Source organism: Pelmatolapia mariae, linkage group LG4, assembly GCF_036321145.2.
Source record: "Pelmatolapia mariae isolate MD_Pm_ZW linkage group LG4, Pm_UMD_F_2, whole genome shotgun sequence".
Classification (NCBI taxonomy): Eukaryota; Metazoa; Chordata; class Actinopteri; order Cichliformes; family Cichlidae; genus Pelmatolapia; species Pelmatolapia mariae.
Genome location: NC_086230.1, coordinates 3,977,592 through 4,046,648, shown reverse-complemented (window position 1 = coordinate 4,046,648; position 69,057 = coordinate 3,977,592). Strand labels below are relative to the sequence as shown.

General features: G+C 38.8%; 3 protein-coding genes across 3 annotated transcripts; all 3 read left to right on the top strand.

Moving 5' to 3' along the window:
• The first annotated feature begins 19,076 nt into the window (after window positions 1-19,076).
• pyya (peptide YYa) lies at window positions 19,077-25,276 on the top strand. The gene is made up of 3 exons (XM_063470437.1): window positions 19,077-19,264; window positions 25,067-25,147; window positions 25,252-25,276. The coding sequence occupies exons 1-3, from the start codon at window positions 19,077-19,079 to the stop codon at window positions 25,274-25,276; spliced, it is 294 nt and encodes a 97-aa protein (XP_063326507.1).
• Window positions 25,277-30,091: 4,815 nt separating this feature from the next.
• Window positions 30,092-48,952, top strand: mpp2a (MAGUK p55 scaffold protein 2a). The gene is made up of 14 exons (XM_063470436.1): window positions 30,092-30,159; window positions 34,023-34,071; window positions 35,268-35,368; window positions 35,507-35,662; window positions 35,785-35,952; window positions 36,127-36,234; window positions 37,829-37,948; window positions 39,023-39,154; window positions 39,255-39,357; window positions 43,299-43,367; window positions 43,460-43,621; window positions 44,385-44,587; window positions 46,344-46,472; window positions 46,604-48,952. The coding sequence occupies exons 2-14, from the start codon at window positions 34,041-34,043 to the stop codon at window positions 46,778-46,780; spliced, it is 1,659 nt and encodes a 552-aa protein (XP_063326506.1). The 5' UTR covers window positions 30,092-30,159; window positions 34,023-34,040; the 3' UTR covers window positions 46,781-48,952.
• Window positions 48,953-56,606: 7,654 nt separating this feature from the next.
• LOC134625688 (all-trans-retinol 13,14-reductase-like) lies at window positions 56,607-63,830 on the top strand. Its single transcript, XM_063470943.1, has 12 exons — window positions 56,607-56,772; window positions 57,465-57,647; window positions 58,556-58,694; window positions 58,851-58,953; window positions 59,687-59,882; window positions 59,969-60,166; window positions 61,167-61,286; window positions 61,398-61,536; window positions 61,819-61,928; window positions 62,037-62,203; window positions 62,833-62,992; window positions 63,679-63,830. The coding sequence occupies exons 1-12, from the start codon at window positions 56,607-56,609 to the stop codon at window positions 63,828-63,830; spliced, it is 1,833 nt and encodes a 610-aa protein (XP_063327013.1).
• Window positions 63,831-69,057: the final 5,227 nt, after the last annotated feature.

The following is a 69,057-nucleotide window of genomic DNA, read 5'->3' as shown; positions in this document are numbered from 1 at the left end:
TACATGTATTCCGTTACTCCCCAACACTGCATAACGCATGCAGCAAAAGAGACTATCAAAATAAAAAAGGAAACTAGCACTGAGCCTGAGAATTACAGATTAGACAAAGACAAAGGGAGAATAAACAAAGACATGAAGACTTCAAACAGGAATCCTTACAAAAAGTAAAAACAAGAATACAAAACTAAAAATACTCATAACTAAAAAAGAGATCACAACTCAAAACACTTAGCTGAAGACACAGGAGCACGACGCTAGCATCATATCGGCTACCACAGATTTAACCTTATTAGTAGATATCTGTAATGTGTATGAGAATGGAGCAAACAAGAGAAGCCTATTAATCACAGGTCATCACAAACTGACTGGATGGGTTAATGTATAGCGAGCACATTCATTTATGCCTATTTTCTGGTGGCTCAGCTTCAAAAAATATATAGCACATATATTTCATATATGTGTATGCATGTGTATGCATATATATGTGTATGAGTAATATATGCTGCTATATAGTATATAGCAGCATATATTACTCATATTACAGTATGAATGCATATTAAAGTATATATTACAGTATGGATTCAAACCTACCCACAGGAAAAAAAGTGTATCATTTATCATTTAACATTTACCTGGAGTCTCAAGCGCCACCTCAGCTACAGTTAACTCCAGCATGTAGCTTTTTCAGACATTAGCTTGGTGGACTAGCTTGGTGATAAAATCTCATCAAAGAGAAAAGAACATGACATTAAATATCCTGAGGTAAATAATTGACTTATTTCTGATTCTGAAACAAAAAAAAGTATAAGTAAAATTGTATTTGAAATCCTAAGTGAGGTGACAAAATGTGTAGCTTTGGGCTGTTACGTTTTAATGTCTCAGCACTGTTCAAAGTTAGATCCTCTCTGATTAATCTACTAATGTCACAGTAGCACTGGTGTAAGCAGCACCAGTGAGAGTTTTGTCCTGCAGGCTCAATTTTGTACCCAAGCCAGCTCTAGCATCAGTGTGTGCTCTACTACAAACTGCCAAAATGTGACTGATGACTTAAATAAAAATTAGATGTGCATAACCTGGAGGAAACACTTCATGACTTGCTCACTCATAATAGGCTAAAAGCAGACATAATGCTGGTTACATTTTATATTATAGAGCTCTGGATTTTCTGTAATAATACTTCCTGAAATTTGTGATTTTGTAAACACAAGCAGCAAAGCTATTCTTCCTAAACAATTATAATTATAATTTAAAATCAAATTAGTTTACATTTCATAGCATTTCATGTTTCTGACCCTTACTTAGGCTCATATAAAATTTCCAAATACTGCTTTGGTTTTGCTTTTGATTCCCATGCTAAAAGTGGATGGACTCTTATTGTGAGTCATCTTGGCTCAAGTTGTGCACCAAATGGTATTACTGTTATGACATGTGGCCAACTGATTCATCATACTTGACAAATGTGGAATTATCATGTACTGACACTTTTTCCACAGTAGTAGAAGAAATGTAAACAAACACCTCTGTTGACTACAAAGCTGCATTTCATATGTTGTGTTCAGTATCGGGTTCATTTTATTCAGTAGAAAAAAAAATTGAATGTATCTTTTATATACTGTAAGTCTGCTGCTATCCAGAGATTACAGTTAGTCTGAAAAGCCACTGCGAGAGCACATCACCCCAGTTTCATCCTCTTCCTTTTCTTTTCCTTTCAGATTTTAAGATTATGTTGCTTGTTTTTAGGCTTTAAATGAACTCGCCCCTCCTTATTTATCTGTGCTTCTAAGTATCCACAACTCATCAAGGACACTGAGGTTTTCTAATCAGATGATTCTGAATGTTCTCTGGACAAGGCTAAAAAATATATGGAACTGGTCTTTTTCCAGCTTTAGGCCCTGACCTGTGGAAACGCCTGCCTAACCCTTTCACGCATAGTGGTCACTACAGTGGACAGCTATTCAAAGGCTGTTTTGTTGTATTTGTGTCAGTGCTGATGGTAATACTTGCACATAAACCACTACATTGGACACTGATGTGTCACTCCATACCCTGTCACCCACTCCAAAGGTGATGTTGTCCACCTAAGTGGACATGTACTATTTGAAAAATACATGTTTAAAAAATGAAGTTCAAAAATAATTTTTCCAAGCTTGATTGAGGCTGATTGAGGTTGTCATAATTCATGCTGAAAGGGCTAATCAAATCTTTATAATAATTAACAGACCTTCATCCTGCCTCAAATCTCACCTGCTTTCCCTGACTTTTAATATGTGCACAGACATCTAAGTCTCAGCCTGCTTTTGTATTATTTTATTTTAGTGTATTCTATTGTTTTTATTGTCCTTTATCATTGTTTTATTCCTAGCTGAACCTATAAAGCACTCAGCTATAGTAGGTTTAATAGTGCAATACAAATAAAGTTTTAGAAGTTGAAGTCTCTCCTAAAAAAGCAGAAAAACAAAAACAACAAAAACATTTTAGTATTAGCACATGCTAGCAAGTACTTACTATACTATTTTTATTAGCACGTTCAGGTAGCTTTAATATAAATGATTTATTCATACCAGACAGAAATGCTTTACTGTGCAGCAGTGATGTGATGCATCTATTAGGAGAGTTTCTTTTTCCTCTTTTGCTAAGAGCATTTTAGTTCTGAACACAAATGTGCATATCCCCATAAAATGGCTGTGAAACAGTTATCAAATGTAAACCAACACTTCAATTGATACAAAAATGTTTATTTGGAGTACCACAATACAGCAGTGTGGAGTAGGTGAGCCTGACTCTGTTAAGAGAAAAACAAGGTTGTAACTCTCTCGCCCCCACATGATATGTGGCAGTGGGTAAGTGCTGTGGAATGTTCTTTGTCTCTGTGTTTCTCACTCTGTGTATAAGACAGCGACTGCCGCGCCCATCGTCAGAGAGAACAGCTCGGGGCGTCTGACCAAACTGTTCTCTCTGTTAAACTCAGTTAAATGCCCGCTCATCAGGTGTTTGCAATATATGTTTAAAAAAAAACTTCCATGACATATATTAACCTGCCTCCCTGATGCACAAAGTTACACTTTACTAGATTAATATGTCTGACTGAGGATAACATACAGAGGGTGCAAGAAATGCTTAGCAATGAAATGTGATGCCCTTTAGCATCGCGTTTCAATGCACTCGGCATTTTTTTTGACATGTTACAGCATAAATGTTTAATGTTTGAGGGAACATGTTTTTTCTCTTTAACTATATGTAATCAAATTAAATTTAACACCTAAATCTGACCAAGTGAGTTTTGTGATTACATCAACAAGTAAAACTGAAATATACAAATCATAAAAAAGGGAAACAAATTAGTGAGTTAAAAAAAAAAGCTAATGAGCGTGCAAAATACAAAGGTCTCTTGGCTGATATTATAATTACAGTGACTTACATCACTGCCTTGCCTCAAGCCTCCTATAGCAGACCTGGCAGCTTAAGTGGGGTGTTATATCTAAGAGTGCAATATTGCTATGCCTGCCTCCAAGGGACACCTCATAAAGGGGAATGGGAGTTTTTGATGCACCAGGATGAGGATGTGAAATGCTTGTGTTTTCTGCTAAATAAAGATGAATAATGGTCATTATTTTTAGTAACACACAATTGGTTCATAATGGCAACTAAGTGAAATGATGAATTTAATTTCAGCAGACGGATGAAGGGAGGCTTCAGCTTCATATTATACAATATGAAGTGAACCTGGTCATTGAGAAAGACCCACACTAACCGACACTAACTGCTGGTGTTGCTGGCACTCTAATTGTGCTTAGCTAAGTTGAAGTTGAAGGCAAGCATCTTCTCCTATACCTGATCATTGGGCCACAGTTATAACTGTACGTCTGTGGCTCTGGTGTGGTTTAATCTTTGATTTTAGTACAAAGTGCCACGTATGAAAATGATTGAATGTAAACACTTTAAAAGTACTATTCTTCTCATCAGGGAACCATGTAGTAATTTTTTTATTTAATGAGTTAAGATTCACAAAGGGTCTCCTGGTCAGAGGGCCCGGTGGCGCCAGTGTTCGGCAGCCTCGCCTCTGTCAGTGCGCCCCAGGGTGGCTGTGGCTACAATGTAGCTTGCCATCACCAGTGTGTGAATGTGTGTGTGAATGGGTGGATGACTGGATATGTAAAGCGCTTTGGGGTCCTTACGGACTGTTAAGGCGCTATATAAATACAGGCCATTTACCATTTACCATTTACAGAACACGCAACAACAAGTCTATTCCATTACCAATTCTTCTTGGTTCCAGTTGTGACAGTAAAAGGAATCAGCATACTTATTTAAGGATAAGACCAATGCCCAATTTCATCTCACGATCTCTGTCCCAGCACAGAAATATCCCTTTTTCTTTCTTCTACTAACTCTGTTTTACTCCACCACCATCAAAAATATTGAACTGCACTGCTGTCATTGTCTGTAAAATGTTGTTCTTGCCATTTTTCTGCCTCTTCTCTCATAGAGGGTAACAGGTGTGTGTGCAGGAAATAGGAGGATCAATGGCTCAAACGAGCTTTATTGATTGAAGGAAAGGCTACCAGAAGCCCTGAGGCTTTTTGACCACTTCTTTAACCTTCTCTCATTTCTTTTTTGGTTTCTTTTTCTTTCCAGTGTTTTCTTTTTTTAATCCATCTTAACCTATTTTCCCCTTTCTATTTTTGTATGTACAGATATGTCTGACCATTCCGCTGACAACATCCCCCCTCACAACCTGTAAGGACCCTTGGGACTTTTCAATCCAGCACTAAGTGGGAGGAGTTACATGAGATCGTCCATCAAGCTGTTTCTGGCACATCATAAAAAATACGAGAGTACCCTGCATTATACAGGGGTGAAACCCAATACTCATGACAAAAACAAGTCCTTACATTTGAAAATCAAATCAAATAAATAATTATTTCTGGAGGTTTTATTGCAGCACTTTCTTTGCAATGAATTAGGGGCTAGGAATATTTGTTCCTAGTGACCAGCTAGGCCTGTAATATTGAGGCTGAAGGGACTAAATGCTCAAAAAGAACACAAAGTTAATAAATCTCATGCAACTACAAAAGAAGCAAAAATAATAATTGTTTAATAGATTGATCTCAAAATACCTTTGCATTTCGTCTTTTGTTAATTCACCCAGTGTGAGATATGTCTCGGATGAAGCAGTCTCGCCTAGATTAGCACAAGTCATAGCCACCTGCTGGAATCAACCATGAAAGTGAGCTTCGACATGCGTCCCCAGTGGCTGGGACACATATCCATGGCAACATGTTGGACTTAGACCAGAGAAATAAAATGGAATTGCCACATTGTGGTCCTACCACGCACTGGGGAGGAAAATTGGTGGGTGTTCTAAGAACTGGAAAGCAAACAAAACTCTGTTAGTGTGCCAAACACTGTCTGCTGCATTAATAAAGGTGAAATAATCTTTTATTACAGCCAACATGAATATTAATCAGATATCTGCATTCATTCTCAAAAAAGCACTATATAGCTTGTCTAAAATCATTTATTAGACAGGATTTAAATAAATCATAGGAAATTGGAATTTATTTAAAGATATAAATTGTTAGGCCTTTGAAATGTAATTACTGGCCAAAAAAAGAAAAATACATGTATGCAGGCCCCTTCTAGAGATTTCAACAAGCACAAGTTTGAAACAACTATTTGAATAAATCACAAATAACCTCTTTCAGTTTAACATCTAATGAAAACCTTGACTGAGTGGAATGAATGTGTGTTGTATTAAAAACAGTTAATGCTTTCTTTTGGTTTTATTATATATACTTTATAGTTCATTTAATCATGACAATGTGTTGCTTATTGTTCAGACGCTGATATTAAAAGTTGGCATGAGATAGTGATCGTATCATGTTTTTAATGAACAGCAACAGATGATGAAGTTAGCAGTGGAATGAAATACATTTACTGCATGGTGAGAAGAAAAACAAAACGGCCATAATAAGATTGCTATGAAACTTGAGCTCATTACTCTCCACGATCATATTATCTTTAGTTATATTAAATAAAGAGGTAGAAATGTTTCCAACACAGCGTTAAGATTTATAATTTGAATACAGTCTAATGGCCGTGAAACAGGCCATTTGAGGAGAATGAAGCAGTGTGAGGCACATATACACATCAGACAATCACAGTCACTTAAAATTACACAAGCAGCTAAGGCCCACATGTGCTGGCCCCAAACCTGGTTTTGACTTTTAGTGCTATTGTAGGATCTTTGCTGTACAATCTAAAGTGCTTTGAGGCGGCTGTTGTTGTGATTTGGAATATAAATAAAACTGAACTGAGCTGAAAAATCACAACTACTGTTATGGTTTAATAAAGAGGTGCAACATCAGTTTTACAGATGAAAGATTGTTGTCTTTGCAGCTGGGCTCATTGTATGGTTTAGGAGAACACAACATGCAAAGGTTTTGCTGAAGAGTGTTTAAATAAATCATACATACTGCAAATTGTACCTATTATCAGAAGCACATGCAGAGCTTGCTATTTTCAGATCTGTTACATATACCACATTGAAATATGTGTTAAAATATAGAAATTTACAGGGCGCATGTGAAGTGATCAAAATTCCTGAATGCAACAATTATTTGTTATTTATTGACTGTCATGAATACCTGCAGCCTCACATGTAATGCTGGAAAAGTCATCAGGTGGGTTCATTTTCACCTGCTAATCTGCACTGATCTTGGCAGCATGTTGGCCATTATCTAAACTGAACTGGCTGCTTTTGTGTTTACTTTACTGCTCTGTTAGCACATTACACTCAGAACTTCCCATCACTTCTATCAGTGTTTTTGGGAATACAGCTTCATACTTGTTTGCCCCACTTAGTAAATCTGTCCATTAGTGAGAAACACACACACACAAGCTCATCACAGCAGTTGCGTTAGACTGATGTGTTGTTCCTGGTGCTGATACAGCTGCTTATCAGTAAAGTCTGCCTGTCATCGTCTCGACAGAGCAGAGATACAGGCTTAAATAAACACTGAAAGGCTCCTGAATATCAATCAGACTCGCTTTAAATGCAATTCTGTATCTGTGTATCTGTATACAGCAGAAAAGGCTGTAAAAAATTTTTTTTAAGTATTTGGAAATTTCAGTTTCAATCTGTGTGTGTGTGTGTGTGTGTGTGTGTGTGTGTGTGTGTGTGTGTGTGTGTGTGTGTGTGTTGGGGGGACTGAGTTATGTGCATCAACATGGACAGCACTGTGTTTTATCAGCGCTGTTTAAATGTTTCCTGCCACTCATCTTCCTCGTTTATAGCGATTCTAACCTTTAGAAGACTGCTGTTGATATGATCAGACAGAAATACACAGATGCGCACACTGACGCAGAAAGACTCACATGCTCTTTGTTCAGCTTTTTGTTTCCTTATGAATAGATTTTATATGCTTCCATTAACTTCCATTATATGGTTATCCCACATGATTAGCAGGGCATCTTACAGTCATGGTAACAAATAAGTAGATCCCTGTAAAATTACTAATAAAACCTCTTGAATAGAAGTGTGTGAGGCTGTATTGCCAAGTTTTACAACTGATGAAGTATGTAATCAAAGTTTCAAATTATGTGAAATACAAAATTTTATTGGACCAAAAAATGTGTTTTCTAAATCGAAAGGCTGCCAGCACCCGAAGGGTCAAAAGAAGTTAACAAACCTAAATCTGATCTGATTCAACAGGTAATTCTGTCATTGAAGTGCATGTATCTAATTTCAGAATGACTGCGTGAATATATTATTTGTCGGAAAGATCTCTAAAAAGAACATTAGAGCAAGACAACAGTTTGCCAATGAAAATACAAGGAAAGAGCTTCTGGAGCTTCACACAGTGCAATTCCTCATATGTGTACATGTACTTAGTCAATAAAACTGATTCTGATTCTGAAGACCAGACTTTTTGGAATGATATTCTCTTGATAGATGAATCAAAGTTGTTTGGAAAAAAGTAATACTACACATTTTCAAACATATGAATACCAGATGTAAAAGATCATAAGTACTTGAGGTATGTCCTAGTTGACCTTCGAACATCATGAAGCCAATGAATATTTTAGCATTTTTAAATCATCAATAATTTTTAATTGAAACAAACAGGAAAAAAACTGCAATATTAAGTCTTCACGATTGGTCAAACTTTCACCAAGTCATGATGTCCAGACAGTTGCAAAAGAAGGCAATACTGTCTTCTGATGGCAAAGCTGCTATCATGTTTTTTGCAAAAATTATTTCTGATGAAAAAAGGTTTTCCTTAGTTTACATGTGCTTTTTGTTAATATATATCCATGGAAGGGCAGGATGGTCCCAGGACAGAGCCATACTATTAAATTTAAGTTAATACAGGTCAAAATAAACAATAATGAAAGCGTATACATGCATTATAAGTGACTAAAGAGATCTATAATTATTAGTCACAAGGGGTCTATTAGAGGTTCGTGAAAGCAACATGTGTGTATGTGCTTGCATGTCAGGGCATTGTGACTGACTTATGTAGAGCAGGTGCTGCCACACCAGACTGACACATTAAAGTATTGCTACACTGTGTCGGGATTTACAAGGACTGCCTCATCTTCTGCTGTGAGAATCAGTGCAAGTGATCACACAGTGATGCTGGTCAGGAACTTAAGGCTACGCACTGTGACACACACGACTCCTCTGGTGTCATTTGTTTTAACATTGATGGTAAGCCGAGGTTTTTCCCCTAAGCCTTTGCTGTCTCTTGTCTTCTGGTTAAAAAGAGTAAACATGTGATTGTGCTCAAGATGATGCACCTGATCACACCAGTGGTTAGACTCTTTTCATTTCCAAGTTGTTCAGAACTCTGTCACCACATTTAAACTCAGTGGTTATCCGTAAGTGTAATTTTTTTAATTTGCAAAGTTAATATTATGAAAATGAGAATTTCCCCTCCAGCCAGTCTTTATTGCTTATTATGTTAAAAAAAACTGTTTACTGTCTTTTTGTCTCTTTTAATTGTTTCATTAGTCTTTGTTTTCTTTGGACATTTTAGATTATCTTGCCTTTGGATTTTATCAATAAACTTGGTCAGTCTGCTTCCTGCCTTTCAGCATCTTTGTTGCTTTTTCCATACGTCATTGTCTCAACACTTGGGTCTACTGAAGAAATAATCAGCAACAAAGCACAAAACTCCAAAATGTTCTTTGGCTATTAAACTTGGAGGCACTTTTTTTTAAGTTAATCACTGCCATAGACTGTATTATTGGACCTTATGTTTATGCTTGTTGCTCTGGGATACATTTCTTATTTTAGTGAGACCTGTACAATTTTAACAAGCTATTCCATGCTCTGGTGTAGTTGGGCAAAAAATGTATCCAGCCTTCTGTGTAAATGACAGCAGTAAGCTGAGAAAAATCAGCAGCACTGTAAAGAGAAAAGTGGAATTTTCTAGAAGTAGTGGCAAACTCTGCTTGTTATTGTAAGAGAATGAATTTTAACATATTGTGGAAAAAATGACGGACACAATCATATATTTGCATTCTTTCAGCACTTTTTATTCCCGGTTGCTGCTCCTTAAACCCTCGGCTGCAGCTTTTCAGCTGCCAGCCACACATATACAACAACAACAACAACAACAACAACAACAAAACTCCTCAGGTCCCAGCACGTTTAATAGGGGAGGTGTGATGAGCTGATCAAGCTCAGGTGTGTCCACCTCCCCCGCATCCGCGCCACAAACCACGCCCCTCCACACATATCATTGTAATCGACTAGTAATATAAAATATTGATTATAGCCTCTTTAATTAGGATTGATTAGCAAATACCTAAACCCCCACCTTTAATGTTAACTTGCTAATCAATACTGGCCAAAGATATTATACGGTAGCTCAATATTACACCCACCATACAATGGGCACTTTCTGTTTGTGTCAATATCTTGAAGTCTGCCTGTACATTCCTTCAGGACAATGTAATTTTCCAGGTCATTTCAGTTTCATTCTCTGTCTTTAATGCTGTCATAAAATCAGCTTCTATCCTTTTTTCCCATATGTCTCATTTCGTAGATTAAGTTGGAACTTAGTGATAAGGGTCACTGGCAGTGTAAACATATCCTCCTGGGTAGACACCTACACACACGCGCGCACACACTCTGTGGTCAGTAATTGCCTTGCCCTTTTAGCAATGCATTATCACAGGTAATATTTGTGGAAGGAACTAAGGTATGTTAGCTTCCCCAAACAAACTTACATTCTCCATCAAGTACACACAGAGTAAGCTATTGGCTACTGTGTTTGCTCAGTGAACAGAGAAGGGTTGACTGCAGAGATGTTTATACAGCTTTCATTGACTCTGTGTGAATGATAAAGAGACAACAGAGAGACGGGGCGAGTAAGCTGGAGAAATGAGTTCCAGTCATTCAGTGACTGGAATGACACACACACACACGCACACCTTCATATACGTCACTACCAAGAACTTATCTGTAGTATCTCACACACACACACACCTTCAGACACCAAGCTACTTTTTGCACAATACTCAGTGTTTTGCACATTTCCATTGCACTGTCTTGTGTCTGTATCGTCCTGTTCTGTCTAGTGTTGCACCGTCTTGTCTTGTTTTTTTGCAATTTTTGCACACTGCACAGTATTGATAGGATTTTGTTAAGGATATTTTACAAACCAAACACAAATGTCCTTGATTTATGTGTAAAGTTTATTTACACATATAGAGATTTATATTTGAGAGGTGACTGAGAAATTAATTAGCACACATTACAATCAACTACATTCCAATTCCTACACCTGGAAAAAAAAAACACTTCCTTCAAGATTAATTTCTTACCTTCCAGGCAGTCGCTTGTTCCACTTCAAGCAAAGAAAAAATGAAAATTAATTTAAAAACCTGCATAAAGTGTTACACCTTTATTTATTTATTATATTCTCTCAAAGCTGTGTCATAATGCAGCAGACTCATTACATTTGATTTAATGGATTTCACACTTTGCGCTGACAACTAATGTTTGATTGCATTTTTCACTTCTTATGTTTCAGTGGCATTGTGTTACATTTATCTTACTCACCTCAGTGTGAGCTCAACAGAGTAATTCAAGCTAGATGCAAAAGGCACATGGCGTAATAAATAAGTGGTGGGGTTTGACAACTGATATCTATCAAATTAGTTATATTTCAGTAATATGTAATATCGCTCTGCTTTCACGAAATCCTCCTTAATATAAAAATGTGAAATGTGGATTGTTTATTTTATTTCTGTGCAACATTACCCACAATGAGCCTTATTAGAAAAAAAATCTACCCCAAACCAAGACTCCTTCATCAATGCTAGTCTACATCCAGGGCTGGACTGGGACAAAAAATCGGCCCGGGCATTTTGACTAGAGACCGGCCCACCAGGTATTATAGGAAAAACCATAAATCCTTTGAATGAAAACAAACGCTGTTGTCACAGTGATGTACACTGTCTTGTTGGTATATATGTATCAGTCTAATAAACTTCAGCCTACACCATCCTCCCTATTCTGGTATTCTAAACAGTACCCGAAAGTAGACTGCTTGGTCGAGTTAACCTCCTGAACTAAATACAACACATGGTGAAAACCAGAAATTAAGACAGAGAAGACTAGAGGTGAGACATGATCATTACTGATTACTGATGACAGATTTAGATATATTTTCATAAACCATTCATTTGCCACATCAATAAACAGCATGGCAGGGCAAAATATTTTTTCTAACATGGCAACCTTTAAAAAGTGAAAGGAGACAGAAAGACAGGTGAGAAAGAAAAACTTAATTGACTTTTTGATGGCATTTCACACACAGTACTGGTACAGTATCTAGAAAATGTGGGGAAATGCTGGCATCATAAACAGTACTTACTTCTGAAGAAATTATGATGGGACCCTAAAAAAAATACTATGTACAATAATGGATTTCTATACATTTTACATCAGATGAAAACGTTTGTTGTAAGATTCAGAGCGATAAACAAACAAGAGAGAAAAGCCGATCAGCTGATCACTGATCAGTTTCATGATTGAAGTAGAAACAGGAAAGGGAGGGGGAGAGAATGAAAGAAGAAGAGGCAGCTGTGCAGCAAAGACACAGAATAACTCCAGCTTTGTGTCTTTTTCATTGTAGATGAAGTCCGGGACAAACTGTGTTCCTTTTCACCTCAATACGAAACGCGCAATATTTTCTCTGTATACGAGACGATTCCGTTTTTTACGGGATGATTGGAAACTCTAATAACTAACCTTATAAATAAAATAAGATAAAACAAGTTCAACATCAATAATATCATAGCACCCGCCCAGCTGTATATAAACACCGTCATGCTAGCTAGTACGCAGTACGAGTTATTGTAACTGACTGTAAAAAGTCAGCATAACGAAAATAAACTCCACCTAAACTTGGTTTATATCTGACCCAGATAGAAAGCAGGTCATAACTTCTTACCTGAAGTTCAGTTCACCGCCTCGGGTCTCTGCTCCTCCTGCCTTTCCGTCATCCACCTGCCAGCGTGTTGCATCTGCTGGCCTCCACCACTTGCTAATGTTACTGAATCTGTAGAAGCTCCGCAATAGCCACCACCAAACATTTGAGTTATTTTTACACATCTCCCAGTATCTGGCCAATCCACCACCTTTCAGTGTTTATACCGTTACGGAAAAAAACGAAGAAAAAAACCCCCATCGGCCCATAAAAATGAAAAATCACCATCGGCCTACCGGGCATTTGCCCGGTAGGCCCGATGGCCAGTCCAGCTATGTCTACATCTAGGCTCTTTTTGGCACATTGTTGTTTTACAAATCAAGTTCAAAGTATTAGGTGTTTATAAAAGTGAAATTCCACATTGAAGTTGCTCTGATCAGTGAACAAACTTGAAGATCTTAGTCCACCAAATCTTCATTGTCACCAAAAGATCCTGAACCACAAGCTACTGACAGTTCCCTATGTGGGACGTCTTTCAGAGGAAATCCTTTTGAGTTCCATCTCTGCTGAACTGAAAAATCTGTGGACTGGATTTCTCCCCTAGCCTGTCACAGAGTGACGCTGAAAAACTAATTCAGGCATTTATTAATGCTAGGCTGTACCACTGTAATTCATTATTATGCAAATGTCCTAAAAACTCCCTGAAAAGCTTTAAATTACACTCAAAATGCTGCAGTGAGAATGTTGACAAACTGGAAAGAGAGAGCATATTTCTCCCATATTGGTTTCTCTTCACTGGTTCTCTGTTAAATCAAGAATAAAATTTTCAATCCCTCTAAATAGAATGGGAGGCAGAGCCTTCAGCTTTCAGGCCCCTCTTCTGTGGTACCAGTTTGGTTTTAAGAGACAGACACCATCTCTACTTTTCACGATGAAAACTTTGCTTTTTGCTAAAGCATATAGTTCAGGCTGGATCAGGTGACACTAAGCCTAAAGCTGCAATAGGTTGCTGGGAGGCTTCCCATGATGCAGTGAGTGTTTCTTCTTCACTTGCCTCTTTTTATTCTCTGTTTATACACCACTTTGCATTTAATAAACAGTTATTATTAATTATTAATCTCTGGTTTTCCTTTACAGTGTGTCTGTTGTCCTCTCTCTCTCTCCTCAGACCCACATGATTCATCATGGCAGATGGCTCCCCCTCCCTGAGCCTGGTTCTGCTGGAGGTTTCTTCCTGTTAAAAAGTTGTTTTTCCTTCCCACTGTCGCCAAAGTACTTGCTCGGGGGTCATCTGATAGTTGGGTTTTTTTCTGTATTATTGTAAGAAACAAAAAACTAACAAAGAAAAACAAAAGTTACAATAAAACATTGAGTAACCATGCACCTAGTTTTGCACCATGTCTCACAATAAGATATAACATTTATATCAGAAGTTCAACAGTGCTGTCCTTAAAGTGCAAACCACAAGAGTATAGGTCAGAGAATCATGTGAATAGAATACATTCTAGAAGAACAAACAAAGCAAAGATTTCTTTTCCTTCACAAGCAAGCTCATTTTTCCCTCCTAAACATTACCTCAGATTCCCCTTTGTCTTTACAGATGCAACCAGCAGGCTCAGTCAGGCCTGAAAGTCTCTCTTAAGCATGCTGGTAATGTTCTTGTCAGAAAGCTCATTTAGCCCAGTAGGTCCACAACGTGTGAAAGTGCTACAAGCATTTGAGCCCCACTCCATGTCTCATCCATGACATTTTTGACTTAATTCTCTTCACTCCCATGTGCATGGCTTCTTAATTGGTACGATAATGACTGCAAACCAACTGCTCTGTAGCGAGGATGATCAATAAGTGCTATAGATCTATATGAGGAAGTTCTCCACTCAAGCTTATCTATTGAATTTAAACCCTCTCTTGCTTTCAGTAAATCCTGTCCACTCTGTTTTGGACAAGTAACAAGGCTCATAGAAACCTTTTTAAAGCACTTTGAGTGGTTAGGAAGAACGTAAATGTAACTCTAGTCCATATTTCCACTAGAAGATCATTTTATTTAAGAATAAAATAATTATGAGGGTAAAGGCACATTATTTGCTTGTGCTGATATTAGGAAAGAAATAAGAGTGACCAAAGCAATACCTTTATAAAAATATAAATATATATAAATGTTTTTATTTGGGTATCTGGCTTAAAAGTTAAGTTGATCAGTTGTACTGAGAACTGAGAAAATTAAAATTACTATTAATATTCACTAAAATCTATTATTGAAAAATCTCTTAAATCTAGTTTTCAGGTCCATATTTAACCTTTGAAGTCTCTGGCTATTATTTTTTTTTACCTGGCAAAACATCCTGACAGTAAAAGTTCCACAATCCAAACCAAATGGTACAGAGAAAGTATTACCACGAAACACAGAATCAGTGACACCAATGTCAGTAAATCTGGCCTACAAATTGAGAACTCAACTAAACCGATTATTATGTGTCACATTCTGCAAATGGCAGAAATACCACTTGTCACCTATAGCTGTTACCTTGGGTGGCTGTGGATCAGGAGGTAGAGCAGGTCATTTACTCATTAGATGTTTGGTTGTTCAATTCTTGGCTGCTTCGGTCTGCCTGCTAAAGTACAGGGAGACCGAAGTATATGAATTTTTCCATATGCAGCTTTTGTGAATGTATGTGTGTAAATATAAAGCGTGTTCCACAATTTTACCTCTGTTGGTTCAAACTCAAATTAATTGTCTGGGGAAAAAAGAACTTTAAATAGACCGTTTCACTGAGTTAGCCACAGGTAACAAAACAAACTGAAGGCTCATGCATTGTGTTTGACATTACAGTTTTTCTGTTAAATGTTTTTGTGCTTTGTTGTTAGAAATAGAAACCCCACCTCTAAGCCTGAATGCTTGTTATCACTTGTTGGATATTAAGAGATTTAATACACATCTATAAGAATATTTAAGCACATTTCACAACACATGCAGTGAAATGAGACAGGTGACTGTAAACTTCACCTGTTTTACACAGAAATAAAATGCCTCTAGCATTCTACTAAAACCTGCTACAGAGAATTTCTTTCTAATCTAAATCTTCAAACTCCACTTGTGAAGGCCTAACCTCACTACTGGCTGTGCAGCTTATTCCATGTTTGAATATTTCTTTTTGTTTTTGCAACGGTCTCAAATAAATGAATTCAAATGTTAAAAAAGTACAGAAATGATGGATTAACCAGTGAGGAGACAATGATAAACTGTTTAATGAGCTACATGTAAACATGTCAGATGTAAAGATGAAGCAGGTCTTCAACCAGGAAAAGAAAACAAAGCAGCAACTCAGGCCTGCAGCAAAACACGGATTTCATCAATAAAACGGGAAAAATTCACAGGGGAGTGAAGGAGATGGGGGAGAGGGCTGTGGATATGCATGACACGTAAAGCCATATCGTTCAGGTGCTCATACGTCACAGCTTTGGACTACTGGGAACCTGCGTCATCACGCTTCTTTATTGACGCTGGCGCAACTACTTTACGGTGAAATGGCTTTTTGTCCGTCTGTCTGTCCGTCAGCCTCACAGTTGCTCACGTGGCTCCGCCTGGTGGCAGAAATCGCAACAGTTTGACTCACAGAGTGAAAGCATTCCGAGCAGACTGACATGCAACGAAACACAATAAACGCTTTTAGCTGAACTTCAGACACAGTGGTGTGGTTAATCTCCACAGATCAGCCAAAGCACAAAGATTTCAGTTTGACTGTAAATATATATTCCATAACCCAGAGTTGATTCGCTGCTGCCCCAAACACACGGAAACCTCAGCCAACAAGAATGAATCACTTTGTTTGGACAACTACTGGTTTCCATTTGGACATGTTGGATCATATTTGACTGATTTCTCGTGAGATACATATCGAATGTAACAGGCTTGCTTTACAGGATAGTTGAGCAGGACTTCTGGTGGCCAGATAAGCCCAGTCTGGGTTATGCAGAGCTTTGAGTAAACAGATGGAAACTCAGTAAACATTCTCTTTTTTTTTCCTTTCTTTTTTTTTCTTTTTTTTTTTTTTTTGCACTGATGCAGCTTTTGAGTGTCATGGCCCAAAATGTCATCAAAAACACAAGACTGACTGCGTGACCGGCTCCTTAGTAATGTCTCATCATCATCATCACCATTGCTATCTGACTCATTCGGCCTCTACACCCACCCGTCTCCCTCACACACTCACGCGGTGTAACCCCTCCCTTCTCCGCTTCTGCTAAACTGTATAAATAACCTCTGTCGGAGTTTGGAACCAAGGTACAGCGACCTGCAGAGTGAAAACAAGAGAGTAAATCCTCTGCTGCTGCGAGAGACCACCTGTGGCTGCCACGTCTACCTGTAACCTCCAAAGTCTTCTCAAAGTAAGTCTCCACACTTCTCACACAACCCGTGCTTTAACTTTCTTTGTCTCCAATAGGAATTTGTTAATTTGTTTATATACCGGTAAATAAATAAATACATAAAAATAATCGCAACTTTACTGAGCAAAACGTACTTAAAATAAAAGGTTTCTTCTGCTCGCTTGCCTTTAAGCGTTAATTGGTGTCCAGTAGCTTGGCTGAGGTGACATTTGGAGCGCGTTCAGTACCACGGACAGCTCAGCCTAGTTTTACCGAACAACACATGCCATCGCTTTGCCTCAGGATCCACATCTGTTTCGTATTTTTTTAAAAAGCAGAATTTCAATATAACCGATTACAGCAGAAAGGTGCGCAAAGGTCACTGTAGCTGAACTTGATCAGATCTGCTCTAAATTCTGAAGATCAGCTTTATAAGACCTGCTGAAGGAAGGAAAAGGACTTAGAACAAAATCTAGTAGCCTCAGTTGCTGATTTTGAAAAATAATATTTTATATATTTCAAATAAATAAATACATAAAAGGAGGATATAAGTTTTTCTTATTTATTTATTGAAGCAACTCCGACTTTAATCTATAATTCACCCCATGCAATTATTTAGAAAAGGACTGGAAAATACAGCAAATAAGCAAATAAATAAATAGCCGGGCTGCAGGGTGCGAGTAGGGGTAGAGAGCAGAGGTTTCTGGCACACCTTCATCTGCTCCCACACATGCACGGAGAATAGGAAACGTTCTGGAGAGGTTCACACTCCAGCAACATAGTACTCATAGTAGGTGAAGGCCACATTCACATAATACAGTTATTCTACCACGAGTGTTGGTGGAGATTTACTGCTGCAAAAGGAAAATGCGCAAAATGAAATAAATAAATAAATGAAATGCTACAATAATATTTTATTTTGAGGATTTCACAAAATATTGGGGTTCTTTTTTTGCTTTTTAGTTGTTGGTTAGACAATATTTACATACAGAGTTTTAAAAGACAATTAGATTGTAGACTGCTAGTTCATTAGGTCTGATTAAATATAGTGGGTGTGTGATCCCCTGCTAAATGTGACACAGCACATAAACCAAAACACCCAGAAGGTAAATCGTGAAGCAGCTGGTGTAGCTTGTCAGACGTGAGAGTCTGTTAGTTTCATGGTTTTCTGTAAGTCTGAATGGAAAAACTAAAAAAAAAAAAGAAATTCAATTTAGATCTTTTTTTTAATTCAATTAATTGTGAAACAAATTAAACTGTGAAATGGCCAAACTGATGCAAGTGATAATTAAGCTCCTTACTGCCATTTTTAACAGCCTCTGGACATTTCCGCCACAGACTCCACAGCCAGACAGAGGACAGAGGGTTTTTTTAAAAAATGCTTTATGTTAGTGGTGCAAATTTACGAGTTTGCAGTTTTTTAATCTGTGCAGACCTGATATGGAGCAAACCAGTGACTTCTGGGGGAAAAGGACATGCAGTTACTTTATCTGACTGTTAATCCAGACATACACAGATTTATAGTATGTTGTTGTGAAAAAATACTTTGAGGTCTGTTTAGTTATCAACAAAAAGTTAGAGCAAGATTTCTCTCTTTGTTGAAAGGCTTTAATCCAGGATTCTAATTAATAGTTGTAACAGCAGGAGCAGATTTGGTAATGGTATGATGTGATAATGAAATAATCGTCATAAAGCTGATACACTTCAGTGGAAATCCAGTTCCTCAAACAGCATGCTAGTTATTATAATTATTAATGCAAATTAAACCTTTCTGTAAACTCCATTAAACCCACAGCCTCCCTGAAGATGCGTGAAATCAGTTTCCTCCTCTAGAGACAAATCCATTTTCTTTATCTTCTTTCAGAAGACAACAACTTTCAGGGAAGGGCTGACAAAAAATCAATCACAGCCCAAAGCCCTAAAAAAAATTAAAGGTATATATTGACTTGTTTAACCACTTCACACACCTCTGTTTACTCATCAGCCTGAGCAGATATTACTGACGAAAACAGATGACATTTTCTTCCTAATGCACCCCTCAGGAGAGGTATGGTACAGGTCGAAGGTTTTGTTATTAGACAGGAAAGGGCAATAGCCTTTATTAGACTCAAAGCATCTTTTTTAATGTATTTACCTATTTGTAAGATTTCATTTAGGATTCATTTATTATTTCCTTCTTTTTTTGTCATTTTTCATTATGAATCAATGGGAAACTAGATTTCAACAGTGGTTAGATTTCCATAATATTTATGTGCCTTGTTACAGATGGTCGTGATACTGAAACCTTGGACAGTGCTGGTGGCCTTAGTGCTGTGTGTGCTGGTCTGTCTGGGAACACTGGCTGATGCCTACCCCCCCAAACCCGAGAACCCAGGAGAGGACGCTCCTCCTGAAGAGCTGGCCAAATACTACACTGCCCTGAGACACTACATCAATCTCATCACCAGGCAGAGGTATGACCACACACACATACACGAGTGTGTGCCCAACAGGCACCGATCTTCAGGACAGCCTTGAAATGAATGTGGTCCTCAAATGACATTTAGATTTGGGACCATGAGAAAATGACTGAACTTGAGGGGAAATGGTGATTTCCAAACAAATAAAGAACCCATTTTTCATCTCCTGCATTAAATTTCAATAAGGATGTCAAGGTAAATTTAACAAGGTAAAAAACAAGAAAAAAAAGATACAGCACAATCTGCTTCATCGCCAATGAAATGACATGTGCCATATTTGAAAAGGTGGAACGAAAAAACAAAAAAGCTTGAATTAATTCTTTTGTTCAGTTTTCTTCCACCAAAAAATCCTGCAAAGCAGGGCACCAATATGAATATTAAATGGTCCCACACTAATAACCTTTCCTAAGTCTTTAAGTATTGTTTTTACTGTTATGGAGGATCCACATGAAGCTGGGCATGAAGAAAGTATGTGAGTTAAATCACTCATAAACAGCCCTTGAAAAATCCTCTCAAAATTAATGACCCTGACCCAACTGTAGGTGTTAAGCTAAATGTGTTAGTGTGGAACTTGAGCCTTTTCTTGCTTCTTTCCTGCCGATCTTACTTTAGTCCAGACTTCATTTTATCTTCCTTGAGTCATTAAAGCAAGCTGGTTCATACATAAGCCTGGAGCTCTGTCAATGTGTGATGTACACCCTCTTCCTCCCCAACACTTCACACAATGACAGCTCCCTAGATTAGATTACTGTCCACTCTCCGAAACCTCCAGGCCTCCAAATGAACGGGACCAGAGCAATAAAATCGGCGCAGACCGACCCAAGAAAGAAGCCCAAATTCAGTTAGCAGGGCCCAAGCTAAAGCCTGCTGCTCTCAGGTATAAAGATCACCAGTATAGAATTGTCAGAGGGTGTTTCATCATTGGAAACACTCACACTCGCGAGCTATCTGTTCTTATTCATGAAAGTCAAATAGGCCATTGGTATTTAAATACATCCAGTGCTATAGAAAGTTTTTGCATTTCACTAGAGAGGTGCACATTATGGTTTTCACAGTGGGTGTGGGTGTTTGTCAGGTTTAGACACACTAGATACAACTGATAGATCTATGAGGTGTAACCACAAATGAACAAAAGAAAACAAAAGTAAAATCTGCATAGTTATTATATCATATGTGCTATATTGTAACAATGTTAATATTTAAATATTGCATTTATCAGTTACCATCACATGTAGCCACGCTTGTCAGTGTAAATAGCATTTCTTACTACTCCAAATTATACGCAAAATTATACACAAATATATTAAAAATACTAAAAATAACAAAGACACATTCATCCCCAACTGGCTTAAACATTTCACAGAAAGCTGTTTTAACACATGAAGGACTGTGAAGATGTTAAAGAAGATGGATTTTAATTCTGATGACTTTTGATTTCTCTGTGTTGTCTGTTTTTTTTTTCTTTTTCTTTTTTTCTTGTTTTTTTTTTTTACAAATATCCATACAACTAATCAATTAAAAATTAATTCAAAAGAACACTCAATCCTTAAAAAATTGAGTTAGAAATTATAGCCAATGCAGAGCAGTTCAACAAACCTCCAAATAATCTAACGGTAAAATAAAGAGACAGTCATGCAAAAACAGTTTCTGTATTGCCCAGTTCTCAGCATCTGTTTCTGATTTTAACATATCTGAATTCAGTTCAGCTTTTGTCTAGTATCAATTCACAACAGCAGTTGTCTAAAGGTGCTTTAGATTTAAATTAAGGTCCCACAATTGTAGGAATAGAACATCAATGATCAGGCGTGAGCCTGTGAGCCTGCTTAATCATTTCAGTGCAGCACTAACAGAAAATGTTCAAAGTATAATATTATTACATTTTCTTAAGTAAGAAATCCGAGCATTTCTATCACCACTGGGGAGAAGAAGACACAAAAAGACACAATAAGGCTAAAGAAAAAAATATTGGTAGATTAGTAGGAAGATTGAGGTATCAACCAGGGCGACTGCGAGAGATATGCGCACAGGCACACCATTATCAGCGGGGAAAACATTTTATATCCTGATATGTCGCCAGCTGTGTGACAGCTGAAACAGTACATGTGCGCTTCTTGATTGCTTACCTGCAGGGAAGCACACACTGAGGAAGTAACGGAGCATAAGATTGGGTGCTGAGGTCATAGGGGAGGTGGAACAGATGTTTGATGGGAAAACAGAAGAACTGCAGGCCGCTCTGCGGGACCTGAGATGATTGTTTCACACACATAAACACACACACACACACACACACACACATCACCAAGTAAATTTTCAGTTAAACGGCTCTGTGATTTTATATTTGCAGGCTCTCTTGGAACCCTGGTTTCCCATCAAGGGAATGATAAAAACCCAGCCAGACTTGGAAATGACAGCCTCGTACACACATTAAAACAAACGCACACTCTTGAATTTGAATCTGACTGTGACATTAAAGCATTAGCAGCAAACAAAAGGGAACAGCTTGGAAAGGTAGAGGTAAGAGAAGACAGGTGACAGACTGACAGACAAGTGTGATGCACCAGAATCAAAAGCCCAAAAGTGACGTGTTTGTTGTGAGAGGAATAAATGTGGTCACTGGTTTGAATCAGGATGCTGCACACTGCTGATGATTTTGAAAGGAAGGACGCAATCACAGACATAAACTTGCCAACAATAAAAAAAAACAACAAAAAACTGATTAACACAAAGTGTTCAAAGTGACGGCATGACAAGCGCATCTCAAAAAAACAAATATAGTACCAACAAAAGCAAACAAGATACAAACAACCTAACAAAGTCTTAGGGAACAGACACTTAACACACACCAGGGAACAGGATAAGAAACCCCAGGCAAAGTGAATCAAACACTAACAAAGGTGAGGAAAAAAAAGGAAATAACTTTCAAAATAAAACAGGAAATTGTAAGGTTGACCAAGAATGAACTCTAAACTCTAAGCAGTGCAGAAAATCACAAAGAAAACTTTCAAAAGCGCAGTGGAAGAGAAAATTTAGAGACAGACAATTGAAACCGTGTTGTCATAAAGACAATGGCGTGGAGATGTGCAAAAGTCTTGACTTCTCATTTTTATAAAGTATTTTTCTACACAAATGGAAAATAGGTGCAGCGTTTTATTAAAATGTGTACATACATACATGGGAATGCATTGTATAAAGCTACATTTTAACAAGCTTGAAAGTCAAAATTTGGTATGGCCAACTTTATAACACAGATTGCTGTAGACATTCACTGTTTTACCTCTCGTGAGCTCCTCTGTGCATACTCATACAGAACTTTCAAATTTGGTTTATCACTCTAGAAGACTTACTGGCACTGGTTGATAATTTGGGCTACCTTTGTCCCCATTTCCCTTCCTTAAGCATGGTTTCCTGACAGCCACCGTTTCATTGAGACCAATTGAGACCATTTCTAATGCTTCAGCAAAAAGTAGATGGATCGTGCATCTCGCAGGTCTTCATTGGATGTTTTTCTATTTCTTAAGATCATGAAAGCACACGTTCATGTTTAGCTGTCTGTATTTTTATTTTTTTTTTGGCCTGTCACTGTTTTGTTATTTTCTTCACTTGTCCAGTTTCCAAAGACTCTTTAAGCACGTGGGGCACATTATATATATTGTATTTTTACTCAGTTGTATATAGCATTTGTATTCTATTTTTATCTTATTGTATATTTTATTCTATTTTATTCTACTGTATATAGTATTTTATTTTATTCTATTCTGTACAGTTGTGTACTGTATTTATTCTTATTTTATTTTATTCTAATTTTTGCTTCATAACTTTTGCACTGTCCACTTCCTGCTGTGACAAAACAAATTTCCCACGTGTGGGACTAATAAAGGTTATCTTATCTTATCTTATCTTATCTTATCTTATCTTATCTTATCTTATATCCAGTTTTCAGTTAATAACTCTTTCAGAATCACTTTTTTAGTGCAGCTATTGGTGAAACAATGTTATCTTTGGCATTTTTCATAGATTCAACTAAAGAAATGGAAACATATATGTTTATGCACCAGAATGCTAGTAACAAAGTACCTAAAGATGCTATTCAAACTGTTTTTTGATAAGTTGACAAAACTAGTCCAACCCTTGAATTATGTGCCTTGAATCATCCTTGAATCATTGATGGGACAGTGTTGACTGTCTTCACAAGACAAGAAAGAAAGAAACAAAAAACTCCTCTGTAAACATTCACTTACACATAAATGAATGAAAAGCAGTCAATGGCCAAAGGAAAACTTCAGAAATATTTCAGAAAGCCTGGAGAACTCTTATTCATGACCACATATATAGAAATGTGGGGTGACTCAAGACCTTTGGACCACCTACAATATTAAATATACCATATAACAGTTACAGGAGCTGCATGGCCATGGAAACTCATGCTATGAAGTTCCCAGTACTCATATATTCTGTTGATGTTTATGTCAGATGATTGTTGGTACTTTGGTGTACTTCAGACTTTTACACATTATGCACCTCAGGATTTGACAGCTCCAATCTAACTTATGGGTGCTGTGATTTCTAAATGCATACACTTTGCAATGATACCATTTACAGTTGACTGTGGAATATCTAGGAGGGAAGAAATTTCATGAACTGACTTGTTGCAATGGTGACATCCTATCACAGTAACAGCAGAATGACTTATTAGTTGTTTGTAAAGGCAAACTGCATGGCTACAGGCTTGATTTTATAAACCAGTGGCAAGGGGACTAAAACCACAGTGCAGCACAATGTATTAGTTCATACAGTGTATATCTCAACCAAAGACTTGCGTGTTTTATCAGTAGCCAAATGAGTTTAAACTTATTATGGTTTCTAAGTCATGAGTAAATGGACTGATTCTTATATAGCACTTTTCTACTCTCCTGGAGTACTCAAAGCACTGTATACAACATACCTCATTCACACCCACTCATACAAGCACTTCTAAACTCAAGAGCAAACTAACCAACATTCACACTCCGATACCACCTGAGCCACAGCCACCTCAGTGATTTTCAGCCTGTATGAACAGCTGTATATTTTTTCCTGTGGCTCTAGAGATTAAATTCTAGTTTATGTCAGATAAATAATCCCTACAATAACATGGAGGATGTGTGCAGTCATGAAAGATGTATGATGTAGAATCATTCCACCTGAAAGCAATCATGTGCCACAAAAGGCAGGAGAAAAGACTAAATACCTTATCTGCAGATCTCATTTCATATCAAGCTTTGAGGGGCATGTGTTTTCATATTTGTTACTAAGTTCTTGAAAATCTGTTTAAAAATGTGGATTATTATGGATTATATGGAGACCTCTGTAGCAACCACCAATGTGGCATTCATGGTTGTATCATGGGTAATTTAGGATCCAGTCTTATAGAAGGATTAAAGGTCAGTGTATAAGGGATACCTGCTGCTTCTATTTTGACTCTATACCAATGAGCTGCACTTTGTGTGACTGATTTACAATAAAAGCAAATCTGTTTTTGTAAAGGAGAGTGAAGCAGCAGCATTAGGAAGTGTTTGGATCAGCAGTCGTTTCGAGAACAGAAAATGCACTGTGGTGGTCTGAGTCGAGGGGGAGAATGGTGAACTTTTCCACTAACAATGATTATTAAACAACAGAAACATTTACAGAGGCAAACTGTCATGAATATCTATTTTTCCAAAATAATGCCAACATTAAAGCATAAAGACTGAGCTTTAACTTCATGAAAATGATCACAATTGCAATTTACAATAAAAAAAATGTCTTCTTCACTCTCAGGTATGGAAAGCGTTCAGCTCAGGAGGACGTGGTCGCAGAACTGCTGTTTGGTGGTGATAACAACAGAGACCAGAGATCAAGGTAAAGATCCTCAAATGTAAAAACTGAAGATGTCACATGAACTTAAAGAATTTACACTCTTCTCTCATTGGCACATTATTTCCTCTGTCTCTGTCTTTCAACAGATATGATGACTCTTACATGTGGTGATTCTCCTCCCTCCTCATCGGACATTCCCTCTGGGTACATCCCAGAATGCACCTGGAGGGGCCGACATGTGCCTCTTCTTCCCTGTACTCTAAACCCAACAAAAGAGCATCTCTGACGGATCACAACCTCCCTCTGTTTCTCCTGTTGTTGCTTCACATCTCTGCCACTCCAACAAAACTGTACATAATTTATTATTAAAATAAAATATATATGTATATGAAATCACAGAAGGTGGAACTGTGTCTGTCTGTGTGTGTGTGAGCTTTGGTGTATTTCGACTGTCCATCAGACTGGAGGAGATTCTTGTTTTGCTGTTTGTATTGTGAAAAGTAATATCATAATATGTGAATCGAAATGTTTTCTGTGAGATTAAAAGTTCCCAAGGACTCATGATCTTTTCTTTTGTGGCCTTTTATGTTCATTTATAACTCCGTATTTTAATTCTACCCTCTACTAGAGTAGCTTTGCCTGATTCAGAGTTCAGACTTCTTATTGATCTTGCAGTGGGACTTTCCTCTCAGCTGATCCTTTGTCTCCAATAAGGTGTTTTAACTTCCTCCCCAAAAACATTTCTAAACTTAACTAAGAGACTGCCAAAAAATAATGGCTTTGTCCAAAACATCCATGTATTGTGTTGAAGAGATATATTTAAAAGATAGTAGTAAGTCAGTATAGTGTCCATTCTGCACAGGCTCCAATTAATGGCAAGGGAAATGCTGCTGAACACTTAGATATGGCGGAATAGGTGCTCTGCTGAATGAAACAGCAAAGAAGTGCTGAAGCACCAGCGCCAACTTTGGGAAAGAAACCACGTTTAGATTTATACAATAGGAGCAAATTGAGAATGTGCACTGAAGTCCGACTCCACATGCGTAGACAGCTCTTGGAGAGTAAAGGATGATTCTGGCGGTAAACTGACATTGTTTCTTCTACATCGGTAAGATCAAAGCTTTTAATGTTTGCTGTGTAGTGAAAGGTTTTAGAAGCTGCTAACAGTGCAGGATTTCTGCCAGAAAAGCCCAAAGACTGTTTAACTCCAGAACCTCCAGAACAGTAAGATGACAACGTTAGCCACGGCATCACCCTGATCTCAGGACAGATATTGTATTATTTGTTTTTTAAAGGAGTTGGCAACTACACTAACACTTTCTGGTAAAACACCGCCTCCTGGTGGTGAAACTTCGGGTTACGTTTTGCAATATGTGAATACAAAAAGTACCTTTCAACCTTCATGTAGTGAAGATGATTTCTTAGCTTATCATAGTAATACCGATATACATCTGAACAACATTTCTTTGCCCAAAGAAGCTATTTTGTGCAAGGATGTCAACTGTAAGAATGCTGTGCATAAACATTTACTCTGCTCCATGTATGATGATATAGTGACTGCTCTGTATGAAAGTGGTACACTGCTTGATAAACAATATAAGCATAAGAAACCTAAGATCAGACCTGGCTGGAAAGAACATGTATCCATGTACCATGATGAAGCTCGTATAGCTTATAAATGTTGGGCCATGGCTGGAAGACCTAAACAAGGCCCAGAATTTGAACAGAAAAAATGTGCGAATGCCCGATATAAGTACGCTGTTCGCTTTATAACTAAAAATGAGCAAATGCTGAGAGCAGATTCTTTGGCCAGGAAAATGATGTGTAATAATACGACAGATTTTTGGAAAGAGGTGAAAGCTCTTAATAACTGTAAACCATCTCTACCATCAACTGTTGAAGGTGTTTCTGGGGCAGATAACATCGCTGCATTATGGAGACAGCATTACAGTGCGTTGTTTAACTGTATAAAAAGTGAACCATATGAGGACAATTTTGACATGAGTAATGACACAATAAGTGTAAGGACACATGAAGTATATGAAGCCATTCATAGGTTATCTGATAATAAATCCTCTGGTTTGGATCACATCACTGCAGAACATTTAAAACATGCTAGTTTAAGGCTAGCTCCTCTTCTAGCACTCTGTTTCACTGGGTTTATGATTCATGGCATATTACCAGACTCAATGCTGTGTATTTTATTGGTACCAGTTATAAAGGACAAAGCTGCAAAAGTGAGCTGTTTGGATAATTATAGGCCGATTGCACTAGCCAGTATTTTATCTAATGTGTTAGAAAGAATCTTGTTTGACAGAGTTAGTGTGTTCATCTCTTCTCTGGATAATCAGTTTGGCTTCAAACCAAAGCACAGCACTGACATGTGCATATATGCACTCAAGGAAATAGTCAGTTTGTATAAGGCTAAAAATTCATCTGTCCTCATGTGTTTCATTGATGCCTCTAAGGCTTTTGATCGAGTGAACCATAGAAAACTTTTTGATAAATTGAAGAGACGGGGAGTTCCTCAATACATCGTGAGGATTCTCTCTTACTGGTACGCTCATCAGAGCATGCAGGTTAAATGGGGAAGTAGTATTTCTGCCCCCTTTGGTGTCAGCAATGGTGTTAGACAGGGTGGGATTTTGTCTCCAATTTTATTTAATCTATATGTTGATGATTTGTCCATACAGCTGAGAGCCTGTAACACTGGGTGTATATTAGGTGAAACATTGATAAATCATCTTATGTATGCAGATGACCTGGTTGTTTTTAGTCCAAGCAGTGCTGGGTTACAGGATCTTCTTAATGTCTGTACTGAATATGGTGTGCAATATGACATAGAGTACAATGCTGCTAAAAGTGCTGTTTTGATATGTAGAACGAAGCAGGATAAACAGCTAAATTTCCCTTTGTTTAAACTGGCCCAAAAAACTCTTGAAGTTCATAAAAAGGTGAAATACCTCGGTCACTTTATTACTGAGCAAATGAATGATGATGACGACATATACAGACAACGATGTAAGCTCTATGTGCAGGCAAATACTATTGCACGCAAATTCAGCTTTTGTTCACTTCCAGTTAAAGTGGCTTTGTTTAAAGCGTATTGCACACCGCTATATACTGCCCCCTTGTGGTCATCCTACAAACAATGTAGCATGCAGAAGCTGCATGTTGCATATAATGATGCGATGAGAATCCTTTGCAGGATACCTAGAAGTGGTAGTGCCAGTCAGATGTTTGTAGCTGTGGGTGTTTGGACTTTTAAAGCACTTTTAAGAAAGTTAATGTACAATTTTAGAGAAAGACTGGATGGTTCGAGTAACAGTATAATTTTAGCACTCACAGATCCGACAGTGAGTGGTTCCCGTTACTCATCCAGTCTGAGAAAGCACTGGTTAAAGTGTTTGTGTATTTATTGATTTATTTTAAGTAATTGGGTTTTATGTATATTATGGTTTTATATTTTTACAAATGTTTTATATACTTATTTATATACACATATATATATATATATTTAATGGTTTATACCCTGTGTTGGGGGGGGGGGTGGGGGGGGGGGGTGTTGTGTGTGTGTTTCTGTCTTGTTTTTATGGACATGAAGTCTGCCAATAAAGATTGAATTGAATTGAATTGAATTGAATTGAATTGAATTGAACCAGTTTTCTTCTGACATTTCTAAAAAATGGCAAGGATGGAGTAGCAAAATCAGGAAAATTCTTTTTAAAAAAAGAGCTTTGATCTTTAAAGTGTGATTTGCACATTACTCTTAACTTAGAAAATTTGAAAAATTAGGTTTAGCTTTAGGCCGAAATATTTTGAAAGGAAAATAATTAATACCCCCCCCCCCTCCCCTCTTTTTTCAGTTTTTATTAGTGTTAAAAACTCTAATGAGGAGAGTTATTGATATTAGCACAATCTATATCTCTTACTCTTACTGTGTCACTTGCTCTGGGTGAGAAGAGATAATGCACTGAAAATGCTTAACATCTATATAGTGTTATATTTAAATAAAGACTGAGGTGCTTTCTGAGATAGCTGGTTTATACTGTCATGTTTTGTAATCTGTAATACTGAAATGTTTCTGGCAATTGAACAGTCCTTGTGGAACTGAGTCAAACTACAATGTGTGTGTGGGTTTAATTGTTCTTGGACAACAAAAGATCATTATGGTGTGGATGAATAAGATGCATCAGTGTGTCACAGGATATGCTGACAGTAACAAAATATCAAGCTTAAATGAAAGTTATCAGGTTATATGCTTAGGGAAACATACAGGGTTAATATGCAGTGCACAAAAGAAAGAGGGTTTACTGTGGGGACAGAAGATTTAGGAGTACTGAGCTAAAACACACAAACAAAAACAGCTGCAGTAATGGTAATTTCCTCAGAGACCAGATCTTATTTTATTGTCGAATTTGGGGGGCATGAAGCAAAAGGAAGGAAGAATTAATCCCAGAGCACAGTCATGCTGAAGGCAAAGATGGCCTAATGATACCAGGGAGAAAACCAACATCACATTGTCAAAGGTATCATTCTCATTGGTATCATTATGTTTCTTTTTATGCGAGTATTTTATTTGAGTATTTTTAGGACAAACTGTGATGGAAAAACAAAAGCTCTCACATTTACACATTCTTCTTATAGCTCATGTATTAATTATAACAATAAAAAAAATGCGAAAGCAAAACAAGCACTGGCCCTTTAATACAACTCTACGTAAAGCACCGGGAATATGGTCAATTCAACCGGAAGTTTCTTGATTCTAAGCGTTAAAGTATTACATTCCCATCCCGCTTCTTGTTTACCTGCATGCTTTATAATTTTTATTGCAGTGGCAACGCTTACTTTTATATAAATATAAAAATATAATGCTTTAATAGTTCAATTTTATTGTAGCTTTGGTCGCTAAATGCCCTTTATTCTGAAGTTTTCTCGGAAGTTGTGTATTTTTCTGCCTCTTCCAGTCACAGAGGGACCCGAGAAACCAGACGACAACAAAAAGCGCACGAGACATCACAGACGGCAGGAAGCGTCTCTTGTTGCGTTTAAAGGTGGGTGAATTTCTTTTTATGTGTAGCAAATATCATTTTATTAACAGACGATGTCTTATCATTAAAGTGTCCTAATAAAAGGGTTTATTATAAGGGAGCAGATACACTAAAGCTAGGTTGACAAAGGTGCGCGCGTGTGCGCGCGGGTCTGTCAGTGTATTTAAATAACCGCGCGCCACTAGCGCTACATTTCATTTGTGATGTTTGGTTAGCATCTTCCTTTGTCAGACAGGCTATCTGCATGTCTCTCTGTCCCTCTCTCCTTTTGTGTGTGTGGTGCTTTGTTATGTATGACTCCTGAGATTAATCAGTAGACTTCTCTGCTTGCACTGGTGTATTTGCGCCTGTGTCGTTTATTGTGTGTTTGCTGAGGGATTCACTGGTTATGTTAATGGTAGTGTAGTTAGGCTACCAGTTAAACGGCTTTAAGACTTAGAGTCACACTCACCCTGACAATTTTATGACAGCTTATCAAGCTAGACTCATCTGTCCTAATACTTGCCAAGTATAGCTTTTTAAAATTGCTTAATAAAGCCTTTGTCATAATATTAAATACCATAAACCTCTTAAAGTTTTTTTCTTTTCTATTATGTATTCTAACAATTCAGTGACAATTCTAAGTAATTCTCTTGCTGTTTAAGTTTAGTAACTGACATGATTTGTGTGTTTGTTATGATCTCAGAGACTCAAAATAATAATAATGATTAGAAACAATAATCACACTACATTTGTCATCAGTTAAGTTGTAGTTCAGCTATTATATTTGCTTGGTTGGGATTTTCCTTTTGAAATAGTAAAACAGTACAAAAGAAAATGAGGATAAAGCAGCACTTTAGCTCAAGTCCAAGGAAGAAATCGTTTGAAATAACCAGCTTTACTAAATACAGGATAACGACACAGTTTAAACCATGCTGGCATGTTGTACAGCACACAGCCAAACAGCTTTTGCCGGCATGTGCTTTCTACAATTGTTTCTTTACATACAGCAGGCCTGTCCTGGTGCAGCTAAGCAGATGGATGATGGTGGGGGGTGGATGGAGGAGGGGCAGGGATGTTGCATAAATAAGGGAGTAATAGAGAGGAGAGGATGGGAGGAAGGTAAGAAGGAGGGGAACATCATTAAGGGGATCTGCAAGCAAGAAAAAAGGATTAAAAAAGCAGAGGGGAGTGAGACAGCAGGACAGAGTGCAGAGCTGAGGAAGCTGTGAGGGAAAGAAGTGTTAAAAAAAGTGAGGATGAAGGAGGAGGAGGAGGGGTGTTTGTTGGAACGTGTGAGGAAGCAGAAAGCAAATGGACTTCACAGCATTTTAAACACAGTTATTAATGCGCCTGTGTTGGGCTGTTATTGTAGTTGACATGTACAGTAGCTGAGCAGCCTACTTCATCCACATAGAATGAGTCCACTTCCTTCAAAAGTATTGTACTCCCATACTCATTGTCATACAGCTCAGTGAAGTTACGCTGCTACTCACGATGTGCATTTATTTGATGAGTCATACATACACAGTGTGAGTTCAGTTCAGCCGTACCGTCAGTGGTTCTACTTAGGTTTGCAACATCTGTTTTTTGTTTTTTTCAATATATACATATATATATATATATACATATATATATATACACATATATATACATATATATATATACACATATATATATATATATATATATATATATATATATATATATATATACATATATATATATATATACATATATATACATATATATATATATATATATATATATATATATATATATATATATACACATATATATATATATATATATATATATATATATATATATATACACACATATATATATATATATATATATATATATATATATATATATATATACACACATATATATATATATATATATATATATATATATATATATATATATATATATATATATATGTACACACACACACACACACACACATTCTGCTCTAAAACGGAGTAAACTAGGTGACTCATAACCAAAATAATTTAGCTGGCTAAATGGTACTACAGACTGGAGTAAAATGTAAATATGATTTGGGGGTGCCCCTTTTAAGAGCAGTGGGCAGCCACCACATGGCTGTAGGCTAGTCCCTTGGTCAGGGGAATTATCCTGACATGTTTTCAGTTTGGGAAGAAACTGGATCTACTGGAGGAAACTGGAAGAACAGATTGAAAAAGAAGGCGCGCGTTTGAACTTTAAGAAGTTTCACTGTGAGACAACAGTGCTAAGCACCGAAGCATCTTATGCTCAGTCAGTTTCTCTCTTTTATGGTGTTCATTATCATTCATGGAGTTTTGCTGTCACCAGTCTAGACCCAAACAGGTCGGGGTAGTATCCAAGATTAAAATCTTGTAATGTTTTCTTTCACATTTGTTGTCATCAGCTTGGATAAAATGTGCATCAAAGCTGGATGACGGTGTGAATCTCATCTTTCAGACATTATACTTTACATCCAGTCCATCCCGTTCCACACGTCTCACTCTTACAGCTTCTCCTTTTACGTCATCCACTTTTGGCTGCGGTGTTGTGTAATGCCTACTCTAGTATAAACAGCAGGGTGTGTGTGTATGAAGCAAAACTGAGGGAAGATGGGTTTCCATGGCAGCCACAAATTGCAACAGCAGCTTGTCATAGCAACAAGCATAGATATCTGCATAGATAGATAGAAAGCATTAAAGGGGATGTGTGCCTCTTTGTTCCCTTCTCACTTTCCCCGTATTGCCATTGTATTGTGTGTGCTGTCTTGGCAGTGTATAGATTAGTCACACCCACATGCCCCCCCCCTCTCCTTTTGTCATGCATGTTCAATTCCAGAACAATCAGTGGAGCTCCACCCTCAGTCGCTGACATCACTGCACCCTGTGTGTGTTTGTCGTGCTGCGTTATGGCGGGGAGGGGGTTCAAAAACACGAGCATACCCGCAAACATTCCCACGTGCAGCAATTGAGCAGTGCAGTTTCATCTCATGCTAATTTATCGCACACACTGAACCCAGTCATCAGTTATTATCAGGCGGTTGTTACTCTCAGTCAGCAGGATGGCAGCATAAGTCTCGACAGAAAAGGATGATTAAAATGTTTAACATGAATATTTTAGACTGCTGAATCTGCTTTTTTTAAATCATGCTATAAAAATAATTACTAAAATGTCAGAACTGCCAGAAGAACATGTTAAAGCCCAGATTTGGTTCTTCATATATCTATGATAACTGACAACTCTCCAATTTTTTGGTCTCATATCCACCTCTGTCAGATGATCACTAAGAAAACTCAGGGCTGTAGTGCATGTGTGATATATCAGCTCAGCTATTTAGCTTCAGGCCTAAATGGATAAATAGCTACCCTGGCTGTAGTGTTTATGTTTCTATGCCAGTACATTACTTGTAATTGTGCTCTCCCCTTTTTCTTCTTCCTGCAGCAATTTATAGGAATAAAAAAGCTTGGTAAAATCATATAAGCTCAAAAGCTGTTTTTAAAAAAATGTGTATTACTGAGGCTGTAGTGGTGTACTGCACTGTGTGTAAAAGTGTTGCAATGGCCTATATATTAAGAGTGTCAACTTGTCCAATTGGTTCCAATCTTGAAGCTTTTATTCATGTGAAAGTGTTTATCTTTGTATTGCAAGTTGCCCAGTGAGTTTAAAAGCAGGTGGTTTGCATGGCATGAATAGAGTACATCATTCATTTGTACTAAATCAACCCCATCTGAATGTAGCAGTAAAGGAAACAAGCTTTTTTTTAAATGTTGGTGTTCATTGAACATCTTTATCATTATTGTCTGTGTCTTATTTTCAGACCTGCACTTACATTCTTTTTGTTGCTCATTCTTTCCTTTTTTTCTTTCTGTCCTTCTCAGATTTACTGCAGCTCTACCATGCCCGTGGCCTCCACCAGGACAGAGCCTGGTGAGACCAAACACTATACTCCACATCAGCTTAGCACCACCACATGATTGTTTCTTTCTGTTTTCTTTATTCACAGCTCTCTCCTAAAATCCAGTTTCACAAAAGATTAAAAAACAGGAATATGAGAATGTGTTACTAATCTGAAAAATGGTGGTATTTGCTCTTTGTAAGCTAATTAATGATAACAGATGTTTTGGAGTTACAGCTACACTGTGGAATATCTTCCAGGAAATGACTGATGCCCCAAAATACCAATATTTATGATAGCACTGTAGTATATATAGTTTATATGATGTTGGTTTGCTTACACCTGTGGCCTTTGATAATAGACATCTGGGAATATCAAATTCAATAATATGAAAATACTAAAATAAATAAAAATGAAATAATTACATAATTGCAGCTTGTTACATTGTAGCATACTTCCCTTGAATATGACTAAATATAGAAATTCTTAAATTCACTGCAGTTTTGTAAATAACAGCACTGCTGTAGGCTGTATTTATGAGTCATAATCTAGTTTTCTTTCATTTTAAATTTCAACTTTCAGCTTTAACCTTTAGGCAGCATTCCGACTAACAAGCTGTGCTGGCAAGTTGCAATACATGTACAGTTCATTTCTCTAGCACATGATTTTAGCCAATTTTTCTGCAGCTTTCTGTTTTCTTCTCTTTGTTCAGTGTTGTCATTCCTAAAGCCAAAAATGTGTCCAAACAACAGACCGTGTGCCACCACACTCGGTAGTATGTTTTAAAGGAGACAGTACACACTGGAGGGAGTATTAACAGAATTTAAAGACAAAAAATGTCAATTTGAGGTCCTGAATGTCGGTTTTGATTGATTTGTCAGCCCTACTGTATCCCCTACCTGACACAACACACAGTCTGCCGCTTTTTTAACCCATGCCATTAGATTAATATGGAGTTATAAACTCATACTCGCGTAAGTATCTATTTTAGAAACTAAAAGGATGTTGAATTCCAATGAGGAATTTCCCTATAATGAGCAGAATTCAGACAGCTACATCACAGCTTTGTTAAAACCAGGAAGCCAGGTGCTTGTTTAAAGCAGAGTTACAACTATAGACACAAGCTCTGTGTCATTTGTTACTGTCTCATTTACCATGTTTCCCTTACTTAATGTTGTTCTTCCCTTCACTGTGTGTGTGTGTGTGTGTGTGTGTGTGTCTCTCACAGTGCCCCAAGTGTTGGACGCAATGAGCGACAGCACGGCCAGCTCCACCACAGCCAATGACCTGGACCTCATTTACCTCAAAGGCATCATGGAAAGCCCTCTGGTACGCTTCACACAGATGCACTCGTGCACACACATATTTTAAATGCAATAAATTTTGCTGCGCTTCTGTCATTCATACTTGTAATGGCACTTGCAGCATGCTCTCGTCTTTGTAACCGTGTTTGTATGTGTGTATAAGGAGCAAGAGGAGAGCCTGAAGGAGCCACGGTTGTCACCCGTGAGGGAGAATAATGTGGAGCTCCTGCAGGAGATCCTGAGAGACCTGGACCCATTCACCAATCGTTCTGACACCGCAGCCGAGCTTGCTTGCATTCTCACGCAGCCTCACTTCCAGGTGTGGAACACACAAAAACACACACACAGTGTCTCCCACTTTGTGTTTTCACTATATTCCAGTCACAGAGGTGGTTAATTGAAGGAAAACAAATATTTCATGCATGATATTTTGTGCCTCAGTCTCTGCTGGAGACACATGATTCAGTGGCAGCTCAAGCGTGTGAAAGTCCACCTCCCAGCCCATGTGACTTTGTGGATCATGAACCAGAAGACAGCCAAGCACACAACCACCTTCCACCTGATGCCATCCGCATGGTGGGCATACGCAAAATAGCCGGGGAGCATCTGGTAGGTTATTAGAATTTGGACTGTTTGCACCTTTGTGTTTCCGATTTAAAAACATTCAGTTTGTGAAATAATAAATGCTTGTGTGGGTTGTATACTGGTGCCATTTGGGATTTGGATGCAGATTTTTATTAGTGTTAATGATGGAGATAATAGCCAGTAATAACTGTATTCCAGGGTGTGACATTCAAGGTGGAGGGTGGGGAGCTGGTGATAGCTCGTATTCTTCATGGTGGGATGATAGACCAACAAGGACTGCTGCACGTCGGCGATATCATCAAAGAGGTGTGTTGCTTTTTTCTTTTTTGTTTGTTTTTTGTTTTCCTTAGTTTCATTTTCAATGATCCTCTAATTTATTGGTTTATGGTGGAACCTTGCATTTTTAGTTCTATAGGATAGTTTTTATTTTTTTCAGTAAGTTAGTATTTTATGAAGAATATACTTTTTGGTTTCCTATCCGTCCTATGAATGCAAGAGCCGACAGAAACAAGTAGACAGCTACTGCAGACTGTTCAGAGGTAACGTCTCCAAAGCCCACTTTGTAAAGCATTATATTTCCATTGTTTCATCCACATTAAAATGTGTCTCACTGTGAGGTTACCAGGAGACCAGCTGAGACTCCAGGAAATCAGTGCACCTGGCCCACTGTCACTGTGATTCTTGGGAGGGAAGCTATTTTTACAGCAGTCGCTGTTTCACGTGTCCAGTTTTTTTTATGCTGTTCTGAGTTCCCGCCTGGTTTACATATGAAGCTTACCGATATTACCGTATTACCGTATCAATCGTCTCGTTAAGCATTTACTTATCGACTCTTGTTCTCTTGTGTTTATTTCTTATGCCATTGATTGTCAACTTGTTAACCGCTATGACTCAAGGTCAGGCTCAAGCATGAAATGCCCCGGATTACTTGTGTACCTCCACAACTACGATAAGAAAAAATATAAAATGAGAAAAACGGTTACACATATTTTGGCACATTAAGGTGTCACTGAAATTTCTCTGGGCCTTTTTTATTTTCTCATAATTGTTTTGTGAAAAAATATAAAATGTCTTTGATATCATCCTAACATGATGTCATTGTCTAAAGTGGTCATTGTCACCCCGCTGTTTATTGATCAGGGCGTTCTGAAATTCTGAAGTCTAAATGCATAAATCTGTGTCCATACTATTGTTTAACCACTAGATGGCGAGGTAAACTATGTGTTCTTATGAAAGCATGGGACAGAAACCCACAGCAGTTCAATCCCAATACTGTGCAAATGAATAGATCAGAAAAAAATAGCAAAAGTAAGGATCATTTGCTAGTGAAAGTTTGTTTTTTTGACATTTTATTCAGGGGTTTTTGGTCCTGCAGTTATTGGAGTTTCACGCCTGGAATCTGTGGAACTTTATTCATTTGAGTGGATGTTTGAGCAGATTCTATGAATGTAAGATATCAGAAGCTCAGTCAGTTACTTGGTGTTTGAGTTGTGTTTCATTCAGGTAGACATAATTGTGCTAGGTTACTACCTGAGCTTCTTCCAGTCAAAACAGTATGTCACATACCTGTGTTTAAATACTCTGTGGTGTAGCTTGCTTGCACTGGGCAGGTCTATACCTCCTGACAGGGCTATTGGGACCTGTTCTGGTGCTCTGTTGTGGGCTAACACCTTAAGAGTACATTTTCAGTTGTTCAATTTGTCCGTCATCTGCATAGTCCACAAGAGGCTTTTAATTTTTACATGCTTCAAAATTCTGTAAATATTTAAGCCAACTGATCGAATTTGCAAATTTAAATGTAAAACTCTAGTCAGCTGTTTAAAACCCATAATAGTTTAACCTTTAATACATGTAAGGAATCTTTTTTGTCATTACTCTTGTTGTCTACTTTTACTGACAGGTGAATGGACGAGAAGTGGGCAGGGACCCCAGGGTTTTACAGGAAGAGCTGCAAGCAGCTAGTGGAATTGTGGTTCTGAAGATACTGCCAAGTTATCATGAATCCATACCACCTGTACAGGTGACACATAAACACACCACACACAGAATAGACACATGGAGCTAAATCTATTCTCCTTATTTGTCATGGTTTCTATTTTTTTTTTTTTTTTTGGTTATTAACTGAATTTCATTGTTAGAAACTTATTTTCATTAACACTAGAACCTTGTTTTGACCTCTGTTAAATTAAAACCACGTGATCTCATATTTCATGCCGTTTTAAAAATGGATTTCTTCATCAAATACTGAATTTTGGGGTGTTTGGGATCAAAAGAGAAAAGAAAGTATAACCATTTTTACATAGGATGTTATTTCGACCGCATAGAAACTAATGTAAAATCACTGTTGTGGCACATTGGGCTGCCTAGCAATACGATTGTTTACACACATTTTGACGTAAGTGCTGCTGTTACATGAGTCAGAGCTAGCTATATGTGATTGATAAATAAATATGTAGGGGAATGTAGTTAGGTGAAACATGAGTAATTGCTCATGGGCTCAGGATGGGATATTGAGCTGGGCAGACTGGGGGACCGAAGGCATGGAGAACCAGGTATGTAACTTGCTGTGTAGGGCAGCGTAGGGAACTGAAATGAACAGAGACTCCAAAGTGTGGGGAACTAATCCAAATAATTAAAGAGTGAAATCAAGAGAACAGCACCCTGCTCAGTTTCAGGCCTGAGCAGCACCTCAGCAGGTGAAGCTGTGGACTGAGGCAGGGTAGTGTGCAGGTTTGGTCTTAATTATATTTTTTAAGTGTGTAAGCTGTTGTGCTAGTTTTGTCCAGTCTTTGTTTATTTATTCTAATGTGTGTTTTAACTTTACAACCTGCAATTAAATTTTAAAACTCATTGATGAAACCATTCAAATCCCTCAAAATTCACCTTAAATCCTTGTTTTGCCAAATCTGACTTAAAATTAGAAAAATTTGATGAAATAAACAACTTAAGTGAACTTAAAAAATGGCATCTTTGCCATTACTGCAAGCAGCACCTCAGTAATGGCACCTGTGGTAACATGAACCCCTCCTGGCAGGGATTTTAACTTGGGATGCACCACTGAAATAAAGATGTGTACCTCTATGTATTTCTCCAGGTATTCTTTAAGTGTCACTATGATTATGACCCAGCCAACGACAACTTGATTCCTTGCAAGGAGGCGGGGTTGAGGTTTGAGACCGGAGATATCCTGCAAATAGTCAATCAGGATGATGTCAACTGGTGGCAGGTGACAGAATAGTATTTATGTGAACATGTTATAGTTTACTGTGTGCACATTTTCATATCTTTGGATTGATTTGCTAATTTTTTCTTCATTTGTTGTGCAGGCACGACATGTGGAAGGTGGGAGTGCTGGGTTAATCCCTAGTCAGATGCTTGAGGAAAAAAGGAAAGCTTTTGTCAAGAGAGATGTGGAGCTGGCACCTGCAGGTAATATGAAAGAACGAATAAGGTTGTGATGATGGTGACTTTATTTTAACAGAGGGCCTGAATTCTAATCAAAGCATGGATGCAGTGTGTGTTTTAGGCCTTAATGAAATCATCTCACTATGGATGTAAAATATTATAAATATTATAAAATACTGGTGGCTGCCGGTGTTGCTCTGCAGCCTCCTAGTGGATGGTATCAGTTAGATAACCATAGGTGACTTCCTCCTTGAATTATTGCATCACAAGATTTTCAGGAAACTTGAAGAAACCTTGAGGTCAGTGTTTTAGTAGCTGCACCTTCAAAATCCAAAACATTTCAAAATCCCACATTGGCACATTTTGGAGTTATAGCATTCACAAACTTGAGTGTCCAAGCTGCTGCCCTGCAGGGTGACGACAGTACCCCATCAGCCTTTTACAGCTTTGGGGTAAAAGTCAAAAATGTTTCATGAACACAAGAGAATATGACCCATTTGTATTGAACTATATTAGCATATTATACTGTAAACAGAAATATAAATAGTAAATAAACATATGGCAGCAAAAAAAAGACTTCTGAAAGAGTGTTAAGTATTAAGTAGGTGTTCATTAAGGAAGGGCATTATGTTCACATGTCTGGTGTGTGTTGCTGCAGCCCATGGTTTATTGATTATTTGTCACTGCCGTGTGGTGGTGGAAATCCAGGTCTGCACAAACATGTCAGGTACATGAAGTTTGCTCAGATGTTTAAATTTCACAATGTGCCAGTGCACTGGTCTACAATGTTTTAAGAATCTTTAGACTTGGTCAAAGGAGTTTGCAAAGAAAAGCGTCTGGACTTCTTTAAGTTGCTTGAAGACGTTTCACCTCTCATCCGAGAAGCTTCTTCAGTTCTAAGGTCAAATGGCCGAGAGTCCCAGATTTAAACCCAGTGGGAGTATCCCCCCAAAGAGGGACAAAGGACCCCCTGGTGATCCTCTAATCACATGAGCCAAGGTGTGAAAGCGGGTGTGGGACCTAATCAGCCAGGGTTTCGGGTGAGCTCATTGTGAAACCTGGCCCCACCTTGTCATGTGAATTCCTGAGGTCAGATGGCCCAGGATGTCAGTGGGCATTAAGGCGTCTGGGGAGGGAACTCAAAACTGGATTATAGATGACAGACAGTTGGTGTCGTAAACCACCGCCTCTGTTCAAAGATGGTCGCTCACAGTGGACATAGATGGCCTCTTTCACTCCTCTTTCAAACCATCTGTCCTCTCTGTCCAAAATGTGAACATTGGCATCCTCGAAAGAGTGACCTTTGACCTTTAGATGCAGATGGACTGCTGAGTCTTGTCCTGTGGAGGTGGCCCTTCTATGTTGTGCCATGCGCTTGTGAAGTGGCTGTTTGGTCTCTCCAATGTAGAGGTCTGGGCATTCCTCGCTGCACTGTACAGCATACACCACGTTGTTAAGTCTGTGTTTTGGAGTTTTGTCTTTCGGGTGAACCAGTTTCTGTCTGAGTGTGCTGCTGGGTCTGAAGTACACTGGGATGTCGTGCTTGGAGAAAACTCTCCTGAGTTTCTCTGATACACCGGCTACATAGGGGATGACAACGTTGTTGCGTCTGTCTTTCTTATCCTCCCTCGCTGGTGTCTGATCTTCTTTTCTGTGCCTCTTTGCTGACTTCATGAACGCCCAGTTGGGATAACCGCATGTTTTGAGTGCTTCCTTTACATGTGTGTGTTCCTTCTTTTTTCCCTCAGGCTTAGAGGGAACATGTTCTGCCCGGTGGTGTAGGGTCCTGATTACTCCAAGTTTGTGTTCCAGAGGGTGATGGGAGTCAAAGAGGAGGTACTGGTCCGTGTGTGTGGGCTTCTGGTAAACTTCGATGTTGAGGTTGCCATTCTCTTCAATGTGCACAGCGCAGTCCAGGAAAGGCAAACAGTTATCCTTTCTGTCTTCCCTGGTGAACTTGATGTTTTTATCCACGGCGTTAATGTGCGCAGTGAAGGATTCCACTTCTTGTGTCTTGATTTTGACCCAGGTGTCATCTACATATCTGTACCAGTGGCTGGGTACTCTTCCTTTGAAAGAGCCAAGAGCCTTTCTTTCCACTTCCTCCATGTAAAGGTTGGCTACAATAGGTGACACGGGGCAGCCCATGGCACAGCCATGTTTTTGTCTGTAGAAGCCTTCATTGTATTTGAAGTATGTTGTGGTAAGGCAGAGGTCTAACAGTGTGCAGATCTGATCGGGTGTGAAGTTGGTCCTGTCTTCCAAGGAGTTGTCTTCTTGTAGTCGTTTTCTGACAGTCTCCACTGCTTCCGTGGTGGGTATGCAAGTGAAGAGAGAGACTACATCAAAGGACACCATGGTTTCATCTGGATCCAGGGTAAGTTTCTGGACCTTGTCGGTGAAGTCGGTGGAGTTCTTGATGTGGTGTGGGGTGTTCCCCACAAGAGGTGCTAGGATGGTAGCAAGGTGTTTCGCAATGTTATAAGTGGCTGAGTTTATGCTACTGACTATGGGTCTGAGTGGGACCCCTTCCTTGTGGATTTTAGGAAGTCCATAAATGCAGGGTATGGCATCCCCTGGATAAAGGCGGTGATATGTGAGGCGGTCAATGATTTTGTCCTTTTCAAGGTCTTGAAGGCAAGCTATAACTTTCTTTTTGTAGCTGCTTGTGGGGTCTCGCTTTAAAGCTTCGTAGGTGTTGTTGTCACTGAGGAGAGTAGTGATCTTTGTGTGGTAATCTGTTGTGTTTAGGACCACGGTGCACCTTCCCTTATCCGCTGGTAATATAGTGATGTTGTGGTCTTTGCTCAGGGAAGCGACGGCCTTCTTTTCTTGTAATGTAAGGTTAGACGGAGGGACTTTCGCACTGGAGAGGGTGGCTGAGACTTTCATCCTGATTTGCTCTGCTTCTGTCTGTGATAATTTATTAATCCGTATGGCGGTTTCTGTGGCTGTGATGAGGTCCACTATGGGCAACTGTTGCGGAGAAATGGCGAAATTGAGTCCTTTGGCTAAAACCCTCTTTTCAGGTTCAGTGAGATTCCGGTCTGAAAAGTTCTTTACCCATTTCTCCTGAGGTGGGGCCAGGTTTCACAATGAGCTCACCCGAAACCCTGGCTGATTAGGTCCCACACCCGCTTTCACACCTTGGCTCATGTGATTAGAGGATCACCAGGGGGTCCTTTGTCCCTCTTTGGGGGGATACTCCCACAGGGTTTAAATCTGGGACTCTCGGCCATTTGACCTTAGAACTGAAGAAGCTTCTCGGATTAGAGGTGAAACGTCTTCAAGCAACTTAAAGAAGTCCAGACGCTTTTCTTTGCAAACTCCTTTGACTACGATGACCTGGATGACTGAGAACCTTCACAGACAATCTTTAGACTTAACTTTTTATAAGAAAGATTTTTAATATAACATTGAGCATTATAGCATGAACCTGTATTAGATTACCAGAAAAAAAGTTTGAACATACTCCCACTTTCATATGTGGGAGTTACCCCAGTTATTATGGCATATAAGAACCATCCCTCTCTGATGTCCAACCTTTGTAAAAGAAAAAAGTTTTTCTTTGCTAGACGTTACCAGCCAATGATGTGTCATTTTTACACTTCTGTAAATGTGAGATTTGCATAAGCATTCGAACAACTGCTAATTCAGTTAGAGTTCACAGAAAGGGTTTTGTTCTGTAAGGGAGCTCTTCTCAGTAGATCCAGTAGATCTAATTCCCCTTTTAGAAGCACAAACATGAATATTAGAACTTAAAGAGGAAAAATTAAATGTGTATGAGACATAATATCTGGCAGAGACACCTGCATGAACATGACTGATCATTACAAGCCAGCTTGTGGGCAAATGAGTACAAGTTAGTAGTTGTGAAACATGACTGATGCTCATAAATTACTTTAGTTTGAAGTTTGACTTCAGTTCTCTGCCTACACTAATGCTGTGCTCCAACAATGCAACAGGAAATCTGTGTACTGGTGTTGGAGGAAAGAAGAAGAAGAAGATGATGTATGTGACCACCAAAAATGCAGGTAATAAAACAGGGCCAGGATCAGTTTAGCTCTGCTAGGGTAAAATATTCCTACTGCTTCGTCCTTACTTTCTGCTCTCTGTTCACCCTCAGAGTTTGACAGACATGAGATACTGCTCTATGAGGAGGTGGCCAAGGTCCCACCTTTCAAGAGGAAAACTCTGATTCTGATTGGTGCTCAAGGTGTGGGGAGGCGGAGACTAAAGAATAAGCTTCTACTGAGGGATCCACAGCTCTTTGGGACCATAATTCCATGTATGAAGTCTGATATATCCCATTGCCTTATTGCTTCTTATTGCTAAAGTAGCTAGAATTGTTTTTTTGTTATATTGTGTCGATCGGTAGGCCCACAAACCCCTATGCAGGAAGTTGGTTTCGGCTCTCTGATTAAAAAAACGTCTTAATCCCTGATCCTGTGAGTCTTAGCCAGTAGATGATGCAGAGGGGACTCGCTCAGCCCGACTGCCTTCATGTCCAGATGTCTTCCCTGCTTCCCCTGATAGGAAAAAAGCTGACTAGCTTTGCAGGTCAAATCTTTTTGATTACACCTGTTGTGGCACTTGTTATCCTGGGATGGTTTAAGAGGCCTGTACAATAGGCCCCAAGGGAAGATATTACTGGGAAAGGCTAGAGCAACCTATTAGAGCTATTTGGACTAATATAGATTAATACTCACTTTTAATGTTTCTCAAAGGGTTGAAAAAGGAATGGCCACAGTTTAGACTTTAATAGCAGAAGATTTTATTAAAACAACTTGGCAGGAGCAAAGCAAAAGATAAAAATAAAATAATTTAAAAAATAATCAACTCACATCAATTCTATTTATTTAATTAACCCACACTGATTTTTTTTTTTTCCGTATCTTTTCTTTCGGGGCGGGGTCTGCTACCAAATGTGGCAGACAAACTGACTAAAATGTCCACCATCCATCTAAAAATTTTACATTTTGGGTTGGAGGGCTATGTTAGCTGGCTTGAGCTAATAAACTGATCATAGCAACTTCCTTGTATTTGTGCAGACACCTCCAGAAAACCCAAAAAGGGAGAGCGAGAGAGTCGGATGTTTGCTTTCACTACCCGCAGCAAAATGGAAACAGACATCAAGAACGGGCGCTATCTAGAACATGGAGAGTATGAGGGCAACCTGTACGGCTTGAAGATCGACTCCATACATGAGGTGGTGGAGGCAGGGCGGGTCTGCATACTGGACGCCAACCCTCAGGTGTGCACATATATACTCTTGCTCAAGACTTTTCTGTTTTAGCAGTAATCATAAGCAGCAGCATCTTTACTGCCATTGTGTGAAAATTAGGGGCTAATTTGACAGAATCCTGTATACATTACACACGTGCTTCTAATAGTTTCTATTGCCAGTTTATTAAAGTGAAATGCTCTAACTTACGTTGTGCTAGTGGAGTCATAGACTGGGTGCTTTCTATTGAGATGCTGAATCAATGTCGTTGTGCTATTGTGGTAAGCTGATTCAGTTTTACCATGAACACACTGTACAGCATTTTTGTTTTTCCTTTGTTTGAAATGGTCCCAAACTTTAGATAGTTTTCATCTTTTTCTATGAATTTGCTTTTCGCTTCTTCTTCGTCTTCTCTGCTTTTCTGATCCCACCATCAAGTCGAGGCTGCTCCGTCCACATAAAACATGGTGATCACTAACCAGTACATGGACTTATAGTAGAAAAAAAATTGCACTTGGTATTGCACATAAGTATTGCACATAATATTGCATACAAGGGAGACTGGGCGAAGGGTAACACGGTGTATTGGATGTGTGTGCGTGTGTCATCTGAAGAGACCATGTTGTAGAATCTGACAGCAGTTGGAAGGAAAGACTTGTGAAATCTCTCCGTCCCACATCGTGGGTGCCGCAGCCACTGAAGGAGCTGCTCAGTGCTGTCAGAGTCTCCTGCATGGGGTGGGAGATGTTGTCCAACAGGGATGACAGCTTAGCCACCATTCTCCTGTCACTCACCACCTCCACTGGGTCCAGAGGGCATCCTAGAACAGAGCTGGCCCTCCGGATCAGCCTGTTCAGTCTCTTCCTGTCCCCAGCAGAGAGGCTGCTGCCCCAGCAGACCACACCGTAAAAGATGGCTGAGGCCACCACAGAGTCATAGAAGGTCTTCAGGAGTGGGCACTTCACTCCAAAAGACCTGAGTCTCCACAGCAGGTGCAGCCTGCTCTGCACTTTTCTGTAGAGGGCGTCTGAGTTATGAGTCCAGTCCAGTTTATTGTTCAGATAAACACCAAGGTACCTGTAGCTGTCCACAGCCTCAATGCTTATGCCTTCGATGTTAGGTGTTGCAGTGGAGGATGTTTGTGCCTGTGGAGGTCTACCACTAGCTCCTTGGCTCCCTGCCTTTCCCTGTCCTCCTCCTGTGTAGCTCTTCTGTGTTGTGCCATCTGCTTTGCCAGATGTTGTTTGATTTTCCCAATGTATAAATCATGGCAATCCTCCTGGCACTTAACAGCATACACTATATTACTCTGTTTGTGTCGGGGGACCGTCCACTAGCTTTGTTTTCCCTGTGGTTCCTGGATTTGTATTCTGGGTTTCCTGTTCCCTTTGTTAATCCTTCACTTTTGAACCTTGTTTATCTCTGGACTTGTCAGTATTAAATGCTGGCTTAATATTTGACTTTGATCTCCTGCATCCTCCATTTGGGTCCGCAAAATAAAACCCTCCACATTCCGCACATCGTAATCCCATGACAACGTCTCTACTTTATCTTAAATCTGTTTGACACAGTCAGTCCCATTCAGTCATCATAGTGTCATGTGCCTCACTCAAGGGCATCTTATTAAGAACACTGATAGAGAACACAAAGTCGTTCACTGTCTTCAGTCGGTAACTTTCATCCCAGTGGGTGGATTAGCCCAGTGGGTCAAAATGTTTAGAGCCTGCAAGAGACTCTTTCAGTCTAATGTACTTGTGTTGATTTTGCTTGCGTGTCTTCTTTTTAGTCTCTCAAAGTTCTTCGGACCTCTGAGTTCTTGCCCTACATCGTGTTCCTTCAAGCTCCAGAGTTCGAGGTGCTCAAGGCAATAAATCAGTCAGCTGCAGAAGCAGGGGTCGTCACCAAGACGCTGATGGTAGGAAGTGCTCACAATACAACCATATACACATAAAGAAGATGAATAACTCAGGAAGCAGCAAATAATGAGAAATCAGTCAAAGCAGAAGTCCTGTGATTAACAGCCCTGTTATCTGTTTTCCTTCACAGGATGAAGAGCTGCAGAGGACGTGCGACGAGAGTGCTAAAATCCAGACAGCTTATGGTCACTACTTTGACCTCAGCATTGTCAACGACAACCTCGACGAGACATACCGCACCGTCAAAGCAGCGCTGGAAACTGTTTCCAAAAACCCCCAGTGGGTCCCGGTCACCTGGGTGTTCTAGAAAGAGACGTGCTGGACTGAGGAGGGAGGGAACAAGAAAGGAAGCAGGCACTGAAAATATTCCACTGAGTATAAATGATGGGTAATAACTTTACAGGATAACTTCTCAAATTTCCATAATTTCAACAGGATATATCTTCAGTGCTGCAAAGAAAGAGTGGAATTGAAGAAGGAAAGAGATGAACAAGGAGGTGGAAAAAAACCCTTCATTTCAAAAAGTGTGCATATGCATGTGTGTTCCTGTTTACATAGAGACTTCAGAGCAAAGACTTGTGCCATTACTGATGATTATCATCAGACATTGTCATTGTTTACATTTTTTGCGTTTAATCAGTGCCATCTCAGTGCAACTCAGTGCCATCAGGAACAAGCAAGCTCCATCTTTCACTTTTGTAAGTGTACAGTTTCTCATCATGAAATCAAAAATAGTTTCCCACTGCCTTCTACAGTAAATGTGGATGTTTTGCGTAAAGGTTAAGTTGTATAAGGCTTCCTATCAATCCCCTCACACCCATGGGTAAAGCTTTTTTTAGGTTAAGTCTAGTGAGGCCGTCATAATCTTTAAAAAATGTCTCTTGTTCTGGAGTTGGTTGAAAAGTGAAAGGACATCTCTTTCAGGCTTTTAAAAAGATTTGATTTGAACCTTTTATTGGTTAGAGACACTAATCACTGAGCAATAGCATCTAAATGGTACATGACCATCAGTGGCAATAATTGATTAAATTTGTTTGAAAAGTCAAAGTTAACATCACATCTAGATCAGGGGTCTCAAACTCCAGTCCTCGAGGGCCGGTGTCCTGAAACTTTTGTACCTGTTGCAACACAACTGAATACAATTAGTAGGTCATTAGCAAGAGTGTAGAACTTGAGTATAGAACTTGACTGCATGCAGCCCCTACCCCTACAAAATTTGAGTAATGTAAGTGTTTGGAAAAATGTACTTCTAAAAGTACTTTTATTGCACCATGTTCATTCACTCATGAGCTGCTGTAACGTGAATCAAATGGCTGAATAGCCACCTCAGTCCTCAAGGACTGGAGTTTGAGACCCCTGATCTCGATCAAAACCTAGCATGAAACCTCTCAGCCAGGTTTAAACATAAAGAAACATTTTTTCTAGATATCTTCACCTATCATAAAAACACAGCCCGTCACATTTCACTATAATCTCATCTTAACTTTGTTTCAGTGTACAGTCACTTCTTTAACAGTTTTTCAACAAGTAGCATACTGGGTGGGTCACATGGATTAAAGTATGATTTAGAGAGCAAAAAAGAATCAACGAATATGCTCTTCATCCTATGGAGCAGGTGCTGAAAAAATAGGACAAAGAAATCAATGAGAAATCTGGAGCTCTGCATTCAGTGAACTGTTAACTGTTTTTCTTAAACCATGATTTACTCATAATGCTGGCCTCTTCTCATGGTTCTGTTATTAAACTTGAACCCTCTTTAATTCAGTTCCATGTGTAAAATGTGAATGTGGCCACTATTAAGAGCAAATCATAGAATGAGTCTTAGGAGATACACTGTTCATTTAAAACAGAACTCCGGGCCTTAAGGGCCGGTATCCTGCAGGTTTTAGATGTCCTTGATCCAACACAGCTGATTTAAATGGCTAAAATCAACGTGTCTTGAAGTTCTCCAGAGGCCTGGTAATGAACTAATCATTTGATTCAGGTGTGTTGGCCCAGGGTGATATCTAAAACCCTACAGGCCTGATTTAAAACAACCATTTACTTGATGATTTTCTATTTGTTTTCTGTATGGGTTTGTCATCATATTCCAAATTTAATAATTGTTCGCAGACACTTAAAATTCCTCATCTAGAACCATCTGAGAGGACTCTTTTTTTTTTTTAGCTGCCAAAAAGTGTGTCAGGCTTCTTTTTTGTTTTGTTTTTAATCTGCTGGTTACTACGAAACAAATATCAGCTTTGTAGTTGTGCTGATCAGCCAGTAGACAGATTCAGCCAGTCTGAATCAAGTATTACTGCCTTAAGGCCTGGTCACACTATTTCACAGTCAGTTACTTTAATGGATTTTATTTGCAGTGGTTAAGCTCAATTTAAGCACATTTTGACCCATGAATATGTTTCATTCCACAATAGTAACCCATATGGAAAAGAAATAGAAAAAACTTATAAAAGACTTGCATAAGATTTGGCTTACTTCATATAGTGAATCATATAAGGCTTATATGATTTACTCATGAAAGTGGCCACTTTCTCATTACTTTCATATATTGTTTTAGTAAGTATCCAAAACATACAAGTTTCATTTATATAATTTTTCAAGGGATCTTATACCTGTTTTCACTCTTGTATGCTTTTCATACAAGTTTCACACAAGACAGATACAAACTTTATAAGATTTATATATATCTTTTCCATATGGGAAGCCATTGTGACATTGCTAACACGTGGCAGTGCTAGCAGCAGCAGGTACCCTTTACATATCTCATTTTACATTTTTCTTTTTAACTTCACAAACCAAAATTAGTAAATTGTAAGAATTCAGTCAACCCACTCAGTAACAGCTATTTGACAGCTAATTTTGAGTTGGTTTTCATCGGTCTTTTAACTACAACACCATTTAGTTGTAGATGTATTTTAAGCTTCTAACCTCTTTTAATTTTAGTGTAGTTTTAGTCGACTAAATATCATAAGATTACAGTAGGCTAATCCTGAAGTTGAGTGACTTCACTTAAATATAAAGTGTAAAAGTATGTCGTATTTTACCAGTGAGAGTTGCTCCAAACGGTTACAGAGCATCTTATTTTCCTCAATATCCACTTTATGTCTATGTATCATCTTCTCTTCTACCAGAGTGTTGACATTTTGTTTTGTTTTCATGACAAACAGGGAGCTTCCCTCCAACTTACCCTGTTAGTCAGCGGCAGATGAAATACGCACAACTAACCTGACCGAAAAAGATTATTGCTGATTGGATCGCCTCCTTTCTGCCCAATATATTCTCAATGACAACAGTGTCAATACACTTTGTCATAGTTTTTCTCCTCGTGCATTCTTTTTTATTTAGTAGTCATGTTTGAGGAAAACTATGATAGAAATTATTGGTCAATGAGATAAACAAATACAAATGTTATTTGTCAGATACACAGTACAACATATAGTGAACATGTAGTGATATGCTTGTGTCCTGAACTGCGGACAGGCCGCAATGACTGATATTTAACTGTGCATCATTTATGCTGATAACTTCTAGGACCAAATATGTTTGCAAAGGTGTGTGGCTGCACAGCAGCACACAGTCTCTGCAGGCTGTTATAGGTGGATCTAGACCTAGTGTTCAGTTTGGACCAACTAAACATACAGAGTGTCAAGAATATGGAATAAAAGTGCACACATCAGGAAGAAATCAAACAAACACAAGGTGTGAAACAGTACATTGAAGTCATTGTACAAAGTTTTCTTTCACCAGAATGAGTTATTCTGTTTCGCTCATCCTGTCATTCTCAGTTAGCACTTTTAATTTTGATGTGTCTGTGATTTTGTTTTTGTATTTCTTGCGTGAGCTGTAAAAAGTTTGTAGATAGAATGTAGATACACAATCATATAGAAGGAGTGATGCTCCCCCCTCGTATTTACAGTATGAGACATGTCAGTGGTAGCCTAGGAGTGAAGACCACAGCAGCTGACCTACATCAGAATAAATGTAAAACAGCATTTTGACCATTTGAATGTCAACACAGTGTGTTGTCTTTTGTCTGTTCTTTGTTTTTGCCCTTCAGTTGTAGTGTCACTCTCAGGCCACCGTACATGTTACAGTTTCCACAGTGCCAACTGAAGTAAAACAAAGCATTATATTTATTTTTTAATTTCATGTATTTTTTGTGGCAGCTACTCAGTATTTTGATGCACAATCGCTTAGCGATATAAGAAAATTTGGTGTTAACAGTGAACAGAGTCTGGTTCTTTAGGCTGTGTTAGGGGAGCAGTTTTTAGTCAGTCTTTGTAAATAACATTTATATTTATGCTCTAGTTTTTAAGGATGGCTTCAGAAAAGCAGATTTTTGCCTGGCAGCTATACATGTGACGTCTGAATATGCTGGAATAAAACCATCATTACTCTTGAGGACATTCCAAAACCTCACTGTGTGCTTTTTTTCTATGAAATCTCATGAATGCAATATTCAATTTTTGTCACTGTAACTATGCCTGTGGATTGCAGTATCCTATCCTAGCCTGTTTTTATACTGATGAATATGAAATGGGAAATGACTTCAGTACATAGGTTTACTGCACATATATACATGGTATATGCATTCAAAATGTACTGTTGCAACGTTCCATAATGTGTCAGCGTATGCAAATACGAATGAAGACTAAACTGATATTTAAAACAAACCTCAGTCCTGAAAATTGGTAACATTTATGCTGACAGTAAAACACAGAAGGATTTGATGATCTTGCGATAATAGACTTTCCTGAAGGCAAAACAACAAAATCTTTGCAGTCATGCATTGAATTAGACGGTGAATCAGTCATGAACCTTGGAATTATTTTGTAAGGCTGCTATTAGCGATGCTTCTGCCTCTACAGAATAAATGATTATAATTATTTGTGATTATTTTTCTTCTTTCTGCATGTTTTAGGTGCTTAAAGCCTCAATTATTCATGTGCACTTTTATATTTAATAATTTTATATTTTATAATTTAAGTATTATAAAAGACACTGTTGGAGTGGCATGATGGATGCAAGGCATTTTTCCCTCAAGAATAACAGACACTGAATGCAAACAGTTAAACAGGAACCAGCCAATGATATTGGTAATTAACTTGTGTACTTTTTACATAAAAACAATGTCCAGCACTGTCAAGAGCACGCCAAATCAACCCTAACCATGTAGAAATGTTGGCCAACCAGAAGCCTACCAGCAATTTATCGCACTGTCTGACATCATAAAGGGGATAATGGCACCGACCTTTAACACTGCAAGCCAGTGTTTATTTTTCTTTTCCACAGACATTCTCAAAACATTCAACCAGGAAAAGCATTTTTCAAAAACTCAATTTGTTTATCTAAAACTTCTGGAAAACCAAATTGCACAGTGAACCTATGCTTTCCCAAAATAGCTGTGTACGTGTAGAAAGAGTTGGATTAACCTTTCCTGAAACAGAGCCCAGATTACCGGAGATCATTTCAATCTTTTGTACAAATGTGTTTAAATGTTTACTAATAAATATCAAGTGAAAAACATTTATTAATAATTAATAAACAAGTTTATTTTGTGTTCCAAAACAAAAAAAAAGGTGGTTTTCAATACCTTAATATAGTGTTAATGTCACTTTAACCTGCAGTTCGATGTTGGCTTGAAGGAGAGGTCAAAGGTCAAATGTGACATATTTTAAATCTTTATATGGTACTTTCAATACAATACCCACGACACCAAGAATCATAGTTTCTATGTTATATAGCTTTTTGTCAGTTTTCAAATAAATCACTATTTTACCTTGAATACCTTGCTGGATGTAAGCCAGAGTTTAATGGCTCATTAGTATGAACCAACTTTAGACCCCAACAAGGTTCTATCAAAATTCATTAAAAACTTTTCAAGCTATCGTGTTTCGAGGGAGAATGAAATGACCAAAGACATAACCTCCTTAATGATGCTGGAATAACAAATATGATCAAAACAGAACTCAAAACTTTTCCAAAATGGACGGCTGACACAACTGTGGTGGGTCTTATCTCCAAAGGTGATGAGATGGCTTACAGGGAGGAGGTCAGCGCCCTTTCACACTGGTGCCAAGAGAACCATCTCACCCTCAACGTCACAAAGACAAAAGATATGATATTGGACTTCCAGAGGTGTAGAGAAGAACATACCCCCCATCATCATCAACGGTGCTCCTGTGGAGAGAGTGAGCAGCTTCTGTTTCCTAGATGTACATCTGGTGGAGGATTTCACATGGTCAGTTCACACGAACAAAACAGTGAAGAAGGCGCAGCAGCACGTCTTCTTTCTCAGGAGACTGAAGAGATTCGGCATGAGCCCCTGCATCCTCAGGACCTTCTATATATGTGCCATTGAGAGCATCCTCAGCGGATGCATTACTTCTTAGTATGGCAACAACACCACCTACAACTACATAGCTCTCCAGAGAGTGGTGCGGTGTTCTGAAAGATTAATTGGAGATGAGCTTCCCTTGCTCCTGGACATCTACAAGAAGCGGTGCCTGAGGAAAGCCGGGAGGATCTTCAAAGACTCCAGTCACCCCAGTCACACTCTTCAAACTACATCCATCAGGCATGAGGTACTGCAGTATTCGGTCTTGAACCAGCAGACTGAGGGACATATACATATACACACACACACACACACACACACAAACAAACAAACAAACAAACAAACAAACAAACAAACAAACAAACAAACAAACAAACAAACAAAAAAAAAAAAATTCCCCACTCGCCCCTGTGGGCGGTTTATCCTTCAAGCTCGGGTCCTCTATCAGAGGCCTGGGAGCTTGAGGGTCCTGCGCAGTATCTTAGCTGTTCCCAGGACTGCGCTTTTCTGGACAGAGATCTCCGATGTTGTTCCCGGGATCTGCTGGAGCCACTTGCCTAGCTTGGGAGTCACTGCACCTAGTGCTCCAATTACCACAGGGACCACCGTCACCTTCACCCTCCACATCCTCTCGAGCTCTTCTCTGAGCCCTTGGTATTTCTCCAGCTTCTCGTGTTCCTTCTTCCTGATATTGCTGTCATTCGGAACCGCTACATCGATCACTACGGCCGTCTTCTTCTGTTTGTCTACCACCACTATGTCCGGTTGGTTAGCCACCACCATTTTGTCCGTCTGTATCTGGAAGTCCCACAGGATCTTAGCTTGGTCATTCTCCATCACCCTTGGGGACGTCTCCCATTTTGACCTCAGGACTTCCAGGTTATACTCGGCACAGATGTTCCTGTACACTATGCCGGCCACTTGGTTATGGCGCTCCATGCATGCCCTGCCTGCTAGCATCTTGCACCCTGCTGTTATGTGCTGGATTGTCTCTGGGGCATCTTTACACAGCCTGCACCTGGGGTCTTGCCTGGTGTGATAGACCCCAGCCTCTATGGATCTTGTGCTCAGTGCTTGTTCCTGTGCTGCCATGATTAGTTCCTCCGTGCTGTCTTTCAGTCCAGCTTTGTCCAGCCACTGGTAGGATTTCTGGATATCAACCACCTCCTCTATCTGCCGGTGGTACATACCTGCAGGGGCCTGTCCTTCCATGATGGTTCCTCGCTTTCCTCCTCTTTCTTGGGTTTCTGCTGCCTGAGGTATTCACTGAGCACGCTGTCAGTTGGGGCCATCTTCGTGATGTATTCGTGGATGTTTCTTGTCTCATCCTGGACTGTGGTGCTGACACTCACCAGTCCCCGGCCCCCTTCCTTCCGCTTAGCGTACAGCCTCAGGGTGCTGGACTTGGGGTGAAACCCTCCATGCATGGTCAGGAGCTTTCTTGTCTTTATGTCAGTGGCTTCTATCTCCTCCTTTGGCCAGCCTATTACCCCAGCAGGGTACCTGATCACGGGCAGGGCATAGGTGTTGATAGCCCGGATCTTGTTCTTACCGTTCAGCTGACTCCTCAGGACTTGCATGGTTACATGGAACCGCATAACCAAGTGGCCGGCATAGTGTACAGGAACATCTGTGCCGAGTATAACCTGGAAGTCCCGAGGTCAAAATGGGAGACGCCCCCAAGGGTGATGGAGAATGACCGAGCTAAGATCCTGTGGGACTTCCAGATACAGACGGACAAAATGGTGGTGGCTAACCAACCGGACATAGTGGTGGTAGACAAACAGGAGAAGACGGCCGTAGTGATCGATGTAGCGGTTCCGAATGACAGCAACATCAGAAAGAAGGAACACGAGAAGCTGGAGAAATACCAAGGGCTCAGAGAAGAGCTCGAGAAGATGTGGAGGGTGAAGGTAACGGTGGTCCCCGTGGTAATCGGAGCACTAGGTGCGGTGACTCCCAAGCTAGGCGAGTGGCTCCAGCAGATCCCGGGAACAACATCGGAGATCTCTGTCCAGAAGAGCGCAGTCCTGGGAACAGCTAAGATACTGCGCAGGACCCTCAAGCTCCCAGGCCTCTGGTAGAGGACCCGAGCTTGAAGGATAAACCGCCCGCAGGGGCGAGATGGGTGTTTTTTTTTTTTACACATACATATACATATATACATGCATATATACACATATATATATATATATATATATATATATATATATATATATATATATATATATATATATATATATATATATATATATATGCATATATATATATATATATATATATATATGCATAATTAGTAATGTGCATACATTCTTATATTGTACATATATTTATTCTTATATTTCTCATATTTCTTATATTTTGCTTTGTTCTTTATGTTTCTTGTATTTGGCACACCACTGTTGCTTGTGAAGCTTGCACACAATTAATGTGATGTGACAATAAAAGTGATTTGATTTGATTGAAATTTACTTAAATTTACTTGAGTAGAGTTAGGGGTTGCAACCTCAGCATGTAAAAGTTTCAGGACACTGGCCCTCCAGGACTGGAGTTTGACACCCCTGCCTTAGATCAACGAACACAGTACAGTACAGAAGTCTAATAGAACACCACTGGGAACAGATTGAGGACGTTCTGCCTGATGTCCTGCAGACAGGGTGCCTTCCAGCACCCCGTCCAGTGATTCCAAAAAGGCCAGCTGAGTACTCTGAACTGTGTTTCTGCGTGTAAGCACAAAGAACAGTCAGGGAAAACCCCACTGTACACTTAGCCAACAAGTACCAAAACACAGGATCACAAAACAAACGTATTGCTCTTTCATTAGCTGGGACCACATCCACATTTAGTTTTGACAATAGTGAATGAAGAATCGTAAACTGATGCTGTGGTTTGAGGAAGGCCTCAGAGTGGGCTGGGAGCGGATCCTAGGCCGAGTAGATCTCCAAAGAAGGGATCCTTGTGAAGTACTAATGATTGAGCGTTATGAAGGTCCAGGAGGCATGCATCGATGCAGAGCTGTAAGAGTAGTTTATGAGGTGTGGTCCTGCTCCTGAAATTCAGATAAATTATCTCCACTTTCAGTAAAAAGTGAAACCAAAGATGCAAGAATTTCACAAGAAACCAGAACAGGACTTCTCAGCAAAGACTTCAACATAAAAAAATCTTCAAAATAATAAAATATCCTGGAATAAAGTCTACACACAAATCTAATATATGAAATATATTTCTGCTTTTGGTTACATTATAACTGGTTTTCTAATTCCGATTTTGTTTATCACATATCTCATACTTTGCTGCTCAACAGTCTTTTCACAGTGTATAATATTGCCCTCTGAATTTGTAACCTTTACATTTTTCCCAGAGGACTAAGAACTTCAGTCACTGCATTTTATCTCTCAAAGCACTTTTGTTCACGATCATAAAGTAGAACTGCAGTGATCTAAGCTAAACAGTCACATAGCTGTAAATAAAATTTCAAAGATAAGCATTCAAGTACTTTTTTGGATGTGGATATCACACACATACAACCAGCCCTCTCTTCTCTGCCAGTGTAATCGCCTACTGTGGAAAATGCATTTCCCACTCCTGTAATTCTGTGGTATGATTTCACATAATGTCACATGTTATGTGCTTGTTACTTCACGACTATAAAAAACAACAAAGTTTTCATTTTTCATTGGGACTTCTCTACAGCCCGGTTGGAAAGCTTCCCATTTGATCTCCTCACTGCTTCGTTCATGCCTCTGATCTCTCTCTTGTTGTCAGTGTAGAAGGTGCAAAGCTCCCTTCAGCTAGTATGTGGTGGTGGCTGCTTGGTCTACTGAGCTGCGTGCTGCTGGTGGTGATTGTCATTTTCTTTTTGATAGTTGGGCAACGCTACAAGGTATTTAGTGAGTCGTGCCTGAGACCACCCAGACCCCTTGTCGCTGACAGCAAACTGAGGGATGTCAGGCTGAAGAGAGGTAATGTATGTATGGGAGCAGTGCTCAATTTGGTGACTACTTGATGCTTTGTTTTTACTCAGTTTTTATTTAAGGAATGAGGAATTTGTACAACTCTGCTGATCAAGACTTCTTACTTCTGCTAGAGTCATAATAAATCCTTAAAACTGAGAAGAAGTACTAATTTTCCTATTAATGTTGATAGTCGATGGATCAGTTTGTCAGTATTTTGGTTTATGAGCAACACCTGCAAATTTAAGATAAGACTTTATTGATCCCACGACGAGGAAATTTGTGCGTTACCTCAGCTCAGGTACAATGCCATTCCCATTGACCCCAGCTGTAGTGTTCATTACACTAAACATTAAGCTTTTCGTTTAGTTACCGCAGCTCAAATCACCAGTGTTTTCTTACATTTCTTGTCATTTTTTAGCTTCTGAAGAAAATGTATTTTTAGAATAGAACATAAAAAATATTATAATTTAATACACACAACTGCATAGCTGTTATTCATAAAGAATTTCATATTTACATGTAAATTGAAATTTTGTGTCAACCCCTATTTGTTTTTCTAGATCTAGCTATAAAAACATCTGAAGTGGATCTGTCTGTGGAGGTTGCATTGCCATCAGAAACTTCTGTTTCTGTCTCGTGTGTCTAGAAACCCTCACAATCCTCCATCAGGCTGATATGAAATGTTGTTTCCCCCACAGGATTTCGTGTGGACCGTGTTCCTGCTGATCTGGACGCAGTGGTGATTGGCAGTGGCATAGGAGGTTTGACGGCGGCAGCACTTTTGTCCAAAGCTGGGAAGAAGGTTGTAGTTCTGGAGCAGCATGACCAAGCAGGAGGGTGCACACACACCTTCCAAAATAAAGGATTTGAGTTTGATGTGGGTAAGCTGCTGAAGGAAACACACACCAGTCCACAAAATAAAACTCACAGCAATATATCTCTAAAACCAACAAGACAAACTGCCTTGACTAGGGGATACAACTGACAGGGGAGACAGAGCAACTGAGAAGCACAGAGACCAAACATAAGGGAGGCACAGAGAACAATAAATACTGGGATAGATTACAAACAACACAAAACACTGGGTCACACCCAGGACCATGACAATTTCCAGGTATATTATGCACACACGGATGTTTACATAATTTAATATTATTTATCTGAAACTTGTTACATGTTGTGAATGAATGGAAATAAATAACAATAGAGATCCCAAATTGAGAATTCATCTTGTTATAGAGACCAATTTGCAAATGCAAATTTAAGAGAAAATAATGTCAAAACTAGTGCTGTCAGCGTTAATCTGGTTAAAATGACGTTAATGCCATAACTGCATTAATGAGGCAAATCTCTGTTAGCGAGTTAACGCGGATCACCCCGTGCGTGGAGCTGCACTGCGTCAGCGCGGTTAGCTTGTTAACGCGTTATTGCCGTGCAGCCCCCGCTTTAATGCGGTTATGGAGTTAACGTCATTTTAACGAGATTAACGCTGACAGCACTAGTCAAAATATATTTAATTGCTTTAAACATTCATGACACATAATTCAGTCCAAGTAGATTAAACATGTTTATTTAATGTATGTGTGATGTAACCCATTATGCAGTACTATCCATTTTATGACTGTACTTGATTCCTTTATCGTGAAATTCTTAAGAAACCCTAAAAAGCTGGTTCATCTAAATGTGAGAGATTAATTTGGTTTCACTGCTTGTGTTTTCTTTCTTTTTTGTTTGTTTACATTTTTGAAAAAATGCACAAGTGAATTTAAACCCATTATGTTACCACCAGGTATTCATTACCTGGGTCAGCTTCATGAGAACAGCTTGTTGAAGGTTGCTTTGGATCAGATCACAGAGGGACAGCTGCAGTTTGCAAGGCTGGAGCAGCACTTTGATACAGTGATCCTAGGTCAGCATGACCAGCGCAGGTAGATCAGATTTTGTTACTTGTTTCAGTATCCCTGACTTTCATTAACTTTTTTGCCAACTTTCTATTGCAAATGAAACAAACTGGATTTCCCACCTTTACTGCCTCATCTTTCCTCACTTTCATCATAAATCTTCCAATATCCCATCATTCTCAGGGAGTACCATGTCCATGCAGGGAAGACTGAAATGGCAGTCAGCCTGAAGAATCAGTTTCCAGGAGAAGAAGAAGCCATTGATGAATTAATGAGACTGATGAAGGTAAAAAGGGACAGAAGCAAGGATAATCATGATGAAGTGGATGCCTCAAAAAGAAGGGTGGAGGGATTATGGAATGGACTAGTATATTAAAATGTAAGGCATAAGCAAAAAATAAAAAACCCTCAAACATCTTGCAACAGGAATTTTAACTTTCCTTGTGCCTATTTTCAAGACCATCACCTTGTTTTACAGGCACCGTTTCAAAGAGGATCAAATGCTTGCTTGTCCACTGGATATGTACTTCTCAAAAAATGAAAGGAACAACAGACTCTAGGAAATCTAATTCAAACTACTATTTTTTCTGTTTTATCTGTTTCATTCAGTTCCTAACAACTTACCCTGTCCATATCAATGCAAAAATCCACCAGAGTTTTTTCCATTGAGCTCTATTTTGTTTGCAGTACTTACTTGTTAACACACATTCAACTGTATACATGTCCAACAATATGATGAAGCAGCTAAACAGAATGGGTTGTAGCTTAAAATAGTGGATACTTATTAGAAGCCAAAATCAGCAATGAACTGATCCAGTTCCAGAAATACAATCAGTATAGCAATCTGTTATCACATGACCAGTTCTGCTCTTCCCCGATGAACTTGGGAGAATTGCTCAATAGATTTTGGCACCTTAACAGCAAAACCGTTGAACTGCACTTGTGTTATAAATGGTGCCAGATAAGTAAAGTCTAGATAGGACTCTCATTAATAAATATGACTGTGTTCTCTCTTGCAGCTTGGTTCACAGAGGACGCCACTTATTGCCATGTTGAAGATCGTTCCGTACTGGTTGGTTAACTTTCTCATTTGGACTGGCCTATTACATTGGATATCTTCAGTGTTTCGTCTTGCAACAACCAGCCATTCAGAATTAATATCCCGCCTCACACAGAGCAAGGACTTGCAGGCACTTTCTGCATACCTGTTCTATGGTGCTGGACACACACAAAGGCATATTGCCACTCAGATCAGACGGTACATTCTCTTCATGGTTCTGTTTCATCTTCTTCTCTTGAAGGCGTCCCTCCTAAAGACTCCAGCTTTCTCATTAATGCCCTCCTCCTTCACCACTACAAGCGTGGTGCATACTATCCACGTGGGGGCGCAAGTGAATTTGCCTTTCACATCATCCCAGTCATTCAGCAAGCAGGTGGTGCAGTCCTAGTCAGGGCTCCAGTGCAACGCATCCTCCTCAACGAACAGGGGAAGGCGTATGGTGAGTGGGACAGGGGGAGAGAAAATAACTTCATATTTCATGTTTAATTTCTTGACAAATTCTTTGAGGACAGTCTGATGGCTTGTTGTGGGTCTAGCTGAGTGTCCAAATGGACACAGCCTGAATTAGTAACTTGTATGACTGCACAATGTACTCAAAGTATACTAAGTTTGCTGAATGCTTTCTGTTGCAAACTACAGCAGATCTTTTGCAATATTAAATGTTAACCTGTCATTATATGCTATATGGGCAAAAGTACTGGGATATCTACACATTACACCCACAGCAGCTCACCTATGGAAACCCATGCCATGAAGCTCCTGAAGCACAGTTTCTGAGTTGATTGTAATGCCAGAGGAACTTTGCAGTGACTAATTCAGCAGAGTTTTATGCATTATTATACATCTCAGTGACCATACTCTGCAATTTATATGGTCACTTCATAGCTGAGTTACTGTAGTTCCGAAACTTCTCCACTTTGCAAAAATACCAAGTACAGTTGATTGTGGAATAACTAGGAGGAAAGAAATTTCATGAAATGGCTTGGCATCCCATCACAGTACCACGCTCTAATTCACTGAGCTCTTCAGAACAACACATTCTTAATCCTGCTGTACAAACCGCAACAACCAGTGAGACAAACTTATTTGTCAAAGCAGATTATTAAAAGTAAGGCAGTTATCTCTGTTTACTTAGTGGTTACAGATAGTAAAATGAGGTGGCAATTAGTGGCAAATGTTTTGCTGGGAGAATTTTAGTCGCCTTGGGTATTAGGTCATTGGTAGTAAATTTGTAATGTCATGATGGTTTTAGACTGGATAACTTTATTGATAAATTTCTTTGTCTTGAAATTAATGGCTTAGGTTATCTGAAGTTTGGATTTACTATTTTTCCAAAGCAACTCTACGTTTTCTGAGAAACAGGAGCAAGTGTGATCCAATGTCCAAAAACGATATCTCCACCAAGTAATAATATCAGGATAACACTGTGTATCTTTCAGGTGTGGTGGTTCTTAAAGGACAAGAAGAGATAGAGGTTCTTGCCCCTGTTGTAGTTTCAAATGCTGGAATCTTCAACACCTTCAAGAAGTTTCTACCTCACAATATACAAGAAAAACCAGGTAACAGTCGATGCGTTGCACTTGTTTTTGATTTTAATTTGATATGAGTATCATGCATTTCCTGAAGCGTCTTTTGCCCTCTAAAGATTCTGTATGTTTTCTGTTGTATAGAGATCCAGTCATTGCTGAGTATGGTACATCATGGCATGGGTTCCTTTTTGGTCTTTGTTGGTCTGGATGGAACCAAAGAGGAGCTAGGCATCGTTTCCAATAACTTCTGGATGTATAAAGACAATGACTTGGACTCACTGTAGGTTTTCCTCTCTTCTTTCATTCCTTCATCTCTTTGTAGTTTAACTTTATTTCTACTTCTAACTTCTATCCGATTTCTTCTCAAATCTAGTCAAAAATGTTATCTTGGTCTATTCTTTTTTTGTCATTCTAGTGTTCTATCTAAATATTTCCATGATCATGTGTTTTATAATAATAATAATTCAACCCTATCCTATCGCCATTGTAGTGTATTTAACATTTAATGGATTGAATTAACAAATTTTCTTTTGTGTCTTTGTACAAAACATTGTGTGAGAAGCATGGAGCAGTATTCATCTCTAAGCAGAGAGCAGGTTTTGGGAAACATTCCCATGATGTTTATCACTTTTCCGTCTGCTAAAGATCCCACAGCCAGCATCAGACATCCAGGTAATGCACATTTGCATGGACACAATTTACCTGTGCATCTTTGATGCACCACTCTGACTGTTTGACAGTGTTACAGTACTCTTTATTCTTCTTCCTATCTCTTCACAGGTAAGTCCTGTATGACTTTGTTAACCATGGCACGCTATGAATGGTTTGAGGAATGGGAGGGGACCAAGCTTGGGAAACGGGGACAGGACTACGTGGATCTGAAGAACAGTATGGCCCAAGAGCTGCTGGAATGGGCACTAACCATCTTCCCTCATCTGCGAGACAAGGTGTGTGTAGATACTTGTGAATATGTTCATTGTCTGCACAGACAATGTATTCTGATTGATTCATTAATGATCTAAATTTGATTTATCACATTTAGTCAAATTATGCAATTAACTTAATCTGTTTGCAAACTAAGCTAACGTGCATTACTCAACAGTTGATGTTTTCTGTTCAAAAGTTGCTTTTTAGTCAGGGTTAGTTTTTTTTTAACTGTTTAGGATTAAAAATGGACTTACAGAGGTGCTGAAAATCACTAAAAAAGGCTTGAATTTTAACCCTGTGACATCCAACCCCTCATGGGAGAACGCTCATATATGCTTTGAAGAAATTTAAAGAAAATAAAAAGACTTTGTCATTGTTAGCTCCATGTTCTCAGCTCGTTGTCATTCCTTTCAATCTGGAAAGTGCAAAAATGTTCCGGCTTCCATCCCTTGTCATATGTATGCTTTTGTCGTTTTACAACAGAACTGCTCTGAGTTTCTAATGTCCACAATTTAACTGTCAAAAAGCAACACTAACATCTCTGTATATTTCATTATCCGCTCAACTTGTACAACAAAGAGGTTGGAATTTCACAGTCCCAACCTCTATTGATAAATCCTCTATTAATTTGCACGTGTATGTTTTTCAGGTAGTAATGGTAGATGCTGCAACCCCTCTAACAAACGTCCACTATTTGGGTGCTCCAAGAGGTGAGATGTATGGAGCTGAACACAACTTGGAGCGCTTCAAGCCAGAAGCGATTGCTAAGACACGACCACAGACTCCCATCAGCGGTCTCTATTTAACAGGTGATTCTCATTCCCCCAGCCATATCTGCACTTACTAAGATTCTCACTCACACAGTGACAATAATTCATCTTTGTCACAGCCTTTTAAGTACCAAAACAAAAATACTCCAAGAAAAGGCCATGGGTGGTAACCGGTAGTTTGTTTCTGAATGCACTTCCGACTTGATTCTTTGAAAAACATATGTTGTTTATTTCTTATATAAATATGAACCAAAAATCAACCAAATAATTTCTTACAACTTAGATGTAAATGAAAGTTTATTATGATTACACTTTTAATATATATAAATATTTAATATAATTCCACAAGTTCAAAAAGTGTTTAAAAAAGGCAGTTTTAAACCCTCCTGTTGTCTTACTGGACATTTGATAAACAAAAAAGATTTCCACCACACCCCACAGTGTGCTCTTAAGCTCTTAATTAATGGGAGGGTCCAAAAGTTACCACACTAATCAAAAGTTTTCCAAAATTAAAAATGTAATTACAGATTTAAATAGCAAACTAGCTTAAGTATATTCTTACTGTTTTTAAGAAAAAACAATAATGGATAAAAAAGTATGACTCCCAAGAATTCAACAAAAATGGCCCCAACAATCTTACTCTACAAACCCAACTACAAACTAGTTCTTTAAGTGCATGCAAACTCTGAGTGCAATAATTTCCTGATGTTTCTGTGTGTGTTCAGGTCAGGACGTCTTTTGCAATGGCATGGCTGGAGCTCTTCACGGTGGACTGCTTTGTGCATCAGCTGTCCTCAATCAGATCCTCTACATTGACCTTCTAGCCCTGAAGACCCGCCTCAAACGCAATCAGAGTAGTCACAAATTAACCTGGTAGCTGTGGTGGAGTCTGTGTTCTTCTCGAGTACATAAAATGTCACGTCTCTGAGATAAGATTTTATGTTTTTTATGATATATATCTTTGGATGGTTTCCAGTCATGCTGTAAGGTTAGCTGAATTAAAAAAAAATTACAAATGTGTGAATGATGAATACAAATCTGCACTTCCACCACCATAACTGCTTCTGCTGTAGCTGCTCTTAGATTCTTTAAAAGTGATAAAGACATTTTAAACCTGCTGCCAAATGTCACCTTCGTTCACTTTTCATTGAGCTTTCATTTAAAGAAACACCTCACCAGTTGCATGTGAGATGCCTGCAATAAACCATTACAGTGATACCTTTAATAAACAATTAAGCTATTCATTTACAAGTCTTTTTATTGACATACTGCAGCTTCCCGGGAATCACCACATTCTTCCGACCGCTCCCTTTAGGGGTCACCACAGTTGATCTATTCTAACATCCTCTTCTGAAACACCAATCTTCTGCATGTCCTCCTTTACTACAGCCATGAATCTTCTCTGTGGTCTTGCATTTACCTGAAAACTTCACATTCAGAATCTGTTGTCCATCTGTTGTCTTCTGCACATTTCCAGACTATCTCAACCTCTCCTCTCCAACTTTATCTCCAAACCACAAAACTAGAGCTGCTCCTTCGATACTCATTTTTTATCCATCCTGGTCACTCATCATGTTATCCTCCTGTTACAAATAATCGCTGACACTCGTCTCCACACATTCCACCTTTCCTCCAATCTTTTCTTAACCTCTCTTGTGCACAATTGCTTTTGATTGTTGACCTGGGGTAAGTAAAACTCATCTACCTATGGTCTTTGCATGTTCACCTTTCCATCCATCTCCCTCCCATTCACACACATGTATTCTGTCTTGCTTATAACTTTCATTCATTTTCTCTTCAGTTCCTCCACCTCTCCAGGTTCTCTTCCACCTGTTCCCTACTCCAGTACAGATCATAATGTTGTGGGTGTCTTGTTATGGGGGTTTAGTCTAAATGTAATATATTTCTTGACTGTCTAAAACATATTTGTTCTACAGCCTGCACTGTAAGTTTATGTACTTGAATTGTAAGGGGTAAAAAACACAATAAGGTTGATGGCAATAAGAACATTAATGCCATGGAGCCATTAATCAAGTTATTAGTACCACATGTTATTAGCACCACCTTTTAATGGTGCCACATGGGGGCATGTGGCACCATTAAAAGGATCTCGAATTAATTATTAGCAATTCAGGTTTGTTAATGTACACACAATTATCAATGTCAGAGTGTAGAAAACCCTAAAACATCCTGGGATCTTGAGGGGATTGCTGTTGGAGTTATAGAAAAGTGAATTGATTGATGAACTGAAAGAGCTTGCAGTCATATTACATATATCTACTAATATTTGTAAAATACAACAAGCACATTAACCTATATTTTTCTATAATAAGGGCACAGCTGTTAATACATCTACATGACAATGCGTAAAGGGTACAAACAAACACACAGAGAGATGCATAAATTGCTGGTTTTACCAATTTATTTAACATTTTACAGATCTGTGTTCAGTGCAGGTTTTCCAAGAAGCCAGAGAAGCATCATTCAAAGCAAATATCAGTGATTAACCACATGAAGCTGAACAATCAAACTAGCTTAGACAATTAGTACAAAATCACTCTCTGAAAAAGTAGATTTACCACTGCACTGTAAAATCTAATTAGTTCCCAGAACTCAAAAAAATTATGGAAACTCGTTGCCTCAAAAAAATTGAGTAAAGCTTAGCTCAAAATGACTAAATTAGGACAACTTATTTATTTTGAGTACTCTGTACAAGCTCATTTGTTCCCAGAACTCAAAAAAATTGGATCAAGTTTACGTAAGATGACCAAGTTAGGGCAACTTACTCATTTTGAGTACACTGTACAGCCGTGTTAGTTCCCAGAACTCAAGAAAATTATGGAAACTCGTTGCCTCAAAAAAACTAAGTAAAGCTTACTTAAGATGACTGTTAGGACAACTTATACATTGCAAGTCTGCAGTATTAAGAATAACTTGATATTTCTGACTGTACAATACTAATTGTTTACCTGACGAACATTTCAAGTTCAACTAAATGAAAAAACAATTTGTGGTAACCTGAATATGATTAAAAATAATTAACAACAATTTTTGTAATGATGTTAAAATGAGCCCAACTTTTATTTTCAAACACAACAAAGTACAACAGCCAACATACTGGACACTGTTCTGCTGAACAACAAACAATTATATTGCCATCACTGTTATAATCTTACAATGAAACAAAGTCTCAGATGTAATTATTCTGAAAATAAGTTTAGGCCTACCACAAGTTTGTTTTGTACTTACATTACTTATATAATCAAAATAAAATATTTGTTGTTCTGTCACAAGTGCAGTCTCTAATTTAAACAACACATTTGTTTTTCATTCTAACACAGGAGCTGGAATGTTGTAATATTTTAAGGATGGCTTGTTTCCAGTCCAGGCATTACTGCCTGAATGACTGTCATGGATCGAGGTGATCCAAATGTAGGTGCAGAAGAAAGTCTTTAACTTCCCTTCAGTACAGTGGCAGTGGAAGTGGGTTGGAGATGCAATGAGCTTGAACCTGCAGGCGACCATCTTCACTGACCACACCATCTGTGACGGAGGACTCATCTCTCCTGGTGTCCTGCAAGCAAACAATCATATTTTTTGGAACATGAACTTAATTGCTTTCTTAAAACATTTTTTTCTGCATTTGGTATAAAACAGACTCCAATTTAGACAATCTCAGGCTCCCTCCCCACCGGAGAGGTGACATTCAATGTCCCAAATTGTCAGTCTGGATAGCTGTGACCACCACCCAACACACAATAATGTCATGAAAGCATCATTTTAAAAAGGGCTATGCAAACATGGCCAATAACTTTCATTCTAATGATGTGCAAAATGATTTTGGGCACAAAACAGATTTTGCTGTTAGAAAACTTGCAGACTTCACTATATACAGTGTAGACCCTCTAAACTAAGTTTGGGGGATGTGATCTTTCAAGAAATGCAGACCAAACTGTTGTTGTTTGTTTACTTACACAGCATGTCTTGTAGAATTAACTGGAGTCACCAGCAACAGCATCGTGCAGTCATATCTCAAGTCTAATAACAGAAGACAGGAAAAGATCAGTAAAAAAACAACTTCCCCAAACCAAAGCACAAACAAAACAATAAGTAAAACAGGCTGATCTAAAGTATGATTAAAGTTCAGCCTGATTAATATAAATGTCACTGACAGTTGCTAATATATTGGAAAACCAAAATACTTACCACTGAGTTGATGTCTTTCTGTCCAACAACAGGAGTGCTGGTCCCGAGCCTCAAAGACAGTAAGAAGCAAGCAGAGGGAGAAAAAAACAGAACATTGATTTGATCCTTAATGGCTGTGCAATCATTGTAACATAGAGTTTGCTTATTTTGTTAAATAAAGGCTAGATTTGACATTAATAGATGCCACAGATGTTCTAAAGCAGCCACAAAGCATGAAAAAATAGACGTCTCCGAAAACGTCGGAGCATTTTTGGAAATATGTGATGTCTTGATAAATCGAGCAGATATTTGAAATTTACACAGCTACATTCTCGCCTGAAAATATCTTAAAAGTTTATTTTGTGACCCAGAAAAAGTAATAAGATTTTAGCCGCGCTCCTCCGCCATTGCCGCGCTTAAGTACGCACAGGCTCCGACAACCGGCCGACAAATGCGATCCTCCTTTTCCCCAGACTACCCTTTCTGGATCACAGAATAACCTTTTAAGATATTTTCAGGCGAGAATGTAGCTGTGTAATGCTCAAATATCTACTTAATTTATCAAAATATCACATATTTGGAAAAGTGCTTCCACGTTTTCGGAGAGCTCTGTTATCCACCCCCCACACCTACCCCACCCCTAACGGCTGCACCTCCCAAAGAATTTTGTCTGGGTTCTTATCTCACTTATTTATTTCAAACAATCAACAGAAAATTTCACCACATAGTTTTATGTAAGGTTTTTAAGGCTGTGGTGTTAATTTTTAAGTAACATGAGCCCAGCGGCAGCAGCAACGCTAGGCTAACACTAACTAGCTAGCAAGATTTTAAACCTGGTGCTAAACTAAGAGAAGCCACAAATCAGTTTGAATAAGAGTAAACATTTACTCACCAAGTCAGTGTATCAGGTAAAGATCCACAGCAATGACAACAATAATATCTTGAGCTGACGCTTCTCCAAGTTTGCTCAACATATTCCATAAAAAATGCACCGTGAACATGCGGACTGATCCAAGAGGGAGGAGGACGGTAGTCACGTGGCATTTTCAAAACACCTCTTTCATCCTTCCGCACTGAGAAGCAAAACTTCCAGCTTACTTAGTTTTTCTAAGTTAAGACAACTCAAATTAATTGAGTTTATCAGCGTTTTTGCATAAAAAGTACTGGTAACTTATTTAAATTGGTTTCTAATAACAAATTGATAAAAATTGAGTTCAGACTATTTAATATTTTTAATTAAACACAATATTACATTTTACAGTGTGGAAAATTGTTTGCAGTTTTACTTTACTTGCACCTTAATTGAAGCTGTGATGCCTTTTGACATTGTGGCCATGATGGTAACACTTTCACTTTTGTATGTGAGATTGGGACCTTTGGCTGGGCCTCTGACAAATGTTGTGCCTGAGTTTTTCTCATGAAAGAGATCTTGGTTACACTCTGTGCCAATATCAAAGACTCCCAATCCACATTGATTTGGCTTCTGTTTAAATGGCACCTTGAACATGATGGCAATTTATGCAGTTGCCTCTTCGGAAGAACTATTGCAAAGATCATAAGTGATGATGCCCACTGCTCCTTCAAGTCTGGATGGACGCTTGACAAACTGAGGCTCCCCTTCAGCGACGGTTGAATGGTAGGTGGGAAGGGAATGGTGTAGCATCCACTCTTTGTGTGCACACTACACAGGAAAATACATCTCCATGAGAACATGTTTTAAAAATAGGGCAATATTTGAAGTACAGCAATTTTTAACAACTCACCAGGGGTTACAAAGAGAATAAGTGGAACACTCATTCTTTGTCTGCACAGTGCATGCACGATCTGTTGGCAGTGCCCCGGCAATACCTTGACCAATGCCAAACACATTCCTGATAATATCTGGTGCATCTATGACATTTTCCATCTCTGCAGTTTAC

Bases quoted from the DNA above. Each gene is read 5' to 3' on its own strand.
- pyya (XM_063470437.1), top strand. From the start codon at position 19,077: ATGGTCGTGATACTGAAACCTTGGACAGTGCTGGTGGCCTTAGTGCTG. The intron at 19,265-25,066 runs GTATGACCACAC...CTTCACTCTCAG, and splicing joins AATCTCATCACCAGGCAGAG to GTATGGAAAGCGTTCAGCTC. The intron at 25,148-25,251 runs GTAAAGATCCTC...GTCTTTCAACAG, and splicing joins AACAGAGACCAGAGATCAAG to ATATGATGACTCTTACATGT.
- mpp2a (XM_063470436.1), top strand. From the start codon at position 34,041: ATGCCCGTGGCCTCCACCAGGACAGAGCCTG. The intron at 39,358-43,298 runs GTAATATGAAAG...ACAATGCAACAG, and splicing joins TGTGGAGCTGGCACCTGCAG to GAAATCTGTGTACTGGTGTT. The intron at 43,368-43,459 runs GTAATAAAACAG...GTTCACCCTCAG, and splicing joins TGTGACCACCAAAAATGCAG to AGTTTGACAGACATGAGATA.
- LOC134625688 (XM_063470943.1), top strand. From the start codon at position 56,607: ATGTGGTGGTGGCTGCTTGGTCTACTGAGCTGCGTGCTGCTGGTGGTG. The intron at 59,883-59,968 runs GTGCTGGACACA...CTTCTCTTGAAG, and splicing joins TTCTGCATACCTGTTCTATG to GCGTCCCTCCTAAAGACTCC. The intron at 62,204-62,832 runs GTGTGTGTAGAT...TATGTTTTTCAG, and splicing joins TCCCTCATCTGCGAGACAAG to GTAGTAATGGTAGATGCTGC.